This window comes from Oncorhynchus masou, chromosome 1 (assembly GCF_036934945.1).
Source record: "Oncorhynchus masou masou isolate Uvic2021 chromosome 1, UVic_Omas_1.1, whole genome shotgun sequence".
Classification (NCBI taxonomy): domain Eukaryota; kingdom Metazoa; phylum Chordata; class Actinopteri; order Salmoniformes; family Salmonidae; genus Oncorhynchus; species Oncorhynchus masou.
This window is the reverse complement of record NC_088212.1, coordinates 72,100,618-72,172,706: the sequence shown is the minus strand read 5'-3', so window position 1 is coordinate 72,172,706 and position 72,089 is coordinate 72,100,618. Positions and strand designations below refer to the sequence as shown.

Below are 72,089 nucleotides of genomic sequence, written 5' to 3'. Positions count from 1 at the left end.
CAATCCATCAGAGGATATTGCTGCACACATTGTGATGTTGTCACCCCTCTGGCCCGGGACATCCACTGTGGCTTATTCCCCAATCACATTCCTTCCTCGCCGCCGTGTTTTGGCCAAGTTGAAACCAGCCTCATCCACAAAGATGAATATGTGGGGTGTTTGCCTTGCTTCAATCTCCATGACTCTCTAAAATAAATCCACAAGACAACATAAGATTTAGGCTATTACGGTAGTTTACATTATACCTTAAAACATGCCATTGTGTGCCTCTGCCCTGTTTGGTTTTTTCAAAACCGGTTCTGTATTTTAAAGTCATCTTACCTGGACTTCTTGGTTCCTGAGTTGCTTGACTCGTTCAGAGTTCCTCTCAAAGGGGACAGTGTACAACTGCTTCATCCTGACTTGATGTTGTTTCAGGACTTTTTCAGGAAATATTTGTTATGCTTACATTGTCTGCCAACACTCGTCCAACACTTTCCTGCACAGCAGTGAAAATCCTTCCTCTCCCACCTGTAGGAAGGAGGTAACCGTTGGGTCCTAAGCAGAAAAACATTCTTTTTTTTACAATTACACACAAGTAGGTTTGGAGGCTTTGCTCAATTTACTTCTGTAATGTGCAGTTCAGTCAGATGCCCTTGCAGAATACACGTCTAACTGTTGTTTTGACAGAAATTTCTCAGAATAGATGCCACTGTTGAGTGTTGCAGATTTGGCTGCACTCTCAGACCAGCCCCTCTCATTGATAGATCATGATTTATTACATGATCAATTATGGTAGCCCTAATCTCAACTGAGAGGACAGCTCTTGATCTTCCTCTCAGTCTTCTTCCACCACACATACATACTCCTCTCCCTCTCCCAGCCACCCTTCTTCCTCTGTCAGCCACTTCTCTATATCTGGCTGGGTCCATGTTTACATTACAGTACAGCATTATTCCTAAGATGTCCCCTTTTGTATAGATGGTACTGTAATTGAAAGCCTAACACCTGTGTAGGTGTTCAGCTACAATGGGAATCAGCTGTGGTTGGTCTAACTGTTTTGATAGTATTTCATTTTTTTAGATTTGGAATATATTTCAATGCAGTATTATTGTATAAATGTAGCAAATTTATGTCTTATTCAATTTTGTGTTATTTTTAGGCTTTGAACTTAAGTTTAACAGTTTTGAAAGAGTATGTCAACATGTGCAAATTGGCCTGTAGGTACAGAGTTTTGGTGGTGGTTGTGTCTGAGTGAGAAAAGAGTTCATGAAAATTGAAAGATGTAGTCATTGCATTTTGTGCCAAAGCACTGAAAAATGATCCATAGTTTAGCCCACATAGACTGCTGTTATGCTCATGTAACAGTATAAGTTTAAACCGTCCCCTCGCCCATACCCGGGCGTGAACCAGGGACCTTCTGCACACATCAACAACAGTCACCCTCGAAGCATCGTTACCCATCGCTCCACAAAAGCCGCGGCCCTTGCAGAGCAAGGGGAACCACTACTTCAAGGTCTCAAAGCAAGTGACGTCACCGATTGAAACACTATTTAGCGCACACCGCTAACTAAGCTAGCCGTTTCACATCCGTTACACTCACTGTGTGAAGGGTTTGAAAAGGTGACCTAAGTATTGAGAAATGGGTCCTAGCGATTGTAAAAAACTATAATCCAAGTACTTTTCATATGACTGCACAGTTAGATACATATTACAACAGTGAGTACCATTAATAGAGATCCACACTCTTTTCACACTTCGGTAGGCTATCTATGCCAGGGGCTATTCTAGATCCTGAGCTATGAGTATCCATTGACCTGGCCCATCATGGCTTTAAGTGACCAGTCTATCCTCAGGGGGATACTACTGACAACACATTGACAGCCAGGCTCTATTAAGATCTGTCAGCTGCTGTTTTTGCTGTCCCTGTCTTTACCCTGATGGACATGATGGATAGTGTGTGTGTGTTCATGTCTGCATTAATGTGTGTGTGCATGCGTTCCTATGCATGCACGCATGGTTGCAAATACATATCTGTGTGTGTGTGTGTGTGTGTGTGTGTGTGTGTGTGTGTGTGTGTGTGTGTGTGTGTGTGTGTGTGTGTGTGTGTGTGTGTGTGTGTGTGTGCGTGCATGTGCGAGCAAGCGCCCGCATGCATGTGTGCATGTGTGTGTGTGTGTTTTGTAGTGTACAACTGAGTTGCGCCTAGATGCAGAGGGAGAGCAATAAGACACTGATGTTTGAATATCCCGTTAGCAGTCAGAGACATTATAAGCCATCATGGGAAGAAACAGGGGAGAATATATACAGCTTGGTACGAGACACGTAAACAAAAAAATGGAAGTTATACTCTACTACAGTGTTTCCCAACTCCGATCCTCGATCACCCCCAACCAGTGGAGGATGCTGAGGGGAGGACGTCTCATTTTTTATTCTTTTTATTATTTAACCTCTTTTTAACTAGGCAAATCATTTAAGAACAAATTAATATTGACACTGACGGCCTACAACAGCCAAACCCAGACGATACTGGGCCAATTGTGCGCCGCTCTATGGGACTCCCAATCACGACCGGTTGTGATACAGCCTGGATTTGAACCAAGGTGTCTGTAGTGACACCTCTAGCACTGAGATGCAGTGCCCACTCGGGAGCATAATAATGGCCGGAATGGAGTAAATGGAATGGTATCAAATGCATCTTCATCTCTTTGATACCATTCCATTCACTCCATTCCAGCTATTCAGCTCCATTCCAACAATTATTATGAGCCGTCCTCCCATCAACTGCCTCCACTGCCCCCAACAATACACATTTTTGTTGTGGCGCCGGCAAGCACACCTGATTCTTGTTGTCAACTAATCATCAAGACCTTGACAAGTTGAATAAGGTGTTTTTGTCGAGGGTTATAATACCAATGTGTACTGTTAGTGGTACTGGAGGACTGGAGTTGGGAACAACTGCTTTGCTACAAAACTATTGAACAAATAAGTGATTGTGAAGCTGACTTCTTGTGATAATATCATACTATTTGATACTGATACTCTTTCTCAGCTCTATCTTTCTCCCTTCCTCTGAACCATAGAGTTGAATTGTTAATTACACAGACATTGCTCTGTCAGTGAGAGCGCATGGAACAGACATAGCATCTTTCCATCCCTACACTGGGGAGTAGGGAGCCCTGAGGACCTACTTTGAAGTTCTCCACAGACTAGTTTATTGGTGGACACACTGATGGAAGGTAGAGGGAGAGGGGGAGGTATGGAAAGAGAGAGAGGGAGAGAGAGAGCGAGAGCAGCCAGTGGAATGTCAGTTCATCGCTATGATAGGATTATTATAGGACGATGATAGAGATACTAAAGTAATCCATCGGTAGAGCTAGTGTTTTTACACACCTTCCACTCCTGTTACAGGAAGACACTGTGAGTGAGATTGAACAGGTTGGCAGTATTAACCCCCCATCTCTTTAAATCCTCCTCATCAACAGCAAACAGCCATTCTGAGACACACTTAGATAATTCCTTTGATGATACAGCAGTAGCAATAGAAGGATATAACATCTATAGAAGAGACAGGAATGCTTATGGAGGAGGTGTTGCTATATATTTTCAGAGCCATTTCCCTGGTCGTTTGTCAAGTGTTATTGAAATGTTATGGTTGCAGGATCACTTTGCACATCTAAAGCCTTTCCTCTTGAGGTGCTGCTATAGGCCACCAAGTGCTAACAGTCAGTATCTAAATACTTTTTGTGAAATGCTTGATAGTGTATGTGATGTAAACAGAGAGGTCTACTTTCTTGGGGACCTGAATATTGACTGGTTTTCATCAAGTTGTCCACACAAAAGGAAGCTTCTCACTGTAACAAGTGCCTGCAATATGGTTCAGGTTAATAATCAACCTACCGGGGTGTTTACAAACACCACAGGAACAAGATCATCCACATGTATTCATTATTACATTTTTCCTAATACTGTAGAACTTTGTTCTAAAGCTGTATCCATAACATTTGGATGCAGTGGCTATATCCAGGAAAGCCAAAGTTCCAAAAGCTGGTCCTAAAATAATGTATAAGTGATCATACAAAAGATTTTGCGGTGACTATTACAGGTATGTAAATGATGTTAAAAATATCTGTTGGTCTGATGTGATTCATAAGGAGCATCCAGATGCTGCACTTGATGAATTTATGAAATTGCTTCTTGATAAACATGCAACTGTTAAGAAACTGACTGTTAGAACTCTATGGATTGATGAAGAATTACAAAACTGTATGGTTGAAAGAGATGGGGAAAAAGAAGTGGCTAATAAGTCGGGCCGCACATCTGATTGGCTGATTTAATGCAAATTGAGAAATTATGTGACACGTAACTTGTACTGCTATGACACAAATTATTGATGATTGGTTTAAAGAAATTGATAATAAGAAGATTATGGGAGCTGTACTGTTAGATTTCAGTGCAGCCTGATATATTATTGACCATAACCTGTTGTTGAGAAAACGCATGGCTTGTCATCCTCTGCCATATTGGGATTCAGAACTATCTATCTAATTGAACTCAGAGGGTTTTCTTTAACCTCTTGCAGCCCCCCCCCTACTTTGTGCAATATCCCGCCTGAAGACATACCCAAATCTAACAGCCTGTAGCTCAGGCACAGAACCAAGGATATGCATATTCTTGGTACCATTTGAAAGAAAACACTCTGACGTTTGTGTAAATGTGAATTGAATGTAGGAGAATAACACACAATAGATCTGGTTTAAATAAAACAATGAAAAAAAACATATGTTTTTCTTTTTCTTTTTGTATCATCATCTTTAAAATGAACAAGATAAAACAAACATTCAGATAGAATGATGCGGACAATTTCAGTTAAAAATATAAGAGGGCAACAGTACTTGTGCAAAGTTTCAGAATGATAACTTCCAAAATGAGTACATTTATCATGAAGTCACCCAGGTGTCCCACACAAATATCCCAAATGTACCCAAGTGGCCAAATTGGTGAAGGTATACATTTTGAAACAAATAACTATATACAAAATACCAAAATGGTATTCTAACACACCCACAAAAAAAATATAAAAAAATATAAAAAATTGAAAAAATAGTAATTATTGATTAAAAAATATGAAAAAAATATATATACATTTACAAAATAAGATGGGTAACTATTTACACACTTTCAATATTTGGAAGACCCTCAGTCCTCTGTCAAATCAAATCAATGTATATAGCCCAGCTTAAAACCCCAAACAGCAAGCAACGCAGGTGTAGAAGCAAGGCAGCTAGGAAAAACTCCCTAGAGAGGCAAAAACCTCGGAAGAAACCTAGAGAGGAACCAGGCTATGAGGGGTGGCCAGTCCTCTTCTCGCTGTGCCGTTTGGAGATCACAGTGGTTGTAGAGGGTGCAACAGGACAGCACCTCAAGAGTAAAAATGAACAGTTTAGGGTTCCATAGCCGCAGGCAGAACAGTTGAAACTGGAACAGCGGCAAGGACAGGTGGACTGGGGTCAGCAAGGAGTCATCATGCCAGGTAGTCCTGACGCATGGTCCTAGGGCTCAGGTCCTCCGAGAGAGAGAAAGAGAGAATTAGAGAGAGCATACTTAAATTCACACAGGACACTGGATAAGACTCCCATTTGGAGTCAGTGTCACTGAAAAAAAATGTTCAGTTAGAATAGTTTCACATATCAGCCCTGTATCAACAGGTATAATAAACAGATATATATAGAGAGTTGAAGGTTGAATATATTATTATATTATTACCTGCTAGATCTACTGTCTCTATTATATTATGACAGACCAGCTAGATCTACTGTCTTTATTATACTACAACAGACCAGCTGTATCTACTGTCTCCATTTCACTTTGGCCATTGATGCGGTCTTGCCCTCTCCTCAACAGCCTCAAATAGGCTATTTCATGTGGGTTGGGGTGGGGCGGCAGACACACGCATCTCACATTTCATGACATTAAATGTTTATATATTGCTTCTAAAATAAATAAAAAATCACAAATAATATTTTATATTATCAATTTCAAACAAGGGCATTAGCATGATAAGAACTTACCAGTCCAAAACGATGTACTCTACCATTCAAAAAATATTCCTCCACAATCGCTAAATGAAGCGTCCTACAACAATCTCTGTCTCACCTTCCCAATCAATTTATTCTAAAGTTGTGTGTACATCTGTATATCTAGACTTAACTTAGTTGCCATACTGATTGATATATAAACAGCTGAATCTGCGCGTTCACCAAACAATGCAATGCGTAATATGTGTTTCTCCTTCCGGTATGAAAATTCAATAGCGCATGACTCTCTTTACGCTGGAGCTTACTACATGGGTTGGTCTTGCAACACATAAACATGGAGTATTGCCGTATAGCTCAGCTCATTGGCTTTCTACCCAGCTAGATTTCAAGACGATCAGTGGTCATTGGGTTAAAAGACAGTCAATCAACGAAACAGCGGGTAAATCATTGGTGCACAATGATGTCATTACTTGTTGTCTTCAAATCGGTTTCTTTCAGTCAATACGTCCCGCGAAATGGCCCATCAGGTTTGATTGTGGTGTCGGCTAATGATTATGTTACAAACAAACCAGTTGATTGCAGTGAAACCAAACATGACTGGAAAAGTCACGTTCTGTGTGAGTGATTTACCTGGAATGTGTCGTCGAAAATGGAATGAGACGGAATTCACTACACAAGCGGTTCACAAAATGTTTCGTGTTAGGCTATAAAAACTGATTTTATCAAACAAAAGATAATTCATTGTGTAACAATGAGCATTGGAATTGCAAACAGACGAATATCATCAAAGGTAAACGATTTATTTTAATGCAGTTTGTGATTATGTTACCCCTGTGCTGGTAAATTTTTTTATTTTTATGGGGCTCTATGCTCAGATATTCGCATCATATTCTTTCGCAGTAAATCCTTTTTTGAATCTGACAACGCAGTTGGATTAGCAAGATTCTAGGATTTCGATACATGTGAGACACTTGTATTTTCATGAATGTTTAATATTACTATTTATGTAGCGATCATCGTATGTTGTGGAATTTCAGCCCGCTACCGTGCTGCGCAGAGAGGTTAATGGATGCTTCTCTAATGTCAAACATGTCAATTGCAGTGTACCGCAGGGCAGCTCTCTAGGCCCTCTCACCTTTTTCTATTCATACCAATGACTTGCCACTGGTGTTAAACAAAGCACGTGTGTCCATGTATGCTGATGATTCAACAATATAAGCATCAGCAACCACAGCTAATGAAGTCACTAAAACCCTTAGCAAAGAGTTGCAGTCAGTTTTGGAATGGGTGTTCAGTAATAAACTGATCCTGGACATCTCTAAAACTAAGAGCATTGTATTTGGTACAAATCATTCCCTAAGTTCTAGACCTCAGCTGAATCTGGTAATGAATGATGTGGAGGTTGAACACGTTGAGGAGACTAAATTACTTGGTGTTTCCTTAGATTGTAAATGATCATGGTCAAAACGTACAGATTCAATGGTTGTAAAGAAATGTCTACTATTTTGACACCACACTCCACAAAGCAATTCCTGTAGGCTATAGTTTTATCTTATCTTTATTATTGTTCAGTCATATGGTCAAGTGCTGCAAAGAAAGGCCTAGTTAAGCTGCAGCTGGTCCAGAACAGAGCAGCACATCGAGCTCTTCATTGTAATTAGAGGGCTAATATTAATACTATGGATGCCAGTCTCTCTTGGCTGAGGAAATGCTGACTGCATCACTTCTTGTTTTTAAAAGAAACATTCATGTGTTGTAAATTCCAAATGATTTGTATAGTCAACTTACATACAGCACTGACACACTTACCCTACCAGACATGACAACAGCTTTTTTTAAATACATTTCCCAGGTCCAGACCTATTTCAAGAAAGCATACAGTATCATACAGAGCCATGAGTGCATGGAATTCCCTTCCATATCAGATAGCGCAGCTATAGTGAACAGCAAACCTGGTTTCAAAAAACGAGTAAAGCAAAACCACTTGGCAGAACGCCTCTCCCCCATGTGACCTACTTGTTGTGTGTTTGTACTGACATGTATGTGTAACTGATAGATGCACACACATCCGACATGTTCATATTTCTAAATTTATTTTGTCTGTAATATCTTGTTTGTTATATGTCGGAACCCAGTAAGACTAGCTGTCGCCATTGGTGTCGGCTAATGGGGAACCTAACAAATCAAATCAAATCAAGAGGTGATACGCTGTGCTCAGTGCAGCAGTCAGTAAACTGACCATGGTGAACCAGTCCACCTCCTGTCCTGACTGAGCAATTGATTTCTCCACTCTCTGGGAACTGCATTAGACAGAACACATTGGTGGAGAGAAGGTCAGTGTCATCATGATGACGGAATGTCAAGTTCACTAAACCCAGCAGTCAATCACACAGGCGTACGCATGCACGTACACACAAGCACAAACACAGGCTAATAGGCAGGAATGACTGCATGCACATACACATATATTTGTGCATTGATTCTGTTATTACAACACCTTGCAACATTCACTGAGATAACACCTCTAGACCAAAGTCCCAATGTACTGTATATGATTCCCCACCCTAACTAGTTCTGCTTGGTTTCATGTTTGAAGTTAAAATGTTGATCCTGTGACCACAGTGGTGGAGGTCGTAACACAGAGACATGCCTTTATTTGTTTAGCTAATGGCCATCACTAAAAGGAATCCAATAAGCCACCAGGATACACCCTGTGGCCATACAAGTGTCTAGGGGTCTGAAAGGAAGACTGGGTAGAGTGCATGAACACACTGACAGACACACATAGAAGAAAACACACATCGTCCCTCTACAAAACACTTCCTACCAACACACCCACATGTACATAAACCCTATGAAACACACACACACACACAGATCCTGCATTTATCTGGCCGCTAATGGTCTTAGCTGAAGGGTGAAGGCATTTGTTATGGTATTCAGGAGAGGCCAAGGTTTGTACATCATCACTACCCAGGAGGCACCACTCTGATCTCTCCGCGCCAGTCTTTGTGTGCAGCTCTCTGAGGATTCACCCAGGCTCACTGCCCTGAGAAGCAATCTAATCTTCACTGGACTGTATGAGCCTTTCTGCCTTTACAGAGAGCTGCATGGCCAAACTGCAACCGAACACTGAACTGGCAGTTTTGATCATTTTCAAATGAATGGCAACATGAACTGTCATTGGATATAAAACATATTACACGTGTAACAGTCTTGGGAGGATAAAAGACCCTGCAACCATTTAAAAGAGAGTGAGAGTGAGAGAGAGAGAGAGAGAGAGAGAGAGAGAGAGAGAGAGAGAGAGAGAGAGAGAAAAGACGAGGAATCAATGGATAAATGAACTGACATTTTTAAGTGAATCAATTCAGTAACCCCACTCCATCTTGCACTTGTGTGTAGTCTATGTTATGATGTGTAGCCTATGCTAACATGTGTTTACTATGTTATGATGTGTAGACTATGTGTGTAGACTATGTTATTATGTGTAGATTATGTTATGATATGTAGACTATGTTATGATGTGTAGCCTGTTATGATGTGCAGTCTACGTTATGCTGTGCAGTCTATGTAATGATGTGGAGCCTATGTTATGATGTGTAGACTATGTTATGATGTGTAGACTATGTTATGACGTCTAGACTATGTTATGATGTGTAGACTATTTTATGACGTGTAGACTATTTTATGACGTGTAGACAATGTTATGATGTGTAGCCTATGTGTTGATGTGTAGACTATTTTATGATGTGTTTTTTGTTAAACAGTATATTAGACAGAACACCATTCATGATTGCCATGCGTACAACATTTGGTCTTTGACATAGTGTATCTAGTCATTTGATGCTCTCTGGTGGCCTTGTAAGGCATAGCAGCACATCACTGCCTCCCCATGCTCTCCTATACAGATAGCAAAGATGGTGGATAATGAAGATGCTACATAAAGACTGTTTACCATAAAAACAAAAAGGTCAAGGTTCCTGTCTCTGTAAGTGGGCGTTCCCTTTCTTACGTGAGAATGCTTTCCGGCATTCATTCTCAAAGATGGTCACAAACGAGAGGCACAGCCCACTTACACAGACAGGAACCGTCACAATTGTTTTCAACAGGAATCTGCCCGATAACAGCTGGCTCTGGTCTACCTATCCCCCCTTCACCCCGCTCACCCCATCCTGCCCAATCAGGAAAAACAATTGCCTGTGAGATTTTTCGCTTTCTCTACCATCTCTGCTGAAAGGACACGTACACTATCAAAAGAAAACACAGGTGAATGCAAATGGAACAGAGGGGCAACTGTGTAACATAAACACTCTACTACAAATTAATCTGCAACACAATACCATTTCAATTGGGTTATGTGAACACATTACACTACAGAAGATAAACAGATCCACATACAGTATGTTGCGATAGTGTGTAATGTACCATTAATTGTAGCAGCCCGCTGGCTAAATGTACATTATAACACTGTTAATGAGCCATCCTGCCCCCAACAGATGCTACCCATGGGGCAATAACACAGCGAGTGAACATTCTCCCAACGGCATATGTCAATGTAGGTCAAATCAAATAGAAATGATGCATTTCAGTCAATACCGAAAACAGATTCATGGTTTCAGTGTATGGAACGGGATTCAATTTAAAACCTGTACTTACTTGAAAGGAAGGAAACTCAACTGGAGATGTAACAGCAGGTATGTTTTGTCGAGCCTACGGGGCCGGAGAGGGGAGAGGACAGGGAAGGGATAGAGCAGGTGGTAGGGGAGGGTGTGTCAATAATATCTCAAATTCTCCAACTGTAGAACAATGTTATGATGCCGTCTTCCCCACTATAACAGCTATCTGAGCTGTGTTTGTCAATGGACATCCAGAAGGTTGTTTCTTTCCTCTGGGATTGTGTTGAGGGGTGCAGAGGTTTGTGGGAGCAAACACAGTGTATGTACCATATAATTAAAGTGCTTTTGTAATTCCCTGGACAGAAAAAAAAAAACATTTATTTAGCCAACAATCGAATGGCTGTGACTAAAATAGGCCTACAAGTCAAAACGTTCAGAGTGGATGTCATTATAGACTCTTAGAAAAAAAAGTTCAAAAAAGTGTTCTTCGGCTGTCCCCAGAGGAGAACCCTTTTTTGGTTCCAAGTAGAACCCTTTTGGATTATATGTAGAACCCTCTGTGGAAAGGGTTCTAATTGGAACATAAAGGGTTCTTCGAAGGGTTCTCCTATGGGGACAGCCAAATAACCCTTTTAGATAGCACATTTTCTAATATACCAAAGACCTTGAATTAACTATAAAATAGGATGGTAGGAGGATGCAGCACTCTGGTTCTGGTCAAGTACTTGATAAAATCTGACTAATCTGATAGATACATTTTGTTGTGGTGCAGTTCAGTTGGTAGGTTATCACTCCTCCAGTGATTGCATCTCTGCCACTATGGAGCCAGAGTGCTATGAAGTAACAACCCTGTCTGTGATTCAGCAAGCAGTCTACGTATCGACCCTTGGATGTGTGTGATTACAACACATTGGCAAACAACAGTACCAGTCAAAAGTGTGGACACACCTAGCTAATTCAAGGGTTTTTCTTTATTGTTATTATATTCTAAATTGTAGAATAATAGTGAAAACATCAAAACTATGAAATAACACATATGGAATCAAGTAGCAACCAAAAAAGTGTTAAACAAATCAAAATATATTTAATATTGAGATTCTTCAAAGTAGCCACCCTTTGCCTTTTCTTAACCAGCTTCACCTAGAATGCTTTTCCAACAGACTTGAAGGAGTTCCCACATGTGCTGAGCACTTGTTGGCAACTTTTCCTTCAGTCTGCACAGGTGCACCTCAGCCACACTCAAGGTACTAAACTATATCATAACCACCATCGATAAAAGACAGTACTGTGCAGCCGTCTTCATCGACCTCTCCAAGGCTTTTGACTCTGTCAATCACCATATTCTTATCAGCAGACTCAATAGCCTTGGTTTCTCAAACTGCCTCGCCTACTTCGCAGATAGATTTCAGTGTGTAAAATCGGAGGGCCTGTTGTCCGGACCTCTGGCAGTCTCTATGGGGGTGCCACAGGGTTTAATTCTCAGGCAGACTCTTTTCTCTGTATATATCAATGATGTCGCTCTTGCTGCGGGTGATTTCCTACGCTGACGACAACATTCTGTATACATCTGGCCCTTCTTTCGACACTGTGTTAACTAACCTCCAAATGAGCTTCAATGCCATACAACACTCCTTCTGTGGCCTCCAACTGCTCTAAAACGCTAGCAAAACCAAATGCATGCTTTTCAACCTTTTGCTGCCCACACCAGCCTGCCCAACTAGCATCACTACTCTGCTCGGTTCTGACCTAGAATACGTGGACAACTACCAATACCTATGTGTCTGGTTAGACTGTAAACTCTCCTTCCAGAATCATATCAAACATCTCCAATCCAAAATCAAATCTAGAATCAACTTTCTATTTCGCAACAAAGACTCCTTCACACACACCGCCAAACTTACTCTAGTAAAACTGACTATCCTACCGATCCTCAACTTCGGCGATGTCATCTACAAAATAACTTCCAATATTCTACTCAGCAAATTGGATGCAGTCTATCACAGTGCCATCCGTTTTGTTATTAAAGCACCTTATACCATCCACCACCGTGCCTTGTATGCTCTAGTCGGCTGGCCCTCGCTACATATTCATCTGCAGACCCACTGGCTCCAGGTCATCTATAAGTCTATGCTTGGTAAAGCTCCGCCTTATCTCAGCTCACTGGTCACGATAACAACACCCACACTTAGCACGCGCTCCAGCAGGTATATCCCAATGGTGGAACAAACTCCCTCACGACGCCAGGACAGCAGAGTCAATCACCACCTTCCGGAGACACCTGAAACCCCACCTCTTCAAGGAATACCTAGGATAGGATAAGTAATCCTTCTCACCCCCCCCCCCCTTAAATGATTTAGATGCACTATTGTAAGTGGCTGTTCCACTGGATGTCAGAAGGTGAATTCACCAATTTGTAAGTCGCTCTGGATAAGAGCATCTGCTAAATGACTTAAATGTAAATGTAAATGTAAATCTCACTGGTCATGCCCAAAGCCAACACCTCCTTTGGCCGCCTTTCCTACCAGTTCTCTGCTGCCAGTGACTGTAACGAATTGCAAAAATTGCTGAAGCTGGAGACTTACATTTCCCTCACTAACTTTAAACATCAGCTATCTGAGCAGCTAACCGATCGCTGCAGCTGTACATAGTCCATCTGTAAATAGCCCACCCAATCTACCTACCTCATCACCATGTTGTTTTTATTTACTTTGCGGCTCTTTTGCACACCAGTATCACTACTTACACACCATCATCTGCTCATCATCATCTGCTCATCTATCGCTCCAGTGTTAATCTGCTAAATTTTAATTACTTTGCTACTATGGCCTATTTATTGCTTTACTTCCCCATGCCATTTGCACACACTGTATATAGACTTTCTTTTTTTATTTGTGTTATTGACTGTACGCTTGTTTATTCCATGTGTAACTCTGTGTTGTTGTTTGTGTCGCACTGCTTTGCTTTATCTTGGCCAGGTCGCAGTTGTAAATGAGAACTTGTTCTCAACTAGCTTACCTGGTTAAATAAAGGTGAAATAATAAAAAATAAAAAAATAAGTCTGCTGTCCAACTCATCCCAAACCATCTCATTTGGGTTGAGGTCGGGTGATTGTGGAGACCAGGTCATCTGATGCAGCACTCCATTACTCACCTTCAAAAAGCCTTTACAAAGTCTGGAGGTGTGTTGGGTCATTGTCCTGTCTAAAAACAAATGTCCCACTAAGTGCAAACCAAATGGGATGGTGTATCGCTGCAGAATGCTGTGGTAGCCATGCTGGTTAAGTGTGCCTTGAATTTTAAATAAATCACAGACAGTGTCACCAGCAAAGTACCACACCATCACACCTCCTCCATGCTTCATGGTGGGAACCACACATGCAAAGATCATCCTTTCACCTACTCTGCGTCTCACAAGGATATGGCGGTTGGAACCAAAAATCTCAAATTTGGACTCATTAGATCAAAGGACAGATTTCTACCATTCTAATGTCCATCGCTCGTGTTTCCTCTTCTTATTGGTGTCCTGTAGTAGTGCTTTCTTTGTAGAAATTCGACCATGAAGACCTAGGTCATGGAGTCTCCTTTGAACAGTTAATGTTGAGATGAGTCTGTTACTTGAACTCTGTAAAGCATTTATTTGGGCTGCAATTTCTGAGGCTGTTACCTCTAATGGACTTATCCTCTGCAGAAAAGGTAACTCTTGGTCTTCCTTTCTTGTGTCGGTCCTCATAAGAGCCAGTTCCATCATAGCTCTTGATGGTTTTTGTGACTGCACTTGAAGAAACTTTCAAAGTTCTTAAAATATTCCGTAATGACTGACTTTCATGTCTTAAAGTAATGATAGACTTTCATTTATCTTTGCTTATTTTTAGCTGTTGTTGCCATAATATGGACTTTTAATAAATAGGGCTATCTTCTGTGTATCACCCCTACCTTGTCACAACACAACTGATTGGCTCGTTAAGAAGGAAAGAAAATTCACAATTGAACATTTATCAAGGCACACCTGTTATATTAAACCCATTGCAGGTGACAACCTTATGAATTTAGTTGAGAAAATGCCAAGAGTGTGCAAAGCTGTCATCAAGACAAAGGGTGGCTACTGTGAGAAATCTCAAATAGTAAATATATTTCGATTTGTTCAGCACTTTTTTGGTTACTACATGATTCCATTTGTGTTATTTCATAGTTTTGATGTCTTCACTATTATTCTACAATGTAGAAAATAGTCAAAATAAAGAAACACCCTTGAATGAGTAGGTATGTCCAAACCTTTGACTGGTACTGTATGTGATTATTTAGTTTATAGTAGCCTACTGCAGTAGCGGATTTCACTCTGCAACAGAGTGGGGGATGCTAGTACAACATACTGTATAGTGCCAGACCAACAACCTCTCCCTCAATGGGATCAAGACAATGGAGCTGATCGTGGACTACTGGAAAAGGAGGGCAGAACAGCTCCCTATTCACATCGACGAGGCTATAGTGGAGCAGGTCGAGAGTTTCAAGTTCCTTGGTGTCCACATCACCAACAAACTATCATGGTCCAAACACACCAAGACAGCCATGAAGAGGGCAGGACAACACCTTTTACGCCTCTGAAGACTGAAAAGATTTGGCATGGGTCCTCAGATCCTCAAAAACTTATACATCTGCATCATCGAGAGCATCCTGACCTGTTGCGTCACCGTCTCTGGTATGGCAACTGCTCGGCACCCGACCGTAAGACACTACAGAGGGTAGTGCATAAGGCCCTGTAATCACTGGGGCCAAGCTTCCTGCCATCCAGACATTTACATACATTTAAGTCATTTAGCAGACGCTCTTATCCAGAGCGACTTACAAATTGGTGAATTCACCTTCTGACATCCAGTGGAACAGCCACTTTACAATAGTGCATCTAAATCATTTAATTGGGGGGGTGAGAAGGATTACTTATCCTATCCTAGGTATTCCTTGAAGAGGTGGGGTTTCAGGTGTCTCCGGAAGGTGGTGATTGACTCTGCTGTCCTGGCGTCGTGAGGGAGTTTGTTCCACCATTGGGGGGCCAGAGCAGCGAACAGTTTTGACTGGGCTGAGCGGGAACTGTACTTCCTCAGTGGTAGGGAGGCGAGCAGGCCAGAGGTGGATGAACGCAGTGCCCTTGTTTGGGTGTAGGGCCTGATCAGAGCCTGGAGGTACTGCGGTGCCGTTCCAGGACCCATCATCCATTTATCCCATCATCCAGGACCTCTATACCAGGTCAGAGGAGGGCCCAAAAAATTGTCAATGACTCTAGTCACCCAAGTCATGGACTCTTCTCTTTGCTACCACAAGGCAAGCGATACGCTTGTCTAGGTCCAAATGGCCCCTTAACTTCACTAGGATAGGGGACAGCATTCGGAATTTTGGATGAAAAGCGTGCCCAAAGTAAACTGCCTGCTACTCAGGCACAGAAGCTAGGATATGCATCTAATTGGTAGATTTGGATAGACAACACTATTGTTTCCAAAACCGTTAAAATAATGTCTGTGAGTATAACAGAACTGATATGGCAGGCGAAAACCTGAGGAAAATCCATCCAGGAAGTGCTTTTATGTGAAAGGCTGTTTTTCCATTGAAAGCCTATCCCCCATACAAAGACGATCTCTATGGCTTCTTCTACATCTGGCCAGTCTTTAGGCATTGTTTCAGGCTTTTACTTGGAAAAATGAGGGAGATACAGCACTTTCAATGAGTGGACAGTGGACATTTCCATACATGAGTCCAGCGTGTGACCGGGAGCGCGCCTTTCTTGTTTCTCATGGAGTCTTCGGAGTGCAACCATATGAAGATCATCAAAGGTAAGTGATACATTTTATCGCTATTTCTGACTTTTGTTACTCCTCTTCTTGGCTGCTAAATGTGTGCAATGATTTGTCTGCTGGGCGCTGTTCTCAGATAATCGCATGGTTTGCTTTCGCTGTAAAACCTTTTTGAAATCTGACACAGTGGTTGGATTAACAATAAGTTTATCTTTAAGCCCATGTATAATTAACACTTGTATGTTTCATGAATTTTTATAATGAGTGTTTCTGTTTTTGAATGTGGCGAACTGCAATTTCACCGGATGTTGGCCAGGTGGGACGCTAGTGTCCCACACCCGCTAGAGAGGTTAAAGATCAAACCCTTACCTTCAATTTTCTCCTAAAATGATATACCAAAATCTACCTGTAGCTCAGGACCTGAAGCAAGGATATGCATATTCTTGATACCATTTGAAAGGAAACACCTGGAAGTTTGTGGAAATGTGAAATTATCGTTGCATAATTTAACACACTAGACACTTGAAAAAGAGACTGTGTCCCAATGGGCTTTTCCTGGTTAAATACAGGTGAAATATATATATTTTTAAATAAGATAATGTTTTTTATCCCATCATCTTTGAAAGTTAAAGAGAAAGGCCAATATATGACTTAGGAATCTAGGCGCAATTTAGATTTTGGCCACTAGATGGCATCAGTTTATGTGCACATTTTTAGACTGATCCATTGCATTGCATTTCTGTTCATAACGTTGCATCAAGACTGCCCAAATGTGCTTAATTGGTTTATTAAAACCTCTTGAAACTACCCATCCCGGATCCGGAATCGTGAATACAGCCTCAGGCTCATTAGCATAACGCAACGTTAACGATTTCTGAAAATCGCAAATGAAATGAAAATAATATGCCTGCTCTCAAGCTTAGCCTTTTCTTAACAACAATGTCATCTTAGATTTTCAAAATATGCTTTTGAACCATAGCAAATCAAGCATTTGTGTAAGAGTATTGCAAGCTAGCTTAGCATTTTGCGTAGCATTTAGCATGCAACATTTTCACAAAAACCAGATAACCAAATAAATAAAATCATTTACCTTTGAAGAACTTCGGATGTTTTCAATGAGGAGACTCTCAGTTACATAGCAAATGTTCAGTTTTTCTTGAAAGAATCTTTGTGTAGGAAAAATCGCTCCGTTTTGTACATCACATTTGGCTACCGAAACGAACCGAAAATTCAGTCACCAAAACATCAAACTTTTTCCGAAATAACTCCATAATATCGACCGAAATATGGCAAACGTTGTTTAGAATATCTCTATAATATTAATATATAATATTTCACATATCTCTTCATTGATATGCCGTTCATGGAAGCCTGCTTTCCCCTCAGAATCCCATGGAAAAATACCAGCAGCTGAAAATGACGCACCAATTTCGACGGAGGACACCGGGCGGACACCTGGAAAATGTAGTCTCTTATGGTCAATCTTCCAATGATATGCCTACAAATACGTAACAATGCTGCAGACACCTTGGGGAAACGATAGATAGGGCAGGCTCATTCCTCTCGCATTCACAGCCATATAAGGAGACAATGGAAAACAGAGCCTCAAAAATCCTGCTCATTTCCTGGTTGCCGTTTCATCTTGGTTTTGCCTGTAGCTCCTGTTCTAGGGCACTCACAGACAATATCTTTGCAGTTCTGGAAAATTCAGAGTGTTTTCTTTCCAAAGCTATCAATTATATGCATAGTCGAGCATCTTTTTGTGACAAAATATCTTGTTTAAAACTGGAACGTTTTTCATCCAAAAATGAAATTGCCCCCCAGAGTTTCAAGAGGTTAATATATTTTCAAGTTCATAACTCTGCACTCTCCTCAAACAATAGCATTGTATTCTTTCACTGTAATAGCTCATGTAAATTAGACAGTGCAGTTAGATTAACAGTAATTTAAGTTTCCTGCCCATATCAGATATGTCTATGTCCTGTGAATTGTTATTGTTTCTTACAACCTCATGCTAATCACATTAGCCTACGTTAGCTCTACCATCCCAAGGGGGATGTTCACCTTTTCTTTCACAATTTCAAATATATTTTCCAACGGGGCTGTGCATTTGGGTGAGGCTTGAAAGACGTTTTGGACACTACAGTTAAAATGGTTAACTTTGTTAAAGCAAGGCCCCTGAACTCTTTTGTATTTTCTGCACTATGCAATGCTATGGGCAGCGACCATGTAACACGTTTACAACATGCAGAAGTGCGCTGGTTATCAAGGGGCAAAGTATTGACACCTTTTTTTAAATTGAGAGACGAGCTTAAAGTTTTCTTTACAGATCATAATTTTCACTTGTATGATGACGAGTTTCTCACGCGACTGGCCTATGTGGGTGATGTTTTTCTTGCCCGAATGATCTGAATCTCGGATTACGGGACTCTCTGCTACTATATTCAATGCATGGGACAAAATTGAGGCTATGATTAAGAAGTTGGAGCTCTTCTCTGTCTGTATTAAAATGACAATACAGGTCTTTCTGTCATTGTAGGATTTTTTTGTGAGCAAATTAAATCAAGCTTACAGACAATGTCAAATGTGATATAGTTGTATATATAGTTGTAAATGAGAACTTGTTCTCAACTAGCCTACCAGGTTAAATAAAGGTGAAATAAATAAAAATATTTAAAAAATAGCGAAGCACCTGAGTGAGTTGGGCGCGCAATTACGCAGGTACTTTCCTGAAACGGATGACACAAACAACTGATTCGTTATCTCTTTCATGCCCTGCCTCCAGTCCACTTACCGATATCTGAACAAGAGAGCCTCATCGAAATTCCAACAAGTGGTTCTGTGAAAATTGAATTTAATCAGAAGCCACTGCCAGATTTCTGTATTGAGCTGTGCTCAGAGTATCCTGCCTTGGCAAATCGCGCTGTTAAGACACTGATGCCCTTTGCAACCATGTGCCTATGTGAGAGTGGATTCTTGGCCCTCACTAGAATGAAAACTAAATACAGGCACAGACTGTGTGTGGAAAATGATTTAAGGCTAAGACTGACTACAATACAACCCAACACTGCAGAATTATGTGAATCCTTTCAAACACACCCTTCTCATTAACCTGTGGTGAGTTATTCACAATTTTCAATTAACAAATAAAGTTGTATTTGTAAAATGGCTAAATAAAGACCAAAATGGTTGATTATTGTTGTATTATTATTTGTGCCCTGGTCCTCTAAGAGCTCTTTGTCTCTTCCCACGAGCCGGGTTGTGACAAAAACTTACACTCATTCTTTTGTTTAATAAATGTATCGTATAGTGTGTGTGGCAGGCTTACAATGATGGCAAAAAAACAACATTTGAGAGTGCGCTGATCCTGATGCTAGAGGGGGTACGCAGATGGAGGTTGAATGTTTGAAGGGGTACGGGACTATAAAAAGTTTGGGAACCACTGGTGCAGAGGAAAACAGTTTCTACCCCCAAGCCGTAAGACTGCTGAACAACAAAACAAATGGCCACCCAGTTATTTGCATTGACCCCTCCCCCCCATCACTGCTGCTACTCTCTATTTAATATCTATTCATAGTCATGTTACCCTTACCTACATGCACAAATGACCTCGACCATCCTGTACCCCAGCACATTGACTCAGTATCGATACCCCCTGCATATAGCCTCATTATTGTTATTTTGTTGTGTATTTTATTTTTTACTTGTTGTTTGTATTTTATTTTTTACTTTAGTTCATGAAGTAAATATTTTCTAACTCTATTTCTTGAACCTTATTGTTGGTTAAGGGCTTGTAAGTCAGCATTCCACGGTAAGGTCTAAACCTGTTGTATTCGGAGCATGTGACACATACAATTTGATTTGATTTGTAAATTACACGATTACATCTGTGAACAGAGGACGTAATACAATGTGGCAATGTGCATTAGGTTTAAAGATGTATATACATTTTCCTGTGAGTAGGTTTGTGTGTGTGCGCGTGTGCATGTAATTATACAGCAAATAGTCCAAAACAGGTTGTAGTGACAGAGATGATGGCTCCCATTCTGTCTACAGCATCCATACGGTTTTCACTTGGACTTTGTTATGACAGCCATTGGTCCATGTTTGCATTGGTTATCAGTATCCAACTGTCTGTCATCCTGTCCTCCTACAGTATGTCCGTTTGTCAGTACAAGGCTCTTATGTGTCCTCCAAATAATGCCTTGGTTGTGCTACCCTAGTGTAGCTTGACAGCTCTTTAAAATCATGGTATTCTGTGTTGTGTCTAACCGTCTGATTGACAGTGACATAAGGTAAACTGTGGATGCTATACAGAAATGATTATGACTGACTCCTGCTGGTCAGTACCATCTTTATGCTGATTCAACCTTGTTTCTAGTAAGGCAGTATTTTATAACTTCTGTATTCTCAGGCTGAGGGAAACATAAAAGCCATAAAAATCATACCAGCCATGAAAAAATAAAGAAACACAAAACAATTAAGAAATATAGAAATATTAGAACGACCAATGTCAGTCCAGAATATAAGTATCTAAGGTGTAGGCAAGAGTACTGGGTGGTAGCCGGCTAGTAACAGTGACTAAGGTTCAGGGCAGGGTACTGGGCAGAAGCCAGCTAGTGGTGACGATTCAACAGTCTGATGGCCTGGAAATAGAAGCTGTTTTTCAGTCCGTTGGTTTCAGCTTTGATTTACCTGTCTCCACCTTCTGGATGGTAGCAGGGTGAACAGGCTGTGGCTCAGTGGCTGAGGTCCTTGATGATCTTCTAGGCCTTTCTGTGACACTGGCTGCTGTAGATGTCCTGAAGGGCAGGCATTGTACCTCCAGGGATGCGTTGGGCTGACCACACCATCCTGTTGAGAGCCCTGCAGTTGTGGATGGTGCAGTTGCTATACCAGGCAGTGATAGGACAGCGTGCAGTGTAAATGTGCACCCGGCCCGCCACAGGAGTCGCTAGTGCGCAATGGGACAAGGACATCCCTGCCAGCCAAACCCTCCCCTAGCCTGGACGATGCTGGGCCAATTGTGTGTCGCCCCATGGGTCTCCCGGCTACGGCAGAGCCTGGACTCGAACCCAGAATCTCTAGTGGTACAGCTAGCACTGCAATGCAGTTTTTCGGGAGGCCCACAAAAACACGAACAATGCTAAGGTTGGTATTCCATCCCAAGTGGATAGGACTGCTGACAATGGCAAGAACTCCGCACGCAAAATGAGATGAACATTTAAAGCCAAAAGCCACATCCATGGAGGATATTTACATGGGAAAAGGGGCTGGGGCAGCTGTTGTTGTTTTGCTCTAATTTTGATCTAAGAGTTAAAGAGTACTCCCTAAAGCTCCAGACATCTGAGTGCTGATTAGAATCTCTTTGACTGATTTTACATTTTAGTTCATGATTGAAAACTGTCCCATCTCTTACTCGCCTCCATTCGGCTCCTTCTGCCCCTCTCTGTCTGTCTCAAACCCTCCTCTCACCGGCTCTACTCTCACTTGCCGCATCCCCCTCCTCCTCTCTCTATTTCAATTTCTACTAGTGCAAGGTGATCCAGTGAGTAACAGTGTATGAAGTAGCCCGTTGCCATGCCGTCAGATGCCAGCCACATGCTGGAGGCAGCCTTGGAGCAAATGGATGACATTATTGCTGGTAAGTTTCCATTTTATTAAGACGTCCTCAAAGACAACCCGGCTTGCAATTACTGCTCTCTCTACACTGTTATTTGACAATGTCTTGAAGGTTTCACTGAGATTTAAATAAATTAACTTAGGAATGTTACATTGTGTTCAGTTCTTTCTAAGCATAATCTAAAAAATGGTTTACTTTAGATTTTACATGAAATGAGGAAAGGAAAGTTCCTCTTGTGATCTTGAAGTTTGAGATCCTGGGATTGAGTTTGTTTCCATCTAGAGCAGATTTTACCGGGGGAAACTCGCAGGTTTTGATTAGGTGGTCCTTGTCAGTAGGCTACTGTATATCAACCTTTCTGCTAGTTTTTTAAGCTGCCTCTCTTCTTCCCCCACTTGATCTATTCCATTCATACTCTATCATTTTTATTAGGTTTACATTTTGATCATTTAGCAGACACTCTTATCCAGAGCAACTTACAGTCAGTGCATTCAACTAAGGTCCATACATCCACATGTCACAGTGATAGAATGTAAAGACTTCCTCAGTAAAGCAGCTGTCAGCCAGATCGGTGCTAGAAAGACAAATACAACAGTAAGGTTTGATTTATTGTCTCTTCATCCTTGTCTGTAATTGTCCACCTTGCTCTATAACTAGCTCTCTCTCCATGTTTTCTTACAGGGGTGATACATTTCAATCACCACTGTTTGTCACAACCACAGCAGTATATCTGATGACTCTGTTGGGATTTCTAATAATAGAGATAGCATAGTGCTAATGACCCACAGCACACTGCGCTAAGACTGAGAAGATAATGACCTCACCCATAGAGATAGTCATACAGGCTAGCATAATGCTAATAATGAACATTCTAGCAATTCCCATAATAGGCATGCATCTAAGGTGACATGAGATCATGAATATCTATATATGTGCAGACTAGTGCAATATTTAAAAGACCATCAGAGCACAGCACTTTGACCCACTGCCTTTACTCATAGAGGCGGTCAATATAACATACAAAGTCTTTACAATATCCATATAGAGAACACTTTCAAAGCTGACAGCATTCAGACAATGTAGAAGATAGCATTGTAGTGGGAGTGTGCCCTCCAGTGGTCTGGCTAGGTAGCAGTTGGGTGTTTTCAATTATTTCACACAGTATGTTGATGTATTCAGTGACTCGCTTTGGAAATTCAAACTGACATGAGATATTCATCAGCACATAGTACTTTCACTCAGGAATCCTGACAGCCTGTTTGTGGAGCGGTCACATACAATATATTCAACTCCGAACAGTTTATAGTAATCCGATTTCAGAAAATCAAAACAAGTCCAAATGGATTGCTAGACTCTGGGATAGCTAGCGTTAAGGCTCTAATGGCTGTATCTCCACTATGATCTTTGCCCTAACCCTAACCATAACTCAAACTTAAATGATTTCATTTTATTGGCAGGAGGGTTCTGCGAGGCCTTCTTGAAGTTTGTGGCCCAGGGTTACCCCTCTCAGGTTTCGGACTCTGCCCTCATTCCTGCCCTGATCTCAGACGTTACCCCCGACATCAGGGTGCTACAGCTGGTAGAGGATCTCAGGGTAGCCCTGGAGGGCCAGGTGGACCAGGAGTCCATGAGGAGACAGGTCCCCATAGACACAGCACACACCCTGTTAGAGTGGCTGGAGAAGGGAGGGGTGAGTACCTTCAACACAGCCTAAACTCACTTCGCACACTAAACTGGCTAGTGTGGTGTATGTTTTTCAGGAAACCTTGTTTCTGGGTTCCATTGTACAATACATGGCTACAATGATCAAATCTGTTCTGCAGTAACGGCAGCTATTGAATCAAGCTCACTTCCAACAGCCAGAAGGGCAGCAGGTAGCCTAGCATTTAAGAGCATTGGGCCAGTAACTGAAAGGAGGCTTGAGCAAGGTAGATAACCCCCAGCAACTGTTCCCGGGCGCTGGTGTCATGGATGTCGATTAAGGCAGCCCCCTACGCCTCTCTGATTCAGAGGGGTTGGGGTAAATGCGGAAGACACATTTCAGTTCAATGCATTCAGTTGTACAACTGACTAGGTATCCCCCTTTCCCACATAGAGAGCCTATGATTTCTGAGAACTCTACCTGCAAATAATGTAATGCACTGTAGGAGGCCAGGCAGAATTGCTGGGTGAAAACTATAGGTCATGTACAGTATTTATATGGTACATGAAGGCATAAGGTCTGTTTTGTGGTGGTCTTTATTCAGGGGTGGATGCCCCCTCCCATCCCCTCTTCACCCAGGAGTAGGAGCCAGAGCAGGGGTCTCTCATCTGCCACTGGTAATGAGATCCAGAGGTAGCTGCTGCTCAGACTGGGAGGCAGTTAGTTCCCCTCCTCCATCCTTTCCTCCTCTTTCTTCTCCTTATCCACTCCTTCCTGCTTGCATTTTGATGTTGGTTTTATTTGCACATAAACTTTATCACATACTTACTATGCACATTCAGGGTAAGGAAAGGAACATCTGATACTCTCCCCACCTAACTCCACTTCAACTACTCTATCCCCCTCCCTCCCCTTCCTATTCTCCCTTTCATCCTCCTCACCTACCCTCCATCCCTTCCCTCCCGTCTATTTAATCTCCCCTTTCTCTTCCTCCTCCCCCTCCTCTATGTCTACCTACCTTTCTTGATTCGTACCACATCTGTGACAAGCATGTATAGCAGAATGCTCCCTTTCTACGGTGCCCATTTAGAGAGATCACAAAAGTAGCTACATCGAGGGGTACTTTAGAGAGAGAGAGAAAGGGGGGGATACAGACAAAAAGAACCAAGTGATAATGTTTGTGCATGAGACAGAGAGGGAGAGCGATGAAAAGAGAGAGACAGACAGCAAGAGAGAGAGAGAGGGAGTGTGTTTGTGTGTGTGTGTATGTGCGTAAGAGAGAGAGAGAAGGAGAAGAAAACTCGTCACTTCTCAGCCTGCCTCTGTCTGGGCTCCAAAACGCACAGCCAGGGTTCGAACCAGACACAGCACACCACAGGGTCTCCACTACAGTCTCTCTGCAGCAAGAGAGAGGGAATGAGGGGAAGACGAAGAAGATATAAGGAATCAGGGAGATCAACAGTGATAAAGTATCTTTCTTTCTGAGCTCTACTCTATTAATCAATCTCTTGTCTATCGTGCTCTTGCTTCCTTTTTTGATCTCTCTCTCTCTCTCTCTCTCTCTCTCTCTCTCTCTCTCTCTCTCTCTCTCTCTCTCTTTCTCTCTCTCTCTCTCTCTGGATAAGTTACAGTGTAGAGTTTGAGGGAGGATATAGTCAAAGCCACAATGGGCCAACAGAATGGAGTATAACATAGATTTTTATAAGCATTTTGCCTGGTTGAAAAAGGTAAGAGACTTTGAGGTTTCACTTTCATGCATTTTCCCTGCTAATACATCTGTACTGCATCTGTATAGAGGAATCTGGTTATTGTTATTACAGTGAAATTCCTTGCATACTGGAGATGCACATGGAGAAAGACGTGTGTTGTGGAGTTGCTCATTGTGACACAGTTAGAAACATTGATAGTATAGACTCACCTGTTTTTATCGTAAGCTGGAATGTTGTGCGTCGTACTGTCCTAAAAAGCAAAAAAGCAGTAACTGCTCATAGCGTGGAACTGAGAAAATGGCTTTAATTTACCTTGGTTTCACAGTAACCTTATGCAGTTGCTGCTAGCAGGACCACCATGTTCTCCAAAACACAATATAATATAGGTAGGATACTTGTCCACATGATTAAGCATGTATTTAATGTAGCAAAAATACCTTGCTTATTTTCTCTTGTTCGTACTGGTCACCCATGGGAATCCAACCCTGGCATCTACCAATTGAGCCACACGGGAACCAACTCTCCCTGTGATTCTTTACTGTACAGGAATAATATAATATTTTACTTATTTAAGTTTATTTAATTTTTATGTTTACAGGGACATTCAGTAAAAGTGTCGGTTTAAGCCAGCCAACTAATTTTCAACTGCAGTCCCTGGGCAGGTTCTTAAAACAATTACAATACAGACAAACAATGAGCAGTGAGCACATGCAGAGCAACATAGAACAAGCAACACGTAGCATGCAGAACAATAGCAAAAAAAAGCAACAAAACAAAATCCATAAAAGCAACAGTGTTTCCACACCTCACACGCTACAGACAACATGGAAAGCGTTAATAAACAGCTGGGGATTTTGTTCACAAGCATGACTGGCCTTTAGCCATGTCTTGGCTTTTTGTCAAGGTGGGATAGGTGGCGCAGTTGTGTGTGTCTGATGGCAGTGTGTTCCAGACATGGGAAGCTCTCACAGAGAAAGCAGATGAACTGATTGAGATGCTGTTCCTTAATAGAGCTATACCCAAAACTCTGCAGGTGATTAGGATTGGATGAGCTTCGACATAGCCTTCATACATGGTACGATAACAGGAAAACTTTATTTCAGTATAGTTCAATTAGCTATATGGCTAACCTGTCAATCCATCTGTTGAGGAACTTTTACTGAATTTCAATGAAGAATGTGTAGGCTAATCTGAGTCTGTGGCTAAATGGATGTTATCTAGGATAGAAGGAAAACTTTTCAACGTGTCACTGAATGGGAACCAGATCTGGTATGGTGAGCTTGTGCACCAGGCTTAACCTGTTTCACGGTCCCTGCGGCCAATCAGCAATCAAGGTCCCAGTGACCAATCACTAATTAGGGGCAGGAAACATGTGTCGGGAGATACTGGGATGCGTGAAAGGTAAACACCAGACAGGTCAAGAGGTCATAGTACCTGAGGAGAATAAATGAATGGAAGAATGGATGGGCAACATGTGTTTTCACTTCAGACTTTGTCCTTCCTCTGGGAGGTACAGTACAGGAAACACCTGAAATAGACCTGATAGGACGAGACTGGATGTAGTTACGATCAGCCCATTCCTGAATTCTCCTTCACCATCTTGTTGTCATTAGGGAGACGTTTTTAGCTCTTTGCTGGCTGATCCCATCTGGACCTCGTTGTCACGGATTAACTTGGACACAACATGGCCTGATAGATGATAATATACAAAGGCTTTTTCTCTCTCTTTTACCAAACTGACTTGTTTATTTGGACTTGTTTACAGGATGTTTATGTTGCGCAAATATTTGTTATTTGCAGCCCTTGACATAACTGAAGGGAATGCATTTGCATATTCTATTGTTCAAAAGATATATGGCTAAATGCATAATTTGTCTTCTTTTTCCTATGACTCTTGAAGGAAGTTAAACTCCGGCCACATGCTGTGGATTCTGAATCTTCAACAGTTAGATCTGCAGAGTGTTCTTACATAGTCTATTAAAGGTTTAATGGTATTTCACAATTACTGTAAACCACTTGAGCTGGTTGGCTCAGCCTCAAAATTGCTGTGCCACAAATTTTCCATGGTTGTGGTTTAAAAAAGTCTGGATTTCTCAGCAATTTCTTAATAAGCCATTATTTAGGAAGGCCTGAGGTCTTGCAACCTTGGTTCGAGAAGCAAATATCAAATTCTTAGAATACTAAAATATTCATCATCATTTAATGAAAGCTTAAGAAGCATAAACCTCTTACAGAATTTCACACTCACGACCTTCTCACCCCACAGCCACAATAGGTTATATGAAATGTGATACCAATGCTGTGTGTGTGTGTGTGTGTGTGTGTGTGTGTGTGTGTGTGTGTTCTTGTTGTTCTCTCCAGAGTCTGAGCTTTCATTTCAGGGAGCCCTGGTTCAAGGTAGAGCTGACACTGTGGGTAACTCCTCTCACTTCACAGTTGTACTTGTACTGACCACAAATTGACCAGTAACTGACCGCTCCTCTGTAGGTAAACCAGCAGTCCCCTGTGAACGGCGAGACTAACCAAGAACGATTGACGCGTTTAGAGGGAGACAAAGAGTCCCTTGTCCTCCAGGTAAGATTACCTTATGTCATAAACAGTGTATGCATGTGTATGTTTTGTATTTGCCATAATGCATTTGTGTATTTTTAGCTATCTGTGTCTGTAGGCATGTGTGTTTTGCGGCACATTGGCATATAAAGGAGTTGTAGTAATGTTTATATACCACTCACCTACATCAATTATTATTTCAATTCAGCTGAAGTTGAATCCCCCGAGTTGAATATGAGCCTACTGATATACAAGAGGATACATTACACTGCATTGGCCCCCTGGTGCCCTCAATAAAATATAAACAGTAGTAGCTCTATCATGTATCAGTCATTACAGAGGGAGGGATAGAGAGAGGGAAAGAGGGAGAGGAAGAGAGACAAATATATATATAGAGACACAAGCCCAACGCAAAATGCAGTGCTATCCAGCCCTAAATCAACAGTACACTGTGGCTAACTATTTGACCATGGTTACTGATCAAAACCGTGACAAAGTACAGGCTCAGTGAGCACAGACCAACCTGCACATGTCCTCTATATTATTATTGTTCAATGGTTGACAATATTGATTATTATTATCTTAATATTGTAAATATCCAAAGTAAGCTTTGGCAATATGTACATTGTTACGTCATGCCAATAAAGCGAATTGAATTGAATTGCGAGAGATGTAGACAGAGACAGAGAGAGAGATGTAGAGAGAGAGAGAGAGAGATAGAGATATACAGTGGGGCAAAAAAGTATTTAGTCAGCCACCAATTGTGCAAGTTCTCCCACTTAAAAAGATGAGAGAGGCCTGTAATTTTCATCATAGGTACACTTCAACTATGACAGACAAAATGAGGGAAAAAATCCAGAAAATCACATTGTAGGATTTTTAATGAATTTATTTGCAAATTATGGTGGAAGTAAGTAATAAGTATTTGGCGGGAGAGAGAGATGTAGAGAGAGAGAGAGATGGAGAGAGAGAGAGTGATGTAGAGATGTAGAGAGAGAGATGTAGAGAGAGACTGAGAGATAGATGTAGAGAGAGAGAGAGCTGTAGAGAGAGAGAGAGAGAGAGATGTATGACCATTTTAGAGAGACATTTCCCTCAGATTACACAGATCCACAAAAAATTAGAAAACAAATCCAATTTTGAAAAACTCCCATATCTACTGGGTGAAATTCCACAATGTGCAATCACAGCAGCAAGATTTGTGACCTGTTGCAACGAGAAAAGGGCAACCAGTGAAGAACACACACCATTGTAAATACAACCCATATTTATCTCTATTTATTTTATCTTGTGTCCTTTACCATGTGTACATTGTTAAAACACTGTATATATAATATGACATTTGTAATGTCTTTATTGTTTTGAAACTTCTGTATGTGTAATGTTTACTGTTAATATGTATTGTTTATTTCACTTTATATATTCACTCTATATATTATCTACCTCACTTGCTTTGGCAATGTTAACACATGTTTCCCATGCCAATAAAGCCCTTGAATTGAATTGAATTGATGTAGAGAGAGAGAGAGAGAGAGAGAGAGAGAGAGAGAGAGAGAGAGAGAGAGAGAGAGAGATGTAGAGAGAGACACAGAGAGAGATGTAGAGAGAGAGAGAGAGAGAGAGAGAGAGAGAGAGAGAGAGAGAGATTGAGTTGTACAGAGAGAGATGTAGAGAGAGAGAGATATTGAGTTGTACAGAGAGAGAGATGTATATAAAGAGACAGAGAGATATGTAGAGAGAGAGAGATGTAGAGAGAGAGAGATATGTAGAGACAGAGAGAGAGATGTAGAGAGAGAGAGAGATGTAGAGAGAGAGAGAGATGCAGAGAGAGAGAGATTGAGTTGTACGTAGAGAGAGACTGAGATATGTAGAGAGAGAGAGAGATGCAGAGAGAGAGAGATTGAGTTGTACGTAGAGAGAGACAGAGATATGTAGAGAGAGAGAGAGAGATTGAGTTGTACATAGAGAGAGATGTAGAGAGAGACAGAGAGATATGTAGAGAGAGAGAGAGATGTAGAGACAGAGAGAGAGATTTAGAGAGAGATATAGAGAGAGAGATAGATAGATGTAGAGAGAGAGAGATTGAGTTGTACAGAGAGAGAGATGTAGAGAGAGATGCTTCACCCGCTTTGACAATGTTAACATATACTTCCCATGCCAATAAAGCTCCTTGAATTGAATTGAATTGAGAGGAGGGGTGATTAATCCAGTGTTAGGAACAAGGGCAGTACTTCTTACGTGTGTGTGTGTGTGTGTGTGTGTGTGTGTGTGTGTGTGTGTGTGTGTGTGTGTGTGTGTGTGCGTACACTAGTCCTCAGGGCTGTTGAGTAAGGGTTTTTCTGCAGTCAGGTCCAGATTTGCTGACTACAACACACCTCTGTTCATTGACAGATGTGATGTCTTGTTGTTGTGTATAGGTCTCATGTACACACTAACATGTTCCTTCACTAAACTCCATCTGATTGGCTGGTTGAGCCCCGACTTTGTAACCGATTGGCTCTTTCCCTAGTTTGTTTTCTCAACAGCTGTATCTATATCATGAGTAGTGCAGAGCCGGCCTGATGAGTTGAACTGAGAAAACTCATGAAGGACAAAGAGTCCTTCATTCAGCTTTGTAAATATTTGTTATCTGGCAGTGTGAAGGGTATATCAATTAAGGAGCTGATATGTTGTAAAATGGATGGCAGGCAGAGAGAGGTGATTTTAATGACTGAGAAAGTGCATGTGGATGTTGGGGTTAGATAACTTCCCAGGTGGAGGGTGGAGCCAGGAAAGGGGGAAGAAGGGAGGGAGGGAAGGAAGGAGCAAAGGCAGGGAGGGAGAAAGAGAGTGTGGGAATGAAACATGAACAGAGGTCAAGGGGGTTGACAACATTGAAAGGAGGGTGTCAGAAATGTTGAAATATTGCTGCCTGCTAGTGTGACTGAGTTTCGCCTCCCTTCCACACACACACACAGGTGAGCGTTCTGACGGACCAGGTGGAAGCTCAGGGAGTAAAGATCAGTGATCTGGAAAGTTCTCTGGAGGAACATCAACACAAGCTCAACTCTACAGAAGAGATGCTGCAGCAGGTAAGAACCTCACACTCTGCTCCTCTTCCATTCATACAAACCTTTGAACTGCAACCTTGTCTCAGTTTAGACTGGCTTCAGTATGATATCAACTTCCTCGTTTTGTATGGTTATCAGGTTCACTTCCATACAGTTCCTGTTCACTTCCAAACAGTTCCTGTTCACTTCCAAACAGTTCCTGTTTCTATTAAAACAGGGTTATGAAAGTCTGCATCACAGCAGCACAAATATCATGCCTTCTTCCTTAGACTGACATCATGACATTTGCGTTATGTATGACTAGAAAACGTTCAAATAATGCATGTGTGAGTAGAGGACATTTAGATTTAGACTCACTGTCTTCTAGCAGACTGTCTAGACATGCTGAGTCTCATGGTAGACTACCTCCTAGAGAGTCCAGTATCCCAGGAGGAAATTCCTCCCCAGGATTCCAATGAACCAGGCTCTAGATCTCTGTGACAACCCAAATATTTAGTGTGGTCTGTTCCCATCCAGGACTGATTCTTGGAGTGGAGCATCCGTCTGCTCTGGAAGGTTTGGTCATGGTGCTCTGCTCTAGGGCCGGTCTGTCTGGGTAGGTGTGCACAGGACAGAGAGCATTGTCGGTCACACCCCTAACCACCCAGATGAGATTGGACACAGGCTGGGAGGGGGGGAGGGGGGGTGGAAAGAGGGAGTGGAGGGACAGAGAATGAGAGAGAAATGGAAGAGAAGGTGTAAAGGGACAATGAGAGAGTAAATGGACTGAGAGATTAAGAAGCAGTGAGAGAGAGAGAGCAGGGATGAAGGGAGTGCTCTGTCATCAGTAGAGGTGGTGTCCATGTCTTCCACTCCTGTGAGGTGCAGTGGAGTTCAAACTCAGAGCAGACATGGAAACTCAAGGATCCTCTTTACAACTGAGCTAAGATAACTTCATGACAGCAACATCTTTCGCCTTCAATCATGAAAAGGACAATTGTCAGTCCATACAAACTGGAAATTGAGGTAGGACAAACTTAGCATACTAGTAAGTTGTTTTTGCTACAGTATATCATCCTTCCAAGGAGAGGCTTTCAACTGTTCCAAAGTTCTCCCAAATAAATTCTGTATACTATGCAGACTTTGTTAGACTCTTCAAATGCCTTCAATGCATTTCATTTGGTAGCCATTGCAAACTTCAATTCTGTTGCAAAAAGTGTATTAAACATAAACGGGAGGGACCTACCTGAATTTGGGGCAGCAGCACAGCCTAGTGGTTAGAGCATTGGACTAGCAACCAGAAGGTTGCAAGTTCAAACCCCTGAGCTGACAAGGTACAAATCTGTCATTCTGCTCCCGAACAGGCAGTTAACCCACTGTTCCTCAGCCATCATTGAAAATACAAATTTGTTCTTAACTGACTTGCCTAGTTAAACAAATAAATAAAAATTTGTCCAATTGTAATTTTGTTTTGCTCTGTTTGTTTCCATTTGGTTCTTAAACTGTAAACAGTTTTCGTATTGAATACACCCCTGGTTAACTCTGTACAGCATGGTTGTTTTGAAGGGCCGGGTTTGTTTCCATGAGATTTGGTCATTATGAGGCTTTGGACCTGAGCCGCAAATCTCTTACTAGTGACACAGCTCTAATATTTTCCATGTGCACTCTCCCAGAAACCTCTCAGAAACCCAACCCTTTTTGCTTCAAAATAGCTACATTTTTAAATGCCCATGGTCGGCCTGCCTCAGTGCTTCGGATATTTTCTTTGGACCGTTCTAAGGCTGTGTTTATGCAGGCAGCCCAATTCAGATATTTTCACTAATTAGTCTTTTGACTAATCACATCAGATCTTTTCACATCAGCGCTTTTTCAGAGCTGCACTGGTCAAAATACAAAAGAGTGAAAAAATATCAGATTTGGGCAGCCTCTGAGAATTTGCACCTGCCTGAAATCAACATAATTAGCTGTTGAGAGAAATGGGGACTTTCAAAGGGGACAGTTTTTCTGATAAAGAGGGATAATTAGTGTATCAAGCAAGGTCCTAATCAGCATGTTTGATTGATAGCAATCCTCATTCAAATAGGAAGGCATGTGCTGAGCCTCTACAGTACTTGTACGCTCTCCTCTGCATGCTTTGTGCTTTGCCTTTGAGAGGGGCAGTAAAAATAGTGCCCAGAAGCTGTGTATATTTAGCTGTGTGGACTGAGTCTGACAGCAGAGGGTTTGTCTGACTTTGAGAGAACGGAGCAGAGCTAGACGATAGCTTCTTTAGTGTCCAGAGTAGAAGTTCTGTTTGGGATTGGTGTCTTTGTACTACTGTCTCTAACGGTCAGTGTGTGTGTGTGTGTGTGTGTGTGTGTGTGTGTGTGTGTGTGTGTGTGTGTGTGTGTGTGTGTGTGTGTGTGTGTGTGTGTGTGTGAGGTCTTTAACCATTTGCATGATTGGTGTATTAACACATGTCTCCCCCCTGGTGGTAGGAGCTCCTTAGCAGGACGTCACTGGAGAGTCAGAAGTTGAATCTGATGGGAGAAGTGTCCTACCTGAAACTGAAGCTGGTGGACATGGAGGAGAAACAGTTTCATGGAGTAGAGAGGCAACACAAAGCAGAGGTAAGGACACGCACACATTAGGAGGGATGATGAGTAATACTAAGCTTAGGTATGACTGAGGAGGTCAGAGTTGAGTCCCTGAGACAGACTAGCATGTCTGTGATTACAACAACTGGCAGGTTTTTATTTCATTTTAGACTAATGTTGCGCTTGAACAAGTATAGGGAAGTTGAATTCTGTCAGGACTCGAATGGGGTTTGTTTCATATCCCTTGTGACATCTGTTAAGTGAAGTGAGCTTTACGAGGAAATGACAGGAGTGTATGTAGAAGTCCTGTTCATGTTTTAGGAGACCCAACCATGTATTCAGCAGCTGCCTTTATGACAAACATACTTTTAAAATGTACTCTACCCTCTTCCTGGACTACATGGAGAGAAGTTTCATTCCTAGGGAGTCCTAGCTCTGTTTTTAGTTCAACCTGAAATGTATGTTTGCTTAAGCCCATATGGTATGTTGGGTTACCTACACCCATCACCACATGAAGGTCCAACATCTTCCTCTGAACTATTGCAAAACATGGCTTGTCAATGAGCCTTTGTGCCCCAGAGCACATCCATACCATGTGAAGCCGTGTTGGCATGATGGATGACTGGGTAAACCTGAGGGTGAGTAGACTTTAACTCCACGAAAGGTTTTACGTTTCAGTCTACAGTCCTGATGTTGTTGAAATCATGACTGGCCTATTGTGTTAAATGAGGCAACTCCACCCCTTTCAAGACTGAGTAGCATAACACTTCAGACAGGAAATGATCCGTACCTGTGGTTTGTAAAGTAGAGGATATTCAGTAGGTTTAGTAGTTTAAGGACATGTGGTGCAATAGTCTTTCTGCTCTGGTCATGTACACACACTGCCTTCCCTATGACTGCTGTCTGGAGAGAATGAAACCTCTGCTTTGTACATTCCACTGATGTGCCATGTGTGACCATTCAAGCATACAGTATGCATGTGAATACGCACACACATTGACACTCACTTTGGAGGCCTCCCTGCTCTGGAGCAGTCACTAAGCTCATGGTTATATATAGCTGTGGACAGCTCTCCATATATCTGTCGTATCCTCTATACTGGACACCATGTGATACTTCCACAGTCCAGGCATAGCTCTATGGTTGTTTACGCTCTAAGTATGAGAACTTGCCTTGCTCTAATGGACTAGACTGTTTCTTTCATGTGGCAGTAGCGTGTGTGTGTGTGTGTGAGAGAGATTAGGTACCTCCTGTTCTCAATCCAGTAGGCCATAAGCATATTTACCCTGACAAAATAATTTCACAGGCCCAGAGTGTGTTTAGACCTCACAGAGCTGTTTCTCATTGTGGTTCACTCAGACATTTAAACCCAAAACAGTGCATGGCTTTAAACATTCCATTTATTATGTAACAAAATGTGTTAGTATATTGTTTAGGAACACCACACACAGTCCTTCCCTTTTTTTATTCTTCCTCTCATTCTGTGTTTATTTTAATTTTCCTTATTTCTCTCTTCCCTTTGTGTGTCAGAGTGTCGTAAACTTGATTAGTGAGCTGCAGGAGCAGATGTGTAGGTTTCAGCAGGAGATCAATTGCAGGATCCGGGAGAAAACAGGGCAGGCTGACAGTAGCCTACAGAAGGCCTGCGAAACTTGGTCCACGGATGCCCAAAACCCAGACCCGGGGCTCGCCTGTGTTTGTAGCCCAGAGGAGGTACACGACAGTGGGCTGGAGGAGCCTCCTGACGTGATCCCATTCTCAGGTGTGGAGAATAGCTCCAGTACTTCTGAGGAGCAGTGCTGCTGTGGAAGCGAGAGTGTAGGCAGAGAATGTCTGCATGACCTTTGCTCCTAAGCATGTAGTTGTCCATCACTGTGTGTGGCATGATCCCAAGGCTCTGACACTTAGATCTGTGCTTGCACTAAGGAACCCCTCACCAGCAAACTTGCACAGTTCATGAGACCCAATGCAATCCCATTTAATGTGTAGATAAGGGGGTTGATCCATGCACAGTACTGCATCATTTTTAAGAGACATTTCATTGTGGTGTTGTGAGAATAGTTAGCAGATAGCACTCATGGACTAATTGACAGTCTCCAGACTATTAAAACAATCCATTATCTGTTGATGTACATTTGTGACAATGACATTTACAAGTTGTATATCCTCTTATCAATGTCCCCAGGTCAAACTTCAAGAGCTCAGACTTCTCAAGGAGAAAGTAGACTATCTTGAAGACCAGAAGTCCCAGTATGAGAGGAGACTCAAAGCAACAAAGGTATAACAAACATGCGTTAGCCTACCTCCTCTCCTGTTATGTCTAGACTGTACTAGTAGTGCCCAGATTCCTCTGCTAACTGCAGTTTTCCTAAACTCTGTCCAATCTGCTTTTCTGCCCAGTTAGATGAGTCATACAGACACGAAAGTCATTCACAAAAGTTTATTTTCTTTACAAATCTGCTGACCATTTCTTTGTAGAAATGGATTTAAATGGTGGCACATTCCCTTGGTGGTTTCTCTTGGCGGTTAAACAATGCCTTGGTTAACACACCCCATTGCCATACCTCGCTGGCTCTCTACCTGGCTCTCTTTTGCTCACTCTTTCACTCCCTTGCACTCTCCACCTCTCAATTTCACCTTTTCCTGAACTTCTTCATTGAGCTATTTTTTTAAAAACTTTCACTCTGGACAGACATGAATCTCCTTTTTGTTCATATGTATTTTAACTTTAATCACTGCTAGTCTAACACATTTTTGACTACATTATCAGGCTACATATGGTCATGTGGGTTGTGGATGCGTTACTATGAACTTCAGTCTGCCCTATATAAACATATAGCCTGCTCTGGAAAGATGAACCAGCCAAATCATGTAAATATCAGCTTTAGATTTGAAGCTTGAGTGTGTACTTATAAGCATTTCGCTGTACCTACTACAACATCTGCTAAACAGTTTACGCCAGCAATAAACATTGATTTGACTTAGTCTCCAACAGTTGTATGAGGATTATGTTATGTATGTATTGTCTTTCTGAGAGCATGAGTGTGTTAGCTTATGCATGCTCCTGATTCCCCCCAATCACACAGGCAGAGCTATCAGACCTCCAGCAGCTCCTGCTCAGTAAGAATGCTGAGATAGACAGCCTGCACACACAGCTCCTGGCCAGACCACTGTCCACTGAGACCTCGGAGAGAGGTAAGCACCCAAACAAACGCTTCTTCCAAACTGAGTAACTTTAATACAGGGTTTGTTCTGTAATGAAGGAGCAATGTGTCCTTTCTTAGTGACTTGTCAACAGGTTTTTGTCAATCATGGATCAATAACATGCAGCAAAAGGTGTGCCTGCCTGCGAGTGGTGTCTAACAATGGTTCTCTCTCTCCACATTGCATAATTTCCACTGTTAGAGGATATGTACAGGAGAAGGCTCAACAACAAGCGTAAGCCTTAACACTATTTAACAACTTTAACACATTGCTTTCAACCTCACCATCGTATCCCTTCCCTAAATGCACTCCTTTCACACTTTCTTGCAAACCCTGTTGTGGGGCGCCAAGAAAATCAAACCCAGGAATGGACCCTGGCTTCCTCTGTCTGGCAACATTTTAATGAGCTCACATTTCTTCAACTGAGTATATGGAATCACTGATCAGAATACAGAATTTCCACTGGGAAGGGACTCTTGATCTGTTAATGTCAGCCAACTGGTGTCCAGTACCATAACCTTGACATGGCATTGTGCTCTTGCTACTAGTGGTATACTGTAGTTGAGTGATTAAGTTTCCTTTTCAGAAGATGTCTTTTCCATTGCACATGGCTGCCTGTCAACTTTCTCTACTTCATTTCTGCTTTATTGTATGGACCTCTAGCTCATACTGTTGACTTTCCCTGGCTAGATGAGACATTTTCCATCTGAGAAGTTCTGCGCCATCTATTTTACATATGCCTAAATGGGGTAGAAAAATGAAAGATTGCAAATACATTGTCATATTATGGTATTGCATACATAGTGTAGTTGCCATCATGTACCTATGACTCCTTTCTACAGACCAGGAGCTCCAAAGGTTAAAGACGGGGATGGAGACACTGCTGGTTGCCAATGATGAAAAGGTGAGGAGGCAGCTGTCAAAGGTTACTATAAATCTATGTTTTTCTTGGTCCAGAGGTGAGATATAATTTGGCATACATCACAAAATTGAACAGTGTGATCCCATTGCTTTGTGTATATAGTTGAGTACCATTGTATACATTAAAAGCAGTGTTGGCATCCACAGCACAACCATCATTACTGTTTGGATGGCAGGGGCTGCTGGAAAGCCGACTGTGTATGTATCCACACATCAGTAGCACCACCCACAGGAATTAATAGCACAGTAGGGCTTTTGTACTCTTACAGTTGCACGCACGGGTGGAATCTTGGGTCTTTGAACAAATGTGCCTCATGCTCGCTCGCTCTCTCAGCAGCCATCCATTTTAGGCAAAGCCACAATTAATGAGTCCTGAATATGCCAGACCTAATTTTGGAGTTTGGTCCATGAAGAGAAACTAGACCAGGCCAAGGGCACTGGCACCACTTCAAATCACACACTCTGTTACCACTACTCTGATTTCCAGCTGTGCCCATGTCACACTCCACTCTTCTCAACTCTTATGTTAAAAGCATATGGAGAAAGCCATTTATAGTGCCTTGCTAAAGTATTCAGACCACTTGGATTATTTCACATTTTGTGTTAGTGGGATTCAAATCTGGCAAATAAAGTTTGATTTGATCCATGCGCCGAAAACAAGTGGGAACCTTACCGTGGAATGCTTACTTACAAGCCCTTAACCAACAGTGTAGTTCAAGCAGAAGAAAATATTTACCAAGTAGGCTAAAATATAACACAATAAGAATAACAATAATGAGGCTATATAGCGGGGTAACTATTCAGTATACAGGCTAATTGGGCGAAGTGACTATGTATAGGTAACAAACAAACAGCGAGTAGCATCAGTGTACAAGGGGGAGGGGAGTTCAAAGTAAATTGTCCTGTGGCTATTTTTATGAATTGTAAAGCGGTCTAATGGCTTGGTGGTAGAAGCTGTTCAGGGGCCTTTTGGTCCTAGACCAGTAGCAGAGAAACCAGTCTTTTACTTGGTTGACTGGAATCTCTGACAATTTTATGGGCTTTCCTCGGAGACCGCCTATTTATATGGGTCTTGGATGGCAGGAAGCTTGGCCCCAGTGATGTACTGGGATGTTCGCATTACCCTCTCTGGCGCCTTACCGAGCATTTGCTATACCAGGCGGTGATGCAACCAGTCAGGATGCTCTCGATGGTGCAGCTGTAGAACCGTTTGAGGATCTGAGGACCCATGCCAAATCTTTTCAGTCTCCTGAGTGGGAATAGGTTTAAGGTACCCTCTTCACGACTGTCTTGGTATGTTTGGACCATGCCAGTTTGTTGGTAATGTGGACACCAAGGAACTTAACTCTCGACCCGCTCCACTACAGCCCCGTTGATGTTAATGGGGGCCTGTTCAGCCCACCCTTCCCTGTAGCAAACTTAATGATGGTGTTGGCGTCGTGTTTGGCCACGCTGTCATGGGTGAACAGGGAATACAGGAGGGGTCTAAGTACACACCCATGTGGGGCCCCAGTGTTAAGGATCAGTGTGGTAGACGTGTTGTTGCCTACTCTTACCACCTGGGGGCGACCCGTCAGGAAGTCCAGGATCCAGTTGCAGAGGGAGGTGTTCAGTCCCAGAGTCCTTAGCTTGGTGATGAGCTTCAGTCAATGAACAGCATTCTCACATAGGTGTTCCTTTTGTCCAAGGGAGAAAGGGCAGTGTGGAGTGCGATTGAGATCACATACCGCCCCAACAGATTATGCAAATTGGAGTGGGTCTAGGGTGTCCGGGAGGATGCTGTTGATGTGAGCCATGACCAGCCTGTCAAAGCACTTCATGGCTACTGATGTAAGTGCCACGGGGTGGTAATCATTTAGGCAGGTTACTTTCGCTTCCTTGGGCACAGGGACTATGGTGTTCTGCTTGAAACGTATTAGACTCGTCAGGGAGAGGTTGAAAATGTCAGTGACGACAGTTGCAAGTTGGTGCACGCATGCTTTGAGTAGACTTCCTGGCAATCCGTCTGGCCCAGCTGCTTTGTGAATGTTGACCAGTTTTCTTTTTTAAAGGTTTTGTTCCCATAGGCTACCGAGAGCATTATCACATAGCCATCCAGAACAGCTGGTGCTATTGTGCAGGCTTCAGTGTTGCTTGCCTCGAAGCGAGCATAAAAAGCATGTAGCTTGTCTGGTAGGCTCGTGTCACTGGGCAGCTTGTGTTGGGATTTCCTTGTTATAGTCCGTAAAAATCCAGAAAACGCATGTCAAAAATGTTATACATTGATTTGCATTTTAATGAGGGAAATAAGACTACGTGCTCAATGGGATTGAGATCCAGAACATGGCAGAACACTGACATTCCTGTCTTGCAGAAAATCACGCGCAGAACGAGCAGTATAGCTGGTGGCATTGCCATGCTGAAGGGTCATGTCAGGATGAGCCTGCAGGAAGGGTACCACATGAGGGAGGAGGATGTCTACCCTGTAAACCACAGCACTGAGATTGCCTGCAATGACAACAAGCTCAGTCCGATGATGCTGTGACACACCGTCCCAGACCATGACAGACGCTCAACCTCCAAATCTATGCCGCTCCAGAGTACAGGCCTTGGTGTAATGCTCATTCCTTCGACGATAAACGCGAATCCGACCATCACACCTTGAGACAAAACCGAGACTCATCACTTTTTGCCAGTCCTGTCTGGTCCAGCGACGATGGATTTGTGCCTATAGGCGACATTGTTGCCGGTGATGTCTCGCGAGGACCTGCCTTACAACAGGCCTACAAGCCCTCAGTCCAGCCTCTCTCAGCCTAATGCGGACAGTCTGAGTATTGATGGAGGGATTGTCTGTTCCTGATGTACCTCGGGCAGTTGTTGCCATCATGTACCTGTCCCACAGGTGTAATGTTCAGATGTATCGATCCTGTGCAGGTGTTACACCTGGTCTGCCACTGCAAGGATGATCAGCTGTCCGTCCTGTGTCCCTGTAGCGCTGTCTTAGGCGTCTCACAGTACGGACATTGACATTTATTTCCCTTGACAACCTGCCTCCATGCAGCATGCCTGAGGCACGTTCGTGCAGATGAGCAGGGAGCCTGGGAATCTTTATTTTTGTGTTTTTCAGAGTCAGTAGAAAGGCCTCTTTAGGGTCCTAAAACTGTGACCTTAATTGATGTCAGTGTCTTAACGACCGCTCCACAGGTGCATGTTCCTTTAATTAGGCTTTGTCGTGCCTTCTTCACGACTGTCTTGGTGTGTTTGGACCATTCTAGTTTGTTGGTGATGTGGACCACAGAACTTGAAGCTCTCAACCTGCCCCTCTACATCCCTGTTGATGAGAATTGGGGTGTGCTCGGTCCACCTTTTGCTGAACGGTCCTTAGTCCTTAGTCATCTCCTTAGTCTTGGTTACGTTGAGGGATAGGTTGTTATTCTGGCACCGCCAGGTCTCTGACTTCCTCCCTCCCTATAGTCTGTCTCGTCGGTAATCAGGCCTGCCACTGTTGTGTCATCTGCAAACTTAATGATGGTGTTGGCGTTGTGACTGGCCACACAGTCGTGGGTGAACAGGAATTACAGGAGGGGACTTAGCATGCACCCCTGATGGGCTCCAGTGTTGAGGATCAGAGTGGCAGATGTGTTGCTACATACCCTCACCACCTGTGGTGGTCCGTCGAAGTCCAGGACCCAGTTGCAGATGGACGTGTTAATTTCCAGGATCCTTAGCTTAGTGATGAGATTTGAGGGTACTATGGTGTTGAACACTGTGCTGTAGTCAATGAATAGCATTCTCACGTAGGTGTTCCTTTTGTCCAAGTGGGAAAGGGCAGTGTGGATTGCAATAGAGTGCATCATCTGTGGATCTGTTTGGGCGGTATGCAAATTGGAGTGGGTCTAGCGTTTCTGGGATAATGGTGTTGATGTGAGCCATTACCAGCCTTTCAAAGCACTTCATGGCTACGGACGTGAGTGCCATGGTTCTGTAGTCATTTAGGCAAATTGCCTTAGTGTTCTTGGGCACAGGGACTATGGTGGTCTGCTTGAAACGTTGGTATTACAGACTCAATCAGGGACATGTTGAAAATGTCAGTGAAGACGCCTGCCAGTTGGTCAGCACATGCCTGGAGCACACGTCCTGGTAATCCGTCTGGCCATGTGAATGTTGACCTGTTTTTAAAGGTCTTACACACGTCAGCTATAAAGAGCGTGTTCACACAGTCGTCCATAACAGCTGATGGTCTCATGCATGCCTCAGTGTTGCATAGAAGTGATTTAGCTCATCTGGTAGGCTTGTGTCACTGAGCAGCTCATGGCTGTGCTTCCCTTTGTAGTCTGTAATAGTTTGCAAGCCCTGCCACATAAGACGAGCGTGCTTTGCCCTTTTGATGGTTGGTCGGAGGGCATAGCAGGATTTCTTGTAAGCTTCCAGGTTAGAGTCCCACACCTTGACCACACAGACGCCTCACAAGCCCTCAACTGGCAGCTTCATTAATTAAATAGTACCCGCAAAACGCCAGTCTCAACGTCAAACGTGAAGAGGTGACTCCGGGATGCTGGCCTTCTAGGCAGAGTAACAAAGAAAAAGCCATATCTCAGACTGGCCAATAAAAATAGAAGATTAAGATGGGCAGAAGAACACACTGGATAGAGGATGATTGGGGAAAAAAAGTGTTATGGTCAGACAAATCTTAGTTTGAGGTGTTCAGATCATAAAGAACATTCATGAGATGCAGAAAAAATGAAAAGATGCTGGAGGAGTGCTTGATGCCATCTGTCAAGCATGGTGGAGGCAATGTGATGGTCTGGGTGTGCTTTGGTGGCGGCAAAGGTCTGCAAGGCTGTAATTGCTGCAAATGGAGGATTCTCTGACAAAAGCAAAGTTTGAAGGACACAATCATTTCAATTAAAAATAATTATTTATAACCTTGTCAACATCTTGACTATATTTTCTATTCCTTTTGCAACTTATTTCATGCATGTTTTCATGGAAACCGACAACCTTTCTGAGTGACCCCAAACTTTTCAACGGTAGTGTATGATTTTTTTTTTCCCCAACAAGTTATGGTCAATAATATCAAAGGCTCCACTGAACTTTAACAATACAGCTGACACTATTCTTATCAATTTCCTTCAACCAATCATTGGTCATTTGTCAGGGCACTCAACATGTACTTCACTTCTCTTTAAGCATGCTGAAAGTCTGTTAACAAATTAACTTGTTATGGCTGCAATCTCCCTATCGGGATAAGTGTCATCAACAACCGCTGAATAGCATAGCGTTACATTCAATAAATATTACTACAAATATTTATATTCATGAAATCACAAGTGCAATATAGGAAAACACAGTTTAGCCTTTTGTTAATCCACCTGTCGTGTCAGATTTTGAAATTATGCTTTACAGCAAAAGCAATCCAAGCGTTTAAGTTTATCGATCGCACGACAAAACATTAAGTACACTTAGCATCAGGAAGCTTGGTCACGAAAATCAGAAAAGCAATCAAATTAATTGTTTACCTTTGATTTTCGGATGTTTTCACTCAAGAGACTCCAGTTACACAACAAATGTTCCGTTTGTTCCATGAAGATTTTTTTTTATATCCAAAATACCTCCATTTGTTTGTTGCGTTATGTTCAGAAATCCACAGTAAAGAGCGGTCACGACAACGCAGACGAAATTCCAAATAGTTTCCATAATGTCCACAGAAACATGTCAAACGTTTTTATAATCAATCCTCAGGTTGTTTTTAAAATATATAATCGATAATATATCAACCGCAAATGTCTTTCACAGTAGGAGAGGGAAAAGCAATACCTATCCAACTGAGACTTAGGAGCTGTCCGTTTACAATGGGCACCTTTTCATCCAAGCTACTCAATACTGCCCCTGCAGCGATATGAAGTTAACAGAGAAATAGCATTTTATTTGGTCAAACACAATTTCTTTACAACAGTTTGCTAAGAGCTGGCAACAAGCTTAAAGGTCCGCTGTTAGAACCAGTAAAGGCCACTTTACCACTTGGGTAGAGGAATTACTTTGGCTTCTCTCCAGGCCTGAGGACCGACTTTCCTCTAGGTTCAGATTAAAGAAATGACAGATTTGGCTATCGAGTCAGCTACCATCCTCAGTTTCCATCTAAGTTGTCAATGCCAGGAGGCTTGTCATTATTGATCGATAACAATTTTTGCACTTCTCCCACACTAAATTTACAAAATTATTATTTTTTAATGCATGAATACCATGGCTCATTGTTAGTTGATTGGCATTACCTGCCTAAGTTTGCCCACTTTGCCAATAAAGTCATTCAAATAATTCATCAAATGGTTTTTGATGAATATGCCATCTGAGTTCCTTTCCATTTATATCATTGATCTTGGCTTCATAATGCAGTTTCTTGTTCTTTTTTGAGTTTAGTCACAATTTCTCAATTTGCAGACAAACTTATTGGCCACTTGTTTCACCCCAACTCTTTCAACCATACAGTTTAAAAAAAAAATACCTTATCAATCCATGGAGCCTTAATAGTTCTAACAGTCAGTTTCTTAATTAACAGGTGCATGTTTATTAATAATTGGAAGAAGCATTTTCATAAATTCATCAAGTGAATCATGTGGATGCTCCTTATTAATCACATCAATCAATCCCATTTATTTATAAAGACCTTCGTACATCAGTTGTCACAAAGTGCTGTACAGACACCAAGCCCAAACAGCAAGCAAGGCAGGTGTAGAAGCACGGTAGCTTGGAAAAACTCCCTAGAAAGGCCAGAACCTAGGAAGAAACCTAGAGAGGAACCAGGCTATCAGGGGTGGCCAGTCCTCTTCTGGCTGTGCCAGGTGGAAATCACATCAGACCAACAAATGTATCTAACATCCACATAAGAGTCAGAGCAAAATCTTTTGTATGATCTCTTATACACTATTTTAGGACCAACCTTTGGAACTTTGGCTTTCCTGAATATAGCCAATAAATTGTGATCACTGCAACCAATGGGTACGGCTACAGCTTAACATTTGTATGTTAGCCTTATTCTAAAATTGATTAAATTGTTGTTTGTTTCCCCTCAAATGACAAAGCAAAAACCTTTTTTTTTGTATTCAGGCCCTTTACTCAGTACTTTGAAGCACATTTGACAGCAATTATAGCGTTGAGTCGTCTTGGGTATGACGCTACAAGCTTGGCATTTCTGTATTTGGGGACCTTCTGTATTTGGGGACCTTCTGCCGATCCTCTGAAGCTCTGTCAGGTTGGATGGGGAGCGTCGCTGCACAGCTATTTTCAGGTCTCTCCAGAGATGTTAGATCGGCTCTGGCTGGGCCACTCAAGGATATTGAGACTTGTTCTGAAGCCAATCCTGTGCTGTCTCAACTGTGCTTAGGTCGTTGTCCTGTTGGGAGGTGAACCTTCGCCCCAATCTGAGGTCCTGAGTTCTCTGGAGCAGGTTTTCATCAAGGATTTCTCTACTTTGCTCCAGTCAGATTTCCCTCAATGTTTTTTCTCAAATCTAAAAATAAATAAATAAATTTAATCCGTTTAAGAATAAGGAAGTAACGTCACAATGTGAAAGTCAAGGGGTCTGAATACTTTTTGAAGGCATTTGTCTCTTCTATATGTTTTTCCCTTGTATTGCTAGTGCTGTATCATCAAATAAATTATCTAAGTGAGTCTCAGAAATGGCTAATATATGAATTATCTGATATTGATTTCATAAACCTTATTTCTAAGGCTACATATATTAATATGGGCTAATTTATGTCCTTTCCTGGGTAGATTATCAGAGACATAATACTGAAAAGAGCAAACCAAGCAAGAGAAAAAAATATACATTCAGCAGTCAATTAATAAATTGAGGTGTGTGTGCTGCAGAGTTGAAACTACAAACCCATAGGCTTGGGTCTCTCATCCCTTCCAGGCTTCTGGGAGGGAAGGTGGACAATGAACCTGTCAAAGTGGATGTAAGCAACATCTCCAAGCGCTCTGGCAGCTTTCACAGCTGGGATAAGTTATTTCCTCTTCTGGCGCACAGCTTCAAGGATAGTCCCCGTGGAGGAAGATCTACAGTTGAAGTCAGAAGTTTACATGCACCTTAGCCAAATACATTTAAACTCAGTTTTTCACAGTTCCTGACATTTAATCCTAGTATAAATTCCCTGTTTTAGGTCAGTTAGGTTCACCACTTTATTTTAAGAGTGTGAAATGTCAGAATAATAGTAGTTTTTTATTTCAGCTTCTATTTCTTTCATCACATTCTCAGTGGGTCAGAAGTTTACATACACTCAATTAGGATTTAGTAGCATTGCCTTTAACATTGTTTAACTTGAGTCAAACGTCTCAGGTAACCTTCCACAAACTTCCCACAATAAGTTGCGTGAATTTTGGCCCATTCGTTCTGACAGAGCTGGTGTAACTGAGTCAGGTTTGTAGACCTCCTTGCTCGCACATGCTTTTTTAGTTCTGCCCACAAATCCTCTGTAGGATTGAGGTCAGGGCTTTGTGAAGGTCACTCCAATACCTTGACTTTGTTGTCAGTAAGCCATTTTGCCACAACTTTGGTAATATGCTTGGAGTCATTGTCCATTTGGAAGACCCATTTGTGATGTTGCCTCAATATATCTACATAATTGTCCTTCCTCATGATGCCATCAATTTTGTGAAGTGCACCAGTCCCTCCTGCAGCAAAGCACCCCCACAACATGATGCTGCCACCCCAGTGATTAACGATTGGGATGGTGTTCTTCAGCTTGCAAGCCTCCCCCTTTTTCCCCTTTTTCCTCCAAACCTAGCTATGCTCATTATGGACAACCAGTTCTATTTTTATTTTATCTGACCAGAGGACATTTCTCCAAAAAGTAACATCTTTGTCCCCATGTGCAGTTGCAAACTGTAGTCTGGCTTTTTTATGCCGGTTTTGGAGCAGTGGACTTCGTCCATGCTGAGTGGCCTTTCAGGTTATGTCGATATAGGACTTGTTTTACTGTGGATATAGATACTTTGTTCCTGTTTCCTCCATCTTCACAAGGTTTTTTGTTGTTGTTTGGGATTGATTTTCACTTTTCACACCAAAATACATTCATTGCTAGGAGACAGAGCACATCTCCTTCCTGAGCAGTATGACTGCAATGTGGCCCCATGGTGTTTATACTTGTGTACTACTGTTTGTACAGATGAAAGAGGTACCTTCAGGCGTTTAGAAATTGCTCCCAAGGATGAACCAGACTTGTGGAGGTCTACATTTTTTTTCTGTGGTCTTGGCTGATTTTCTTTTGATTTTCCCATGATGTCAAGCAAAGAGGCACTGAGTTTGAAGGTAGGCCTTGAAATACATCCACAGGTACACCTCCAATTGACTCAAATGATGTAAATTAGCCTATCAGAAGCTTCAAAAGCCATGATATAATTTTCTGGAATTTCCCAAGCTGTTTAAAGGCACAGTCAACTTAGCGTATGTAAACTTCTGACTCATTGGAATTGTGGTACAGTGAAATAATCTGCCTGTAAACAATTGTTGGACAATACTAGTTTAACAAGAAATTTGTGGAGTGGTTAAAAAACACGTTTTAATGACTCCAACCTAAGTGAATGTAAACTTCTGACTTCAATTGAATGTTCCTCTCAAGTTCTTGGCTCTTTCCAGAACGGCTACCTTGTTCTTGAACCTTAGGAACTTGACCACTATTGGCCTCGGCCGGTAGTGGGTTTTCCAGTCCCGTGGGCCTCAATGTGGTCCATCTTCAATTTCTCAGAGATCATTTCCCTCACTTTGTCCTCAGGCTCCGCCCAGGTCTCGTGGAGATTCTGCAATTCTGCCCACAACCATGTAGTTCCGCCTTGATATATTGATTTATCCATCATTGTTATCATGGATTCACACACAGAACTGTCCTCTCTCAAGGACTTACAGACTGCCTTCATCTTGCCGTTCTCCTGTTTCAACTCATCGAGCTGAACCTGGGAGAACTGCAACCTGTTCTTCAGGTCCTGGACCGGTTGACCATTTTATTAGTTGAATCCACCAGTATTTTGACAAAACACAACTCTATTATCTTGCTGTAACATCTGCTTTTAGAACTATTTTTGTTTGTTTTAAAAGATACTTCACGTGTGATAGACACCACTGTCCTCAACGGTACTCCCACCTGCTTTGGTCTTTGTCATGGTAGCTAGCAACGTAGGCTACGCTGTTCCTCCTCACAGTTCCAGACAAGGCAGGTCACAGGGAAGATTCAACATGACAAACAGCAGGGATCTCGACAGCCACAAACCCGGGACAATCCTCTGTCCCAGCCGCAATGGCTAATTGCATCGCGGGACTGCATTCAAGCCCTCAAGGAATACACAGCTGGCTTGATAGGCAGCTAGGTAAATAGAACTTCAGACCCGGCCTTAGTTGGCAGGATCACTGGACAGAGACTAGCAGTCCCAGCAACTGATGCCAACAGCATTGTGAGATCCAAACTAAAATGTTAGCTAGCTAATAGAACTTTCTAATACACTTTCAAAACAACAAATCGAATCAAATTTTATTTGTCACATACACATGGTGAGCAGATGTTAATGCGAGTGTAGCAATGCTTCTAGTTCTGACAATGCAGTAATAACCAATGAGTAATCTAACATAACAATTTCACAACAACTACCTTATACACGCAAGTGTAAATGAATGAATATGCGCATAAAAATATATGAATGAGTGATGGTAGAGAACGGCATAGGCAAGATGTAGTAGATGGTATCGAGTACAGTGTGTGTATATATGAGATGAGTAATGTAGGGTATGTAAACATATTAAGTGGCATTGTTTAAAGTGGCTAGTGATAAAAACAATTACATAATTTTTTCCATTATTAAAGTGGTTGGAGTGGAGTCAGTATGTTGGCAGCAGCCACTCAATGTTAGTGGTGGCTGTTTAACAGTCTGATGACCTTGAGATAGACGCTGTTTTTAGTCTCTCTGCCCTTGCTTTGATGCACCTGTACTGACCTCGCCTTCTACATGATAACGGGGTGAACGGGCAGTGGCTCGGGTTGTTGTCCTTGATGAACTGTATGGCCTTCCTGTGACATTGGGTGGTGTAGGTGTCCTGGAGGGCAGGTAGTTTGCCCCCGGTGATGCGTTGTGCAGACCTCACTACCCTCTGGAGAGCCTTACGGTTGTGGGCGGAGCATTTGCTGTACCAGGAGGTGATACAGCCCGACAGGATGCTCTCGATTGTGCATCTAAAAGTTTGCGCGCTTTTGGTGACGAGCGCTGCTGCCCCATCTTCACCATGCTGTCTGTGTGGGTGGACCATTTCAATTTGTCCGTGATGTGTACCCCTGAGGAACTTAACTTACTACCCTCTCCACTACTGACCCGTCGATGTGGATGGGGGTGCTCCCTCTGCTGTTTCCTGAAGTCATCTCCTTTGTATTGTTGACATTGAGTGTGAGGTTATTTTCCTGACACCACACTCCTAGGGCCCTCAATTCCTCCCTTTATGCCATCTCGTCGTTGTTGGTAATCAAGCCTACCACTGTAGTGTCGCCTGCAAACCTTATGATTGAGTTGGAGGTGTGCATGCCCACGCTGTTGTGGGTGAACAGGAAGTACAGGAGAGGGCTCAGAACGTACCCTTGTAGGCCCCCAGTGTTGAGGATCAGCAGGGTGGAGATGTTGTTACCTACCCTCACCACCTGGGGGGCGGCTCGTCAGGAAGTCCAGTACCCAGTTGCACAGGTCGAGATCCAGGTCGAGATCCAGCTAGAGTTTGGAGGGTACCATGGTGTAAAATGCTGAGCTGTAGTCGATGAACAGCATTCTCACATAGGTATTCCTCTTGTCCAGATGGGTTAGGGCAGTGGGCAGTGTGGTTGCGATTGCGTCGTCTGTGGGCCTATTGGGGTGGTAAGCAAATTGGAGTGGGTCTAGGGTGTCAGGTAGGGTGGAGGTGATATGGTCCTTGACTCGTCTCTCAAAGCACTTCATGATGATGGAAGTGAGTGCTATGGGGGGGGTGTAGTTGTTTAGCTCAGTTACCTTAGCTTTCTTGGGAACACAACTGAGCTCTCCCTCGTTTCGTGTTCAAGAGGAAGTGACAATGGTTATTGCAAATTAATTGACAAATATGTCATAATTCAGCTTTGCAAAGCTCTTAGATTTACACTAAACTCACAGCTGTAATCGATGCCAAAGGATTTTCTAACATGGTTCGACTCGGGGAGCTGAACACTTATACAACAATGTTTACTTATTACATTTTTTTCCACTTTGGCATTTAGTGTTCTGTGTAGATTGACAATTTAAATTAATTTTAAACCCACGTATCACAAAATGTGAAGAACTACTTTGCAGGTACTGTATGGATTCATCTCCCTGTTACAGGACCGGCGTATTGAGGAGCTCACACTGCTCTTAGTCCAGTGCAGACAGTTCAGAGATGTTGTGACTCCAAGACAAGGTACCAACCTCCCCTAACATACATTGTACTACTCTAGATATTGATTGATTTAATGAAAAGCCACCAAAGAGAAAAACATTCCTTACATTCAAATGTACAGTGGGGCAAAAAGTATTTAGTCAGCCACCAATTGTGCAAGTTCTCCCACTTAAAAAGATGAGAGGCCTGTAATTTTCATCATAGGTACACTTCAAATATGACAGACAAAATGAGGGAAAAAAATCCAGAAAATCACATTGTAAGATTTTTTAATGAATTTGTTTGCAAATTATGGTGGAAAATAAACTTTTGTCATTGACCAAATACTTATCTCAATACTTTGTTATATACCCTTTGTTGGCAATGACAGAGGTCAAACGTTTTCTGTAAGTTTTCACACACTGTTGCTGGTATTTTGGCCCATTCCTCCATGCAGATCTCCTCTAGAGCAGTGATGTTTTGGGGCTGTTGCTGGGCAACACGGACTTTCAACTCCCTCCAAAGATGTTCTATGGGGTTGAGATCTGGAGACTGGCTAGGCCACTCCAGGACCTTGATATGCTTCTTACGAACCCACTCCTTCGTTGCCTGGGTGGTGTGTTTGGGATCATTGTCATGCTGAAAGACCCAGCCACGTTTCATCTTCAATGCCCTTGCTGATGGTAGGCTTTGTTACTTTGGTCCCAGCTCTCTGCAGGTCATTCACTAGGTCCCCTGTGTGGTTCTGGGATTTTTGCTCACCGTTCTTGTGATCATTTTGACCTCACGGGGTGAGATCTTGCGTGGAGCTCCAGATCGAGGGATTTCCTAAGCTCCAGATCTTCCATTTCCTAATAATTGCTCCCACAGTTGATTTCTTCAAACCAAGGTGCTAACCTATTGCAGATTCAGTCTTCCCAGCCTGGTGCAGGTCTACAATTTTGTTTCTGGTGTCCTTTGACAGCTCTTTGGTCTTGGCCATAGTGGAGTTTGGAGTGTGACTGTTTGAGGTTGTGGACAGGTGTCTTTTATTCTGATAACAAGTTCAAACAGGTGCCATTAATACAGGTAACGAGTGGAGGACAGAGGAGCCTCTTAAAGAAGTAGTTACAGGTCTGTGAGAGCCAGAAATCTTGCTTGTTTGTAGGTGACCAAATACTTATTTTCCACCATCATTTGCAAATAAATTCATTAAATCTTACAATGTGATTTTCTGGATTTTTTTCTCATTTTGTTTGTCATAGGTACACTTCAACTATGATGAAAATTACAGGCCTCATCATTTTAAGTGGGAGAACTTGCACAATTGGTGGCTGACTAAATACTTTTTGCCCCACTGTATAATGAACTAGAGAAAGCAGAACATTTCCATTACTCATGATGGTATGAAGCAATGACACTGTTTATTTGATAGCTCCACCCACTATCCTCTCAATATCCAATGAGAGTACTCCATCGAGCAGCAGTGAGGAACGGGAGCATGGAGTGGTGATGAGGACAGTTCCTTCCAGTGTACTCCCTGAGAACAAAAAGACTGAGGTGGGTCAGAGGAAGGGGAATGTTCAGATAGGGGGAAAAATTGTTTTCTCATCCCCAAGCATACACTGACAATGGTGGTTCAGAAGCCTCATTGTCCCAAGTCTTCTGACTGTTGAACTAGAGGTTATGGCACTACCGTCATATTCCTCACTCCCTGTCCTCATCTCCGTCTCTCCTCTGGTCCAGATGTCCTTCAGCAGTTCATCCCCACAGCTCGTGTCCCACCTGCCAGCCCAGAAGGAAAGAGAACTCTGGTGAGACTGGGAATAGAATGCCTTTTCTGGGACTTCTTTAAGAGCTCTATGGTGCTGCACTAACCAATATAATTCATTGTAAATTGAATAATCAGATGATAATATATTTTTATCAGGACACATCCCCGACTTGTATCAAGCAGTATGGACAACCTACAGAATGGATCTTCATCGAAGGTAGTGGGGACATTTTCACTTGACACCATTTACTGCCCAGAGTGAGAATATCTGTCTAAAAAGGTCATTACACTTTTCTCCCCAATCTGTATCACAGCACTGATTCCTTGTCATCTAATGACTGTTCTTCACCTTTCCTACCTCTAGCATATAGTGGTGATTCCTGTAGAGGCTGAAGTGTCTACTGAGGTATTATTACTGTGAACAAAACTCTTCATTTTCATATCTAACCATTACTATTCTTTATTGTGTTTGGGTCACACTTCTGACCACATGATTATTTTGTGTTTTGTCAATTAGAATTTTATAGAAAATAAATTAATTAATCAAAAGTAACATAAAACATTTTCTATTGGTCTAATTGTTTCATTAGTCTGTGTTTGTTCTGCAGAATAGGCCTGTAGATAACCGATGCCAGACCCTGCCGGTGAAGGCCTCCTTCCCAGAGCATATTGGAGAAGGAGAGTGCAGTGAGACACAGAGCCAGAGGTCTCCAGAGGGGAGTGAAGACGGAGACTCAAGTAAGCCTAAAGAAGCATTAACCCCCCCCCCACCACCCACACACACACACACACACACACACACACACACACACACACACACTGTCTATTAGTGCTTCAGACACCTTCACCTCAGAATATACTTAGGTTTCACTGTATCTTATGTTGCATGGCGGACAGACCTGCTCTGAGAAACCATATCTGCTTAGTTCTGGCCCCTTCTACAACACAGAGCACAAATCCCCAGATAGCTGATCATACCAAGACCTGGTCCTCCCTTTTGAGACCAGGCAAATACACAGATCAGTGGCTTGTGGCACTTTGATCAAAGCCAAACAGCGGCGAGGCCCCAGCCGGAGCAAAGGTTTTCAGGGATATTCCTGACTGCCTGACATATACCATGTTCACAACCCCACCCTTTTTCTGGTCAACCACACTGAACCCAACCCCATCCTCTCTCTCACAGACCACACTTACACCCAATTCCACCTTCTCTTTTTAAATGACCACGGTCCACACAACCCCACCCCCTCTCATGGACCACACTCTCCTCAACTCCACCCTGGACTTTGGAGTGGCAGGAATCAAGTCCATGAGTATATGATCCTCCCACAAAATTAATCTATATTGGCCTCCCAGCTGTAACTGGTGCCATATTATGGATGCAGTGGTGGGATTTTGTGCTGTACACATAAACAGGCACAGGCCCAGCAGCTGGAACCCCTTTCTATGTGCTCTCACTCCTTTTGGGTTGTTCGGTTAGTGCCAAAGGCCTCCAATACAAACATGAGAAAGCAAAGCTCTACCAATCCCCTAGTGGGCCTATCAGTGAGTCTTACTGGGGTTCGACACATATCAAAAAATACATTACAGACAAAATAGTTTACAATTGACATTTACATCACGTTAATGCTTTTCGGTGCGTGTGCATCTATCAGTTACATACATGTCTGTACATGCACAAGTAGGTCACATGGGGGAGAGAAGTTGTGCCGTGAGATGTTGCTTAATATTTTTTTTTTTTGTGCTCATACGATGGAAGGGAGTCATGCATTCATGGCTCATGGTATAATGCTGTACATTTCCTTTAACTTGTTCTGGACCTGGGGACTAGGAAAATGTCTGTCAGGGTAAATGTGTGTGTCAGTGCTCTGTGTAAGATGACAGCATACAATTTGGAATTTCCAATACATTCATGTTCCTTATATTTCAGATATGTACACGTAGGGTGTCCATGGCACTAGTCTGAGTTAATTAACATGTTTGTGCTAGTTCTCTTCACAGGCTATTGGCAATAAACATAATTCAGTCATTAAGATTCAAGTCTTTTTGAAGGTTCACCGCCTGTATGAAACTTTTTTTCACCAAGATAACATCAGCTATTGGTTTTGCAGTCCTGGAAAGAAATACATTTTTTGAACCAGTTGATTGTTTTTATTCTTGCATTGCACATTTTCAAAAGAAACTCAAATTAAAGCTTAACCAGAACCTTTGCCCAGATGTAAAACTTCTGATTTTAAATGTTTCAATGGTAGATACACAACTAGAAAATAATTTTTGTTGATCTTTCCCCCCCTTCTTACAGGAAAGACAGAGAAAATGGACGACACCTCATCCTCTGATCTTTCACCCCAGTCTTCAGGGGCGGAGTCAGGTCAACGGACTATTGGCTCACCAGAACACTTGAAGAACAATAACAGTATCAGAAAGCTCTGGGGAAAGTGAGTGGTATATATTCTTTAAATATATTTTTTAAATAAAATATATACAGTAGATTGAGCATATACCTCACCTAAAATGGCAAGTTTAGGAATGTGAATGACGCCCAAGTCTTGAATATTATGTACAGTATGTCTATGAAATCAAATACGGTCCTCTCCTCCAGGATCAGACGGACCCAGTCAGGGGGTCTACAGGGGGAGGACCTGGAACCAAACCAGTTTAGGAGAGGGGGGCTGCGTGCCACAGCGGGGCCAAGACTGACCCGGACCCCTGAGTCTGGCAGCACTGTTCGGTAAGACTGGATTTGGGGATAACTCCTTGACACCACCTAATTCCCCAATAGATTATTGGCATGAACGAACAATGTAGTAACATTTCAACTAACCTTAACACTTATTCTAAACCTAACCGTAACCTTAGCAAACAGTTGCTTATCAACAGATGACTTTTTGATAGTATGACCATCTATACAAATAAAGTGTGACCAACTGCCTCGATTTGGTCTTATGTATAACAATTTGATGTTTTTTTACATGACATAGAAATAGCATGAAGTGAACCAGTTAACACCAATACACCCATGCATTTAATATATATAAATCTAGAATACCAGGGAATTAAAAGAAGAAAAAAAAGCAGCTTTCTAAACAATGATTTTTGCTCAGTTTCTAGCTTGTTAGGTGTAAACGGCACAGTGAAATGGTTACCTGTATAGTGGAGTCTTTTGTTGAGACATGTAGCTAGCTAAACAATGAACCATAATCCCAACTCATAACATTACTATCCAGCATGAATCTACAGGTAGCGAAAGCTAACAAATGTGCTAAGTTCAATGTTAGCTAGTCCATAACTAGCAATGTAAATAGCTCTGAAATATGAAAACATTACTACACAGATCATACACACAATGTTAGCTAGCTAGCTAACAGTACCCTTTAACGGGCAATGAAAAAGACGTTTTAACAAAATTAGAAATGTAGAATATCTGAAAATGTAGCTTGCTAGACTCTCTTACCCATATACATGGATGAATGTTTCTCCCTCTTTGTCACAAATGCCATGGTTGCCCTTAGTTTGAAAATGTAATCCAGACAGGTGTTTTATTCAACAGCCTTCCTTGTTCTCTTTGGCTCCCTTTGCATTTGCAATCAAACGCCATCTCCTTAGCTATCATATTCTGCTTCCACCAGGCATTCCACTGATTTCAAAACTCGGTCCTCCAGAAAGTGGAGAGCCTTAGCGACACTTGGTCCTCCAGAAAGTGGAGAGCCTTAGCGACACTCGGTCCTCCAGAAAGTGGAGAGCCTTAGCGACACTCGGTCCTCCAGGAAGTGGAGAGCCTAAGCGACACTCGGTCCTCCAGAAAGTGGAGAGCCTTAGCGACACTCGGTCCTCCAGAAAGTGGAGAGCCTTAGCGACACTCGGTCCTCCAGGAAGTGGAGAGCCTAAGCGACACTCGGTCCTCCAGGAAGTGGAGAGCCTAAGCGACACTCGGTCCTCCAGAAAGTGGAGAGCCTTAGCGACACTTGTGCAGATTTTTGTGATATCTTTCAAAAGGCCACTTTAGAAAGGATTACCTAGACATATTTAGCAGCTTATGTTATAGACAGAAGAGTGCTACGTGACAGCACAATCTGAAATCATCTCTCAGCATTTCCAGCCCAACCATTCTCTCAGCCAATCATGGCTAGCGGCAGGTAGCCTGGCGGGTAGGAGCGTTAGGCCAGTAACCAAAAGGTTGCTGTATTGAATCCCGAGCTGAAGAGGTAAACATTCCGAAGCTCCGAAGATGTGGATTTAATCAGCCCTCTGCACCTCTCTGATTCATAGAGTTGGTTATATGTGGAAGACACATTTCAGTTGAGTGCATTCAGTTGTACAACTGACTAGGTATCCCCCTTTACTGTCTTTTCCATGGTTAAACCAACTCGGCTTGCAATTTAACAAAAACATTATTTTTTTTTACAGACGGCATACAAGTTTGTTTTTAAGGCACATGAAAGTTTACATGTCCCAGAAGGCATTTCTGCCAAAAAATGCTTTTGATAAGAAAATATATAAATTACATTCAAATACCTCTCCTGTGAAGTAGTGACATTACGAGGTATGTCTAGTTTCCTGAAATTAGTCACATGTTTGCTACTGCACCTGTTTCAATATAGGGCGTACTGTTCATATCGTATAGATGTTGAATAGGCCATATACAATATATGTAGACAGAGAACCTTGTTTTGCTTATATCAGTGTTCTCTCTCTCTCTCTCAAGCATTCTTAATCTAACTTCTCTCATTCTGTCTATCAGGGATATGAACACACCATTCAACCAGTGGACCAGAGAGCAGGTGTGTGGTTGGCTGGAGGACTATGGTCTGGGCCAGTATGTCAACCTGACCCGGCAGTGGGTCGACAACGGACAGACGCTCCTGTCCGCAAGGCCACAGGACTTTGAGAAGGTCAGCTGTACATAGTCTATCTGTAAATAGCCCACCCAATCTTACCTACCTCATCCCCATACTGTTTTTATTTTATTTATTTTCTGCTCTTTTGCACACCAGTATCTCTACTTGCACATCATCATCTGCTCATTTATCACACCAGTGTTAATCTGCTAAATTGTAATCATTTGCTCCTATGGCCTATTTATTGCCTACCTCCTCATGCCTTTTGCACACAATGTATATAGACGTTCTTTTTAATACTGTGTCATTGACTTGTTTATTGTGTTATTGGCTTGTTTATTGTTTACTCCGTGTGTAACTCTGTTGTTGTCTGTGTCACACTGCTTTGCAGTTGCAAATGCGAACTTGTTCTCAACTAGCCTACCTGGTGAAATAAATGAAATACAACATTTTAAAATATTGAAGGAGAGAGTTGCTACTCTGTACTTAAAAACATACAGAATGGTTGCTTGTATGGTGTCTATATTAGGACAGCCTCAGGGTCACAAGTAGGTTGTCAGTCACTCAGAACCCTTCAGTCTCCGCAGGTTTCATATGGACTCTGCGTTGTCATAATACTCTCTGGAGAACATGTAGCACTGCAGGAATCAGGTTCATGTTCTGAACATATAAACATTGATTGGTAAAACCTTGCATGTGTTTGAGAACTTTATTTTAATGTACATTTTTCTGTGTCCACAGGAAATGGGTATCAATCACCCCCTACACAGGAAGAAACTACAGCTGGCTCTAAGGGGGTTCAGTACTAAAGCCCTGGAGAAGTCCTGTGAACTTAACCACATCTGGGTTACACGTACGTCTACAACTTTAAACTGTACTATTAAAATCTACTATATTCAGATATGACCAGAAATGTGATATTTGAGATGCACAATGAGTCAACTGCATTGTCTGTAGGATATTTTGCTGGAAAATGGTCCTTGTTTCAAAGGAAGTTAAAATGGTTAACTCTGGTCACATGCAGGGTGGTTGGATGACATAGGCCTTCCTCAGTACAAGGACCAGTTCCATGAGGGGCGAGTGGATGGCAGGATGCTTCAGTATCTCACCGTGGTAAGGCTAAACAATGATATCTTTTTAAGTGAATCGTACAAGAAATGTTGAGTGTAAATGCTCTCATTTGATATCACCATTTAATATAAAAGGGTTCCCATACAGTGAATATGCTCTAGCTTTCCTACTGAACTACAGTGAATACGCCCTAGCTTTCCTACTGAACTACAGGGCATACGCCCTAGCTTTCCTACTGAACTACAGGGCATACGCCCTAGCTTTCCTACTGAACTACAGGGCATACGCCCTAGCTTTCCTACTGAACTACAGTGAATACGCCCTAGCTTTCCTACTGAACTACAGTGAATACGCCCTAGCTTTCCTACTGAACTACAGGGAATACGCCCTAGCTTTCCTACTGAACTACAGTGAATACGCCCTAGCTTTCCTACTGAACTACAGTGAATACGCCCTAGCTTTCCTACTGAACTACAGTGAATACGCCCTAGCTTTCCTACTGAACTACAGTGAATACGCCCTAGCTTTCCTACTGAACTACAGGGCATACGCCCTAGCTTTCCTACTGAACTACAGTATCTAAACTGTTTCCCAGAATGACCTGCTTTTCCTGAAGGTGACCAGTCAGCTTCATCACCTCAGTATAAAGTGTGCTATCCACGTCCTCCACGTCAACAAGTTCAACCCCCACTGCCTCCGACGAAGGCCCGGAGAGGAGGTGAGAGGGTGGGAACCCTGAGGTGGGGGGAGGAGGGAAATGAGTGACTGAGGGGAAAAGTTGGAATGATGGATGAGAAATTAGTTAAGATTTGCTTAACGATAAGATTTTACTGCTCAGTGGAGGAACTGTCTCATTTCGCTCTCTCCCTGGTCAGAGGAACCCCTCTCCCTCAGAGGTGATCCAATGGTCCAACCATCGTGTGATGGAGTGGCTTCGGGCGGTGGACCTGGCTGAGTATGCACCCAACCTACGGGGCAGTGGGGTCCATGGAGGTCTCATTGTGAGTGGACTGCACCTCAGAACCATGCATGCGTCCCAATTCCCCAAACCTTTCTGAAGTGTACAGCTGCACCCCCCCCCCCCCCCGTCATCTGCAGGAACACACTTTTTGGAAGAAGACAGGAGAATCTGGATGCAGCACTTTTAAATGGTTGTGTTCCTACCTGAGTGAGCTCCAGCCCTGTCCTCTACCCCTGTACTTTAGATTCTGGAGCTGCGGTTCAGCTCTGAGACCCTGGCCATGCTCCTGAACATCCCCCCTCAGAAGACCCTGCTCCGCCGCCACCTGGCCACCGCCTTCACCGCCCTGGTGGGGACGCAGGCCTCTCTGGAGAAACGGGAGTATGCCAACGCCACCGGCCATGCACCCCTCACTACCGCCGCCAAAGTCCGGGTACGACTGCTGTGTCCATGGAAGAGGGCCTGTGATTACCCTGTAATGTGCTGTGAATACTCTGTACATGTAATGACATCTGCCTAATTTTATATTGAGTTTTAGAAATAATACACAGTAGTTATTGTTCAATGTACTTACTGTGTACAGAGGACCCTAGCTTAAGCTCTTGTCTTCCTGTATTATTTCAGCCCAAGAAGCTTGGTTTCACCCACTTCAGTCACCTGAGGAAGAGGAGGCCGGATGACTTGGCGGACTACATCTGCCCGATAGACAGTGGGGGCCTTTCAGCCATGAATGGGGTTTCCCACCGGCCGTACGCAGGGGTCCGTGGCCTCAGCCCCATCCTGGACAGAGCGCCAGAGAGGCGGGAGCAGGTGGGGCCCAAAAGCTGACACTGACACTCCCCTCAGCCAATGACTGCAAATCTTATGGCTTTTAACCCTGACCCACATGTCTATGTAAACACGCCCCCACTCTCCCTGAATCAAGGTGCTGATTTTGTGATTTGGGGGAAATTCTAACGCATTGATTTTATCACCAAATGGTTATTTGCTGGACAAGCTACAGTGTGTGTGCATATAATGATGTGGATGTACTCATTGGGTATTAGCTGGACATCCTGTATGATAATTATCTGGATTTACTTACTTATTTACTGGATATGCTTATCAAGTAATTGACCTGGATATGTTGAAATCATGACTGACCTGACCGGCTAAATGAGGATTCATAATGTTACGGTTGTATAATGGTTCCCTTTGAAAGCTGCTCTCTGCATTCCTGGAAAAATGAGATGGATTCAACTGTCTTCTGCCATTGCTTCAGAACATGACCCCTATGTTTCCCTGACCATTGTAGCCTTCCTCCTTACCTTGCTGGATTTAGGGGAGCTTAGCTATCAATGGCCTTTCTTGAGTTATGGTACAATGTACAAAAATGAATACCAATTGTATAAGCTTGTTTGATTTTATTTTGTGTTATATTTAATAACTGTACAAATTCATAAAATATAAGGTGCTGTCATGATAATTCAGGTTTGCACACAATACCCAACTCGGTTAGCCTATAATTATATATTGAAAATAAAAATAATTTGCAGGTGCTTGCTTTTTGTATGCTGCATGTTTGATAGTTTAGTTTAGTCCTACATGCATTATTTATAGTGGTGATAGGGGTACTGGCCAAACTGAACAATGTTGACTCTTTGAAGCAAAGTGCTCTTGCTGACTCCACTATAACACACATCATGGATTATAGACAATCATAATGCTACAGCAGCTTCAAATAATTACTCCATCAATGCACACCTGAATTTACAGCATTGTTACATGTATACTATCATGTGACTGTTAAGCCATGAATTCAGATTGCTGATTAATGTTCCATCAGGCATCGACTGAGGACAGTTCTGTCTCCAACTCAGACTCTGAGAACAACCTAGTGAGTTTCAGCATTGTTTTTCAGAGAACAGAAGATATGATATTTATCATACAGTATGTAATTTTCCCTCATGGTGTTTGTGACGCTATGGCTCAAGTTACAATGCTACAGTAGGTGGAGTATAATTCCGTATGTTGGACGACTGTTGCATACCATGCTCCTCTCCATATTGTTGCAACATTATGGTCTTCATTGTATCCTCAGGTCCATCATTAAAGTCATGCGTTAACGTCTGTATAGTCTACATATGTGTTATTCCAGTGTAAAGAGGCAACGCTGTGACCAGATTCTGCTTTGGAAGTTGTGAGAAGCAAAACTCAAACCAGCAGAAAGCCCTCTGTGTGATCACCCTCGTGAAGATCAGAAGTGGAGGATGGTTCTGAACCATTTATTCAGCTATGATAGAGGGAAATCGGTGTCTATAAAAACATATATATACAGTGGATCAACGCAACTTCTTTGATCAAAAATGTTATTCCGTTACGGAAGTCACTCAATTTCATCCTTATGTCAAAAATGAAAACATCAAAAAAGGCAGATGTATCCAACAGTCGGATTGGAAGAACAAAACATGAATGACCAGTTCAGACACTATTAGAGTGCCAACATCTTAAAGTACAAACAGGATGACCGTATGTTATCTTTATTGGGAAAGAAGTGCATAAAATGAATAGGAAAACATTCAACAATCTACATTAGGACTTCTCTTGCATTTCATAATTAGTAGTTGGAGGAATGTCACGTGATTTACCAAACTTCAGACAATCATCTCACGCCTCTACTTGTCCACGACTGATTTTGTAGACATAGCAGCAAAAGTTATTCTTCGTCTGTTCAAAGTGAGCAATTATATCCCTGTCAAAGAATAGTTCATTTCTGTCTGAAACAAGAAAAGAGGAAAAAAGTAAGTCCTGTGATCTGTATGATTGGTCTAGCACTGCCCTCTACTGGTTTAAAAAGGCAAGGACATGTCTCAGCATTGGGATCCCTTTCTATTTGAGTTTTATAGAATTTAACAAGGAAGGAGTGATAACCCTGTTAAACAAGTATTTTACATGAAAGGCTCAGTGTAAAGGTACATGTTTCCACCTTTTTTAATTCTCATTAGAATCCATATAATATACATTGTCTATATCAAGTGTTTGACCTCGTTTCCTGGTTAGTATCTGCATAACTCAAAGACCTATGCAGTTCTGTGTAGATGCAATGCGTTCTATTTGCTGTCTACTTTACTAGTGCGGCACCAATCGTCAACCTAATTCATTACCACTTCTGTGTAAGTGGATATGGAGAGAAAGACCTAGAATGCATGTTGTGGATGAATTACTGTCTATGGTACATTTTCTTTCTCTTTCTCCTCTCTCTCTCTCGCATTAGTTTACATCAGTTTCATTGACCATCAAGGATCTCAAAATAAAATGCCTCACATTTCCAGTATACATGAACCAGAATATTGTTGATGAAGGTACAGAACCAGACTAGGGTTATATGACAATACATGCGAGTAGCCTGTATCCTGGCTACATTACCAACCGAGCTGATCATAATACCAGGGTCAGCTAATTATCCCCATCCTCCTATGGGTTCATTCAACCCCCACCTCTTCCCTCAACCTCTTACCCAGGTTATCTGGTGAAATAACGGTTAATAATGAATGGCATATCAACCATCTCTGCTGCAACCAAAGAGATAGCTAGAGGACTCATCTTTGTATCTGTGCCATAATAGCATCTGTGACAGCATAGGCAGTGACATTGAGGCAATCTCCATTTTGAAGTAGTCAATTTTCTTCTTTATGATTGGCTGATCCCTCCTCATGACCCGGTTGGGCTTGACTCCAACAGGGTTACAAGGAAGGATCAGCCAATGAAGTTGGAAGTCCCACCCAGTTGACTATGTTAGAGAGCAAGAGGCGAAGCAACAGGGATAACTGGGCCTAAAATCTGTGTTCTCCAGCAGGTGCAGGTTTTTACATTTTTTCCGCTCACCAAGCGAGGAGTTTTTGTTTGTAGGTCTATGACAGGCTTATTTGCTATGTGTGGCTTACCTGATTGAATAGAAGCTTCATAATGCTTAGGTTGTACGGGTGTATGGATATAAGTAGGACATGTGACATTCTGGCAAACTTTAAGAAAAAATACTTTGTCCGAGATTCAAGTCAGTATTGACAGATGTCGTGGAAACCGGCCACTAGGGGCAACAGTGAGCGCTGTTACCTTCAAGTAAGTTTCAGTTTTGCTGAGTGTTGTGGATGGTGATGGTGGATGGGTGTTGTTTCAAAAGATGCATGTTCAAATCCAGCTATAGAAAGTTGTTTTTTAAATGTTTGTTTTAAGCCTATCCCAAACATTAACCCTTACCTCATTTGGCGTTAATGCCTAGACTTAAAAACAACCCCTATGCGCAGGGGTGCAACTTTGGTTTTAAAATCAAGGGGGACGTTCATCTTATTTTATTGTCCAGTCGGATAAACACTCCAAAAAGCCAACCCGACGCTCGGAGGCGTGCGCGTAGTCCTGAAGCACACCGTTGCCTCATTTTGTATCACATTCCAATGATAAAACTAGGTTGGGGCAAAAAATGCAATTTCAGGATGTGTGTGGGGGGGGAATCTGGTTAATATAATGGATAATCTGTGACTACATTAAAATGGTGGAAGGCTTTAATGGCGCTATGCATGCCTTTGAACCACTAGAGGCATCTATCATTCTCTATGGCAGCAACCTTTTGGCAACGTCTGTAGCCCCATTCATACTTGGTGCTCACATGCATTATTGTCCTAATTTGTTTCCTCATCCTGATTGTGCCCACATATGTAGACCGGTGTAGACCACATGGAGGTTGTCAGGCATGCATTGTGTCTGCATATCTCACAAGTGTAGACGCAACTGGACAGTCAAACCATTAAAATAATCATTAGCCCGCCCTCTAAAAATCTGTTCACAATGTGGACACAGTGGATGAATAAAAGACACACATTTTAATGCCAAGTGAAGAAGTGACAAATCTTGATCCGATAGTGATTGGTTCATCTCGATCGGATGACCATAACCACGTTGGTGCAAAGGATTCTGTTTCAGTGGTTGTCCTATTGTCTTGCAGTTTGCCAGTCGAGGACAGTGGTCATGTCCCCTCTGGAGCCATCTCCTCCTAAAGCCACCTCCCATCTAGAGCCCTCTGCTTCTGCAGTCTACAGCCACCTCCCCTCTGGAGAACTCTCCTCCTGCAGTCTAGAGAAACCTCCCCTTTGGAGCCCGCTCTTCCTGTAGTCACCACCCCTCTGGAGCCTTCTCCTCCTGCAGTCACCACCCCTTTGGAGCCTTCTCCTCCTGTAGTCACCACCCCTCTGGAGCCCTCTCCTCCTGTAGTCACCACCCCTCTGGAGCCCTCTCCTCCTGTAGTCACCACCCCTCTGGAACCTTCTCCTCCTGCAGCCACCACCCCTCTGGAGCCCTCTCCTCCTGTAGTCACCACCCCTCTGGAGCCCTCTCCTCCTGTAGTCACCACCCCTCTGGAGCCTTCTCCTCCTGCAGTCACCACCCCTTTGGAGCCTTCTCCTCCTGTAGTCACCACCCCTCTGGAGCCCTCTCCTCCTGTAGTCACCACCCCTCTGGAACCTTCTCCTCCTGCAGCCACCACCCCTCTGGAGCCCTCTCCTCCTGCAGTCACCACCCCTTTGGAGCCTTCTCCTCCTGTAGTCACCACCCCTCTGGAGCCCTCTCCTCCTGTAGTCACCACCCCTCTGGAGCCTTCTCCTCCTGTAGTCACCACCCCTCTGGAGCCTTCTCCTCCTGAAGTCACCACCCCTATGGAGCCTTCTCCTCCTGTAGTCACCACCCCTCTGGAGCCCTCTCCTCCTGTAGTCACCACCCCTCTGGAGCCTTCTCCTCCTGTAGTCACCACCCCTCTGGAGCCCTCTCCTCCTGTAGTCACCACCCCTCTGGAGCCCTCTCCTCCTGCAGCCACATCCCCTCTGGAGCCCTCTCCTCCTGTAGTCACCACCCCTCTGGAGCCCTCTCCTCCTGTAGTCACCACCCCTCTGGAGCCCTCTCCTCCTGTAGTCACCACCCCTCTGGAGCCCTCTCCTCCTGTAGTCACCACCCCTCTGGAGCCCTCTCCTCCTGCAGCCACATCCCCTCTGGAGCCCTCTCCTCCTGTAGTCACCACCCCTCTGGAGCCCTCTCCTCCTGTAGTCACCACCCCTCTGGAGCCCTCTCCTCCTGTAGTCACCACCCCTCTGGAACCTTCTCCTCCTGCAGTCACCACCCCTCTGGAGCCTTCTCCTCCTGTAGTCACCACCCCTCTGGAGCCCTCTCCTCCTGTAGTCACCACCCCTCTGGAGCCCTCTCCTCCTGCAGCCACATCCCCTCTGGAGCCCTCTCCTCCTGTAGTCACCACCCCTCTGGAGCCCTCTCCTCCTGTAGTCACCACCCCTCTGGAACCTTCTCCTCCTGTAGTCACCACCCCTCTGGAACCTTCTCCTCCTGTAGTCACCACCCCTCTGGAGCCCTCTCCTCCTGTAGTCACCACCCCTCTGGAGCCTTCTCCTCCTGTAGTCACCACCCCTCTGGAGCCTTCTCCTCCTGCAGTCACCACCCCTCTGGAACCTTCTCCTCCTGCAGTCACCACCCCTCTGGAGCCCTCTCCTCCTGTATTCACCACCCCTCTGGAGCCCTCTCCTCCTGCAGCCACATCCCCTCTGGAGCCCTCTCCTCCTGCAGCCACCTCCCCTCTGGATCCCTCTCTGTTAGCAGTCACCTTTTGAGCCCTGTCCTTCTGCAATCACCAACCCTCTGGAGCCCTCTACTCCTGCAGAACAGCCTGCAACTAGACCAAACAATAATTAGTGAATCTTTTACCTCTGCATATCATTAGTTCTCTAACGAAGGACATCCAGATCAATGATTGGAAATGACAAGATCATAAATAAATTAGTCCCACCGATAGTGTGCCACACCAATCAATGGCCCATGTTAAATGCTTATTAGAGGAAGCGAGGGGGGGACAGGAGTGGGTGTGGAGGATGGGATGGGTTGGAGGGGACAGGGATGAGGCAGAGGCTGGAGGGGAGATTGGTCTGCAGGTTAAACTGTAGGAGGTTGTCTGTATGTGATTGGCCTTATACATGTGGTAGTTTCAGAAAAGTTTGGCAACGGCGGTAATGTAAAAAACATGTTGGACTGTGAAGATTGGACTGATGTTCCACACCAGCAGGTGTCAGTGTTGTCTGTAGGTTGCCGTGACCAAGCCTACTAAACACCACTTATAACACTGAGTTATGTCGTTGATTGATCTTTTTTTACAATCATGGAATGTGCTGTCAGCCCATTATAATCTCTGAAATGCCATTCACAACTAAGAGAAATGAGTGTCATCAAATAACCTTGACTGAAAGTGCCCATTGTCATCTAACAAAGGTTGGACCTTTCTGGAAGTAAACACTTTAGAGTCGATTTACAGAATGATAATTAGAATTCTTGTCTTTCAATGTTCCTTTCCCCACGTACTTTATAATGTTAGTTCCCAGTCCTGCTGATGTTAGTCAGGGTATCAGCGGGGTCATGGTAATACTACCTCTGTTATAACCCCTCATCTCAATGTAACACATTTGCCAGGACATACGTGATGACAACACCCCCCAAATGTCTCTCTGACGGACGGGCAGGAGGTGAATGGGGGTGTGACGCCAACGCAGAGGACACGTTTGGATGTCACGGCACCGGTCAAGCACGAAGGCTTATTTAACGGGACGTCACAGTCAGGATGGTCATTGGCCAGAAGACAGATGCCCTAATGGGATTAGGCACAGTGTTTCAACTCACCCGCCCAAATATGGTGGGGACAAAAGAGCATTCTGTGTGGAAACAACCTTAAAGCTGGGGGGTATGCCTTTGAACTGCTCTGTAAGTGTTAGCAGGAAGTAGAACCTCCTTTAACCTCCTTTAGTAACCTCCTTTGTCCCGTTTCCCTACTGTAGTGTGTGTGTGTGTGTGTGTGTGTGTGTGTGTGTGTGTGTGTGTGTGTGTGTGTGTGTGTGTGTGTGTGTGTGTGTGTGTGTGTGTGTGTGTGTGTGTGTGTGTGTGTGTGTGTGTGTAGAGGGAAGGCCTTGTTTATAATGGTGCGTCTTAGCTAATTTCGGTAATGTGATCCAGCTCCCATTGGCTGACAGTTTAATGACTATTATTTGTGTCACCCTCTCTCATAAAGCATTGGCTGTAAATGGCAGTGTGCAGGAAACTAGGGGATGAATGACAGCACGCCTTGCTATATGATATCTATTGTTTTAATTAAGTGAAAGTGATTGTGACATTTATTGGATTCCATGTTACTTGTTAATGGCAGTTGGGAAAAAAGTCTGAGTAAATTATCATTGCTTATATTACATAAATAATTTGTAAACCCTTTGCTAATGATTAGACATTATTCTCCCACTGTGCTTGTCCATTCACTTGAAATATATCACATATAAAAACATTGGATCGGTAATGCATTGAAGAAATGACCGTCTTGACATAGTCCTATTGCGCTTGTAAGTGTGCCTGCTTGCTTGCTTTTGTGTGTGTTGTTGGTGTTTTACAATTGTTTAGACTTTTTTTGATTAAACCTGTGTTCTTTCTGTAAAGAGCAAACTTGCATTATCTATCAAGAGTTTAAGTTTCATTATCTATCAAGAGTTAGTGTTAGAAGTCCCAGTAACAACCAAATTCCGAAACACCTCACTTCATCACCCTGTCGGTGTGTCTGTCCTTTTGATCCTTGAGCTCCCTCAGATGTCTGGAGCGGAGCGAGATCATGTTGTTGTATGATGTCACTGGTCGTTCTCGTCAACAGGCTTGCCACCAGCTTGCCAGTTTGGGGAACATATTCCTTGGCAGGGTGGCACGTTCGTCACACACTGGTCGCTGGGCGAGCCAAGGTCGGCTCTGTCTCCCGCACACTAGTGTTTTCTGACAGGCCTGCCACAACGATGAGTGCGTAATGCGGATGCGGCCAAGCGGCCTGCAAGCCAAGCCTGACATGCCATCAAAAGGAGCAGCCAGACGTCCGCGTAAGCCTCCTTTTGCCTTGTCAAACCTCACAGCCTATCTTGTCCTATACGGCTTTGCTGTGTCAAGACCTCTGTGTTTCTGTCCAACCTGTCTGTCTATCTGTCGCAACCTTCACTGTATCAAATGGAGCAGTCCTATCTGTGTGTCTCTCGGCTTATATTTTGTGTTTCTCCAGCATTAAAGCTGCAATATGTAACTTTTTGGGCGGCCTGACCAAATGCACATAGAAATATGTATTATAGATCTGTCATCACTGAAAGTAAGTCTAAGAAGTGATAGAACAGATCTATGTCACTCTTTCTATGCTTCCTGTGCTTAAGTTTCATTTTTGCATCTTTTACTTTCAGTGTTGTTCAACAGCTTCAAACAGCTGAAAATGCATTATTATTGGTTATGGGAAAGATACTTCACAGCGATTTAGATGGTACAATGATTCTCTACACTATACATACTTATTTTGTCACTTCAACTGAAAATAGGCAAACTATTATTTATTTTTATTTTTAATTTCACCTTTATTTAACCAGGTAGGCTAGTTGAGAACAAGTTCTCATTTACAACTGTGACCTGGCCAAGATAAAGCAAAGCAGTGCGACACAAACAACAATACAGAGTTACACCTGGAATAAACATATAGTCAAAAACACAATAGAAAAAGTCTATATACAGTGTGAGCAAATGACATGAGGAGGTAAGGCAATACATAGGTCATAGTAGCGAAGTAATTACAATTTAGTAAATTAACACTGGAGTGATAGATGTGCAGATGATGATATGCAAGTAGAAATACTGGTGTGCAAAAAAGTAAATAATAACAATATGGGGATGAGGTAGGTAGATTGGGTGGGCTATTTACAGATGGGCTGTGTACAGCTGCGGCGATCGGTAAGCTGCTCAGATAGCTGATGCTAAAAGTTAGTGAGGGAGATATGTCTCCAACTTCAGCGATTTTTGCAATTTGTTCCAGTCATTGGCAGCAGAGAACTGGAAGGAAAGGTGTCCAAAGGTGTTGGCTGGGGGATGACCAGTGAGATACACCTGCTGGAGCGTGTGCTACGGATGGGTGTTGTTATGGTGACCAGTGAGCTGAGATGATGAATTCTTATTTTAGAAACCAGGAAATGGCTGAGCGATTTCTGCATAGGGCATCTTTTATGTTGACTATCAATTCCCAGTTAAAATATACCAAGTGAATTCCTTTATGTTGTCTTATTCTTCAAAATGTAGTTATATTTCAGGATGTTTAGAATTAGCAATTGGAATGTGCCTTTTCAGTGATTCTCCAACCTCTGCCTGTCCATATGTCCTTCCCTCTACCAGTGGTCTGAATTGGCCTGTCTGTTGTTCTGTCCAGCTAACTGCCCAAAACAAGCTTGATGGGGTATGATTCAGAGGACTAGCTGAGATGTGTTATGATCGGCCGCCTGAGGCACCCGAGGGCCTTTTTTTACAGGCGCCTGAGACAAATCCCTGTCATGTGTGCTTAAGAGCTGAAAAAGGACTGGCCTTTTCGCTGCCTGAAAAAATGTGGCGGGAACATGTTGAGACAAGAGAGAGATCAGTCACGGAGAGATGAGAGAATTAGAGAGACATCTAAGGAGTCCTTCAACACACAAGAGATCGAGCATCATGTCATTGCTCTCCGAGGACATTTAGCAAACGCTGCATACAGGCCTTTAGGAATAGGATATATGTACTGTATCTCTCCCACTCGTGGAATCTAATGGAACAACATAACCACAGCCTACTGTAAAGACAACATCATTGAGATTTGATTGATCCACTCAGACGAAGGAGTTGAATTCAGAAATGGTATACTTCCTCTACTGTTGCTTTCATTTCTTCAAACAGGAGGTTATTTCAGAGGCCTTGTTCTTCATGCAACAATGAGAGATTATAGCCAATATTGGTGTAAATGAAAAAGTATGATAGAAAATGTTCTCTGTGATCATCTATGATAAATGTACTAAATTACTATCCATCCATGTGGCTTTTGAGTCCAGTATGTATTACATGAAGCAACATGACTTGATTTTGCATTACATTCCCCATCTCGGGAGCATGCAGCCGTGCCTTTCAGCGCCTTGGCCTTGCCTTTCAGCGCCTCTCTTCTCTCTCCTCCACATCATAAACATGACACCCTGGGAGCACCAGCTGCAGGTCCACCGCCATAAAGAGTCTTTATGTGTCCGGCCATGCAGTCATCATTCATTCATAGGCTGGGGTCAGGGGAGACCCTGGGGAGTCTGAGGAACCTGGGGCCCTCTGTGTCTTCAAACTGGGCAGGAATGGAGAGGAGGAGAGCGGTGTTAGAGAGACATAGAAGAAGAAGAGAGTTTGTATACAGGATAGCGAGACAGACGTGTGTAGAAAGAGGATCACACAAGAGGTGGAGTTTAGAAGGATAGAGCAGGAGAAGAAAAATAGACATGAAAACGTTGAGTAATAGAGTGCGGGAGAGCTGGAGGAGAGATTTAGAGGTCAAACGTTTGCACAGTGTGTTATGGTGACCTCTCGCTTGGCTGTTTTGTCAGCCTTGCTCCTGTGAACCGGGCCAGAGTACTCTGTAGAGAAGGGCACAGCCTGGGTTAAATAGATCTGTCAAAGCCTCCTAACTGTTAGAGGGGAGCACAGACAACAACAACATGTGCCACAACAACAGAGCTGGCCAGATTTCACGCATGTATAGTATTGAAGGATGCAGAATTAAATCAATGTCCATGAATTTTGGAAACAAAGACTGAGGGCTACATTTTCGTAATGCAAAAGCATTATAGAAAGACCAAACAATACCGTACAAATTATAATAATCTCGCAGTATGATGTAATGGTCTTCATGCGGTGAAAGAGAATCGGACCAAAATGCAGCGTGTAGATTGCGATCCATGTTTAATGAACAAACGTAAACACGAATCAAATACAAATACTACAAAACAAAGAACGTAATGAACATAACGAAAACCGAAACAGCCTATACTTGTGTAAACTAACACAGAGACAGGAACAAGGACACTAAGGACAATCACACACGAAACACACAAAGAATATGGCTGCCTAAATATAGTTCCCAATCAGAGACAACGATAATCACCTGACTCTGATTGAGAACTGCCTCAGGCAGCCATAGACTAACTCTTGACATCCCACAAAACCCCAAGACAAAAACACACCACAATAACCCATGTCACTCCCGGACGCACATCAAAACAATAGGGAGGGTCCGGGTGGGCGTCTGTCCATGGTGGCGGCTCCGGCTCCGGCGCGGGACGTGGAACCCACTCTATAAATGGGAGTCCCCCTCCTCGCTGTCCTAGGATAGTCCACCTTCGCCACCGACCATGGCCTAGTAGTACTCACCCAGAACCCCACTGGACTGAGGGTCAGCTCCGGACTGAGGGGCAGCTCGGGATAGAGGGGCAGCTCGGGACAGAACCCCAGCTCGGGACAGAGGGGCAGCTCGGGACAGAGGGGCAGCTCGGGACAGAGGGGCAGCTCGGGACAGAGGGGCAGCTCGGGACTGAGGGGCAGCTCGGGACTGAGGGGCAGCTCGGGACAGAGGGGCAGCTCGGGACAGAGGGGCAGCTCGGGACAGGGGCAGCTCAGCACTGAGGTGCAGCTCAGCACTGAGGGGAAGCTCGGGACTGAGAGGAAGCCCAGCACTGAGAGGAAGCCCAGCACTGAGAGGAAGCCCAGCACTGAGAGGAAGCCCAGCCAGGTAGTTGGATCCGGCAGATCCTGGCTGGTTGACGGTTCTGGCAGATCCTGGCTGACTGACAGAACTGGAAGAGTCTGGTTGACTGGCGGATCTGGAAGAGTCTGGCTGACTGGCGGATCTGGAAGAGTCTGGCGGATCTGGCGGCTCTGGAAGAGTCTGGCTGACTGGCAGATCTGGAAGAGTCTGGCTGACTGGCAGATCTGGAAGAGTCTGGCTGACTGGCAGATCTGGAAGAGTCTGGCTGACTGGCGGATCTGGAAGAGTCTGGCTGACTGGCAGATCTGGAAGAGTCTGGCTGACTGGCAGATCTGGAAGAGTCTGGCTGACTGGCGGATCTGGAAGAGTCTGGCGGATCTGGAAGAGTCTGGCTGACTGGCAGATCTGGAAGAGTCTGGCTGACTGGCAGATCTGGAAGAGTCTTGCTGACTGGCAGATCTGGAAGAGTCTTGCTGACTGGCAGATCTGGAAGAGTCTGGCTGACTGGCAGATCTGGAAGAGTCTGGCTGACTGGCGGATCTGGAAGAGTCTGGCTGACTGGCAGATCTGGAAGAGTCTGGCTGACTGGCAGATCTGGAAGTGTCTGGCTGACTGGCAGATCTGGAAGAGTCTTGCTGACTGGCAGATCTGGAAGAGTCTGGCTGACTGGCAGATCTGGAAGAGTCTTGCTGACTGGCAGATCTGGAAGAGTCTGGCTGACTGGCAGATCTGGAAGAGTCTGGCTGACTGGCGGATCTGGAAGAGTCTGGCTGACTGGCAGATCTGGAAGAGTCTGGCTGACTGG

The 72,089-nt window shown here is 43.2% G+C and overlaps 1 protein-coding gene across 5 annotated transcripts; it reads left to right on the top strand.

The window, feature by feature from the left end:
• The first annotated feature begins 24,873 nt into the window (after positions 1-24,873).
• On the top strand, positions 24,874-60,777 carry LOC135550082 (liprin-beta-2-like). Of its 5 annotated transcripts, XM_064980559.1 has the most exons (23): positions 24,874-25,407; positions 27,877-27,963; positions 30,897-31,010; positions 33,446-33,577; positions 35,730-35,822; positions 36,631-36,739; positions 36,950-36,982; positions 37,591-37,652; positions 50,012-50,087; positions 51,460-51,584; positions 51,771-51,838; positions 51,955-52,015; positions 52,163-52,204; positions 52,407-52,536; positions 54,101-54,236; positions 54,401-54,529; positions 56,540-56,690; positions 57,378-57,489; positions 57,661-57,749; positions 58,324-58,425; positions 58,583-58,708; positions 58,913-59,101; positions 59,293-60,777. In XM_064980559.1, exons 1-23 carry the CDS (start codon positions 25,360-25,362, stop codon positions 59,494-59,496), a joined length of 2,418 nt encoding a protein of 805 aa, XP_064836631.1. In that variant the 5' UTR covers positions 24,874-25,359; the 3' UTR covers positions 59,497-60,777. The 5 variants fall into 5 exon arrangements, with proteins under 5 accessions (XP_064836631.1, XP_064836639.1, XP_064836648.1 ...); XM_064980567.1 differs by lacking the exon at positions 36,950-36,982 and having other exon boundaries at positions 58,303-58,425; XM_064980576.1 differs by lacking the exons at positions 24,874-25,407; positions 27,877-27,963; positions 30,897-31,010 and adding an exon at positions 31,702-31,994 and having other exon boundaries at positions 58,303-58,425.
• The last annotated feature ends 11,312 nt before the right edge of the window (positions 60,778-72,089 follow it).

Bases quoted from the DNA above. Each gene is read 5' to 3' on its own strand.
- LOC135550082 (XM_064980559.1), top strand. From the start codon at position 25,360: ATGGAGTATAACATAGATTTTTATAAGCATTTTGCCTGGTTGAAAAAG. The intron at 27,964-30,896 runs GTAAGATTACCT...ACACACACACAG, and splicing joins AAGAGTCCCTTGTCCTCCAG to GTGAGCGTTCTGACGGACCA. The intron at 54,237-54,400 runs GTGAGTGGTATA...CCTCTCCTCCAG, and splicing joins ATCAGAAAGCTCTGGGGAAA to GATCAGACGGACCCAGTCAG.